The sequence below is a fragment of the Mustela nivalis genome (assembly GCF_964662115.1).
Source record: "Mustela nivalis genome assembly, chromosome: 17".
NCBI lineage: Eukaryota > Metazoa > Chordata > Mammalia > Carnivora > Mustelidae > Mustela > Mustela nivalis.
The window spans coordinates 9,688,015-9,760,103 of record NC_139036.1 but is presented as its reverse complement, the minus strand read 5'-3'; the positions used below and the strand labels follow the sequence as shown (position 1 = coordinate 9,760,103).

Below are 72,089 nucleotides of genomic sequence, written 5' to 3'. Positions count from 1 at the left end.
GAAGTGTGTAGGCAATAAAGAATTTTTCTGACATGCTGGAAATTATAAAGTTGATGTCCATAAGCTCTTCTGAAAGAATCATAAAATAATATGGTCTAACAATAAAAAACAAACAAACAACAAACAAAAACCCAAGGGAAGAAATAGGATGCAAGAAGCAATTAAAGATGTAAATAACAAAGGTATATAAATTACCATATCAGTTGTATAAAGTTTTTTTTTTAAGACTTTATTTATGTATTTATTTATTTATTTATTTGACAGACAGAGATCACAAGCAGGCAGAGAGGCAGGCAGAGAGAGAGAGGGAAGCAGGCTCCCTGCAGAGCAGAGAGCCTGATGCGGGGCTCGATCCCAGGACCCTGGGATCATGACCCGAGCTGAAGGCAGAGGCTTTAACCCACTGAGCCACCCAGGCACCCCATAGTTGTATAAAGTTTAAATACTGTATATTATTTATAATAAACACTGTATATTATTTATGGACACATGTAGATACAGCAAAATATAAAACCATGAAGGGAATGATACATATTGAATTTAGAATAGAGCTTAACTCTGGGGAATAAGGAGTAAAAGGATTGGGAGGTTCAATTCTATAGGTAATGCTTTATTATTATTTTTTAAAGATAATCCTCAGCAAATACAGCTAAGTGTTAACATCTGTTAAATTTGGATACTGAAGACATGGGCCTTGTTATATTATTATTTATCATTTTCTGTGCATTTGAAAACTTTCAGAAGGATTTTAAAGAGTTGATTAGAAGTGAGGGAGTGGAGAAAGCTTGTGTTAATCGTCTCTTAAGGTATTTTGTAGTGAAGGAGCAGGGGGGCGGGGCAGGAACTGGAATGGGTTGTGGCACCAAGGGAGAGTGTTGTCAGTATGTGGAAGGAAATGACCTAGTGGAGGAATGATCCTGAGCTGGGGAGGACAGGAAGGGCTAACTGGAGGAGCCAAGATGGGGAGAATGCTGAGCACCCTAGGAAGTATTTGCCTTTCATAGCATCCGGAGAGCCCTTTCTCCCCCTTTAACCTGAGGAAGGAAGACAGGTGAGATTAAGGACACAAATGGGTTTACAGAACTTGATGGTGAAAATACAAAGCAATTCTCCCAAGACGTATTCTATTTTACCAATGATAAACACATTGAAACCATCATCTGAGGGTAGGCAGAGTGATATGGGGATGGCTTTTGTGTTGCTAAATCAGGTTTATTGAGATATTATTTAATATAATGGTAAGATTCATCCCTTTTAGGGTAGAGTTCTACACATTTTGACAAACACATGTAGTCACCACCACAATTGATATAAAAAGTTCTATCATCCCCCCAAATTTTGTTTTTGTTTTTGTTTTTTAAGAGAGGGAGAGAGAGCGCACACAAGCGAGTGACAGGGGAGGGACAGAGGGAGAGGGAGAATCCCAAGCAGGCTCTACAGCCAGTGTGGAGACTGACACAGGGCTCAATCTCAAGACCCTGAGATCATGACCTGAGCTGAAATCTGGAGTCAGATTTTTTTTTAAGATTTTATTTATTTATTTGACAGACAGAGATCACAAGTAGGCAAAGAGGCAGGCAGAGAGAGAGGAAGAGAAGCAGGCTCCCTGCTGAGCAGAGAGCCCAACGTGGGGCTCGATCCCAGGACCCTGGGATCATGACCTGAGTGGAAGGCAGAGTTCATAACCCACTGAGCCACCCAGGTGTCCCCTAGAGTCAGATGATTAACCAACCAACTAGAGCCACCCAGGTGCCCCTAAAATTCTTTTGTGCCCTTTACAGCCAACACTTCTCCTTGCCCCAGACCCTGCAAGCCACTGATCTGATTTCTGTCCTTATGGTTTTGCTTTTTTCAAAGTATCATACTGTTTTATATAGTAAGTAGTTTCTGTTGTTTTTAATTTTTATCCCAATGTACCTAACATACAGTGTTAAATTAACTTCAGGAGCATGGTATAGTGATTTGGCAATTCTCTATATTACTCAGTGCTCATTAAGAAAGTGTGTTCTTAAGCCCCTTCACCTATTTCACCCTGACCCCCACCAACTCCCCTCTGGTAACCATCTGTGAGTTCTCTATAGTTAAGATTCTGTTTTTTGGCTTCTCTTTCTCTCTCTCTCTCTCTCTCTCTTTTTTTTTTTTTTTGGTCTTTGCTCATTGGTTTTGTTTCTTAAATTCCACACATGAATGAAATCATATGGTATTCGTCTTTCTCTGATTCACCTGTCTCTCTTAGCATTTTACTCTCTAGTTCCATCCATGCCATTGCAAATACATAAAAGTTAAGAAGATATCATTCTTTTTATTGGCTGAATAATATTCCATTTTCCAAAGAAGATATTCCAATGGCCAACATACACATAAAAAGATGCTCAACATCACTAATCATCAGGGAAAAACAAATCAAAACCACAATGAGATGCCACCTCACACCTGTCAGAATGTCTAAAATCAAAAACACAAGAAACAACAGGTGTTGGGGAGGATGTGGAGAAAAAGTAACCTTCCTGCACTGTTGGTGGGAATGTAAACTGGTGCAGCCACTGTGGAAAAGAATATGGAGATTCCTCAAAAAAATGAAAAGCAGAATGACTATATGACCCAGTAATTGCACTACTGAGTATTTACCCAAAGAATACCCAGAGAATACTAATTCAAAGGAATACATGCACCCCTTTGTCTATAGCAGCATTATTTACAATAGCCAGGTTATGGAATCAGCCCAAATGTCTATTGATAGATGAATAGATAAAGAAGATGTGATACATAGGGGTGCCTAGGTGGCTCAGTGTGTTAAGCCTCTGCCTTCGGCTCAGGTCATGATCTCAGGGTCCTGGGATCAAGCCCCACGTTGGGCTCTCTGCTCAGTAGGGAGCCTGCTTCCTCCTCTCTCTCTGCCTGCCTCTCTGCCTACATGTAATGTCTGTCTGTCAAATAAATAAAAATCTTTAAAAAAAAAGATGTGATACATATGTACAAGGGAATATTACTCAGCCATAAAAAAGACTGGGTGTTTTTTTTTTTTTTTTTTGCATTTTTTTTTTTTTTTTTTTTTTTTTTATTTGACAGAGAGAGATCACAAGTAGATGGAGAGGCAGGCAGAGAGAGAGAGAGGCAGACTCCCTGCTGAGCAGAGAGCCCGATGCGGGCCTCGATCCCAGGACCCTGAGATCATGACCTGAGCCGAAGGCAGCGGCTTAACCCACTGAGCCACCCAGGCGCCCTTTTTTTGCATTTAACAACACATTTGAAATTCATCTATGTTTTATACGTTTTACATCTATTAGTGACTCATTTTTTTAACTGCTGAGTGGAATGCCATTGTATGGATTTGAGCTATTTCTGGTTATTTCCAGGGGATTCTAAAGAAAAACACTCTAAATATTCATGCACAGGTTTTGTGTGCCTTTTCATCTTTCTGGGGTATATACTTGGGAATGGGATCAGTGGGTCATGTGGTAAGTTTATGTTCAAATTTGTAGGAAACTGCTGAACTAATTTCCAAAGAGACTCTACAACAGATATGGGCTTTTGAGGTAAAAGGGAAGGCATGAAATCAGCATCTGGGAGAGTGGCATAGTCTTTATTTTCTGCACTACTCTGCAGCCTACAAGCCCCCCCTCCATTGACTGTGACATCTTAACTTCGCTGTCCACTGGCTCCTGGTTGGGTTTGTCAGTGGAAGGCAATGGCAGGAGATTAAGGGCAGGAGACAGAAAACTCTAGCTGTTTTCCTCCTCATCCTTCCAGAATTTATGTTCCTGCAAGACAGCCTCTTGTCGTGACTCTGGCACTTCCATGATTCAGAAATTCTGCTTCCTTCTCCTCTTGTCCCTTCAGAGTTTAGAAGGTAACAGCTCCCCACTTTCACTCATTCACTGAGTGAAATTCACTCAGTGAGGATATTAAGGACATTCACTGAGTATTAAGGATATTCTGAATATACTGAATATTAAGGATAGTCACTGAGGATATTAAGGACATCTCTTGGCATTTTTCTTTTCTTTCTTTTTTTTTTTAAGATTTTATTTAGTTACTTGATAGAGAAAGAGAGCACAAGCAGGGGGAATAGCAGGCAGGGGGAGAAGAGAAGCAGGCTCATCACTGAGTAGGGAGTCCAATGTGGGGCTCAATCCCAGGACCTTGGGATCATGACCTGGGTCAAAGGCAGATTCTTAACCAACTGAGCCACACAGAGATCCTTTTATTTTAAAAAGTCCTTCGAGCCATCTGTTTTGAACCCTACTCTCTGCTGGGATTTTGACTAGTTGAGTAAAAAAGTACTCTTTAGGGGGCTCAGTAAGATTTCTAGGGGGTTTTACATGCCTATTTGACATTTCTGTTGAAGAATTTAGAAGTGAGACCAGGCACTCTGAAGATACGATTTTATCCAGCAAATGTCAGCTGCATAGTTGTAGGCATGGAGATCAGATCAGGTTCAATCAAGGTGAAGACTGAAAAAGAGAGTGGTGACAGTAGGAATACCAGACTGGTTCTTATTCTTCAGAGATCCACTCAAAGGAGCTATTTCTGATTGCTTGTTCTAAAGAAACTCCCCTGACACTCTCTATATTTCTCAGCTGATTGTTTCCTTCATTACATTATCACAATCTGTAATTTTCATGCTTGTTCACATGTTTACTTTTCTCCCCATAAACATTAAGCTTCCCCTTCATGGGATTGTTTATTGTGTTCCCTGCTGCATCTCAATGCTTAAGGCAGGGAATGGGACAAAATATGGGTCAATAAAGCACACTAATCTTTTCTACTCAACCCATGTTTTGCCCTATTCATTTATCAGAGTGTGTTTCCCTTTGAGAAAGCAACTCCATATTCTCCCTACTGACATTCCTATTATGCATCTCAATGCAGTCCTCATATGTTGGTAATTTGAATCTGAATCAATTTCTCTAAGGTTGGAAGTCTAAGGATATAGGCTGCTATACTTTTATAAATGAAAAAGATCATGAAGATTAGATATGAAGAAAGAAATACCCATCTCTGCAGAGCATGCAACATCAGAAGTTATAAAGCTGATTTCTTGGCCAGAAATCTGAACATATGGAAATTGAGAGAAATAGGTTAAACCCAGAGAATTAGATTATCCAAGAAAGAAGAACTGGAAAAAAAATATTCTTTTCTTTCATAAAGAACTTAAGTCATTTCACACACACCTAAGGTTATACCATGGATGTGATAAATGACTCATCTCACAGACCTAAATAGATGACTTTTTATATAAAGAGACAAGGTGTAGCAAAGTAGTAAGACTTATTTAAAAACCAGAATTAACAGAGAATTCAACTTATACTAATATGTATAAGTACTATTGACTATATGGGGGGAGGGTTGAAGTTATCAGAGTCTTTCACATTTACATCTTTGTTTTGTTTTGTTTAGAGACAGAGATAGAGAGTATGGGCAGAGGGAGGGAGGGGCAGAGGGTGAGAGAATCTTAAGCAGACTCCACGCCCAGGGCACAAACTGATGCAGAGCTTGATCTCAAGACCCTGTCTGAGACCATGACCTGAACCAGAAGCAAGAGCCAGATGCTTAACTGACTGAGCTACTCAGGAACTCCTCACATTCACATCTTTGAGATTTGAACATTGTTACAAGTGACACGTGCTACTATTGTATGAAGAGAAAAATTACAAATATTTAATGTTAACAATTGCTAACTAAACTAAATTATTTTTACAACCAGAAAATAACTCAGTGTTTTAATCTATGGCAATAGCAGCACTTGGAGAATGCAGGCTTGCGAGTCAAATGGACTTAGCATGGAATCCCATCTTCCTTTGCCAAATGAGCTGAATGACAGTTAGTTACCTCCTTAATCTCACATTTCCTCATCCACAGAATGGACATGACAACTGTTATTCGCCCTTTGGTGTTTGGGACACTGTTTCATCATTTACTTTAGGTGTTCACTGTAGTGTCTAGCACAAATGCCGGCTCTCTAACTTCAAAGGGATATGATACTCACAGTGACTTTTTTGTATGTATGTGTATATATATATTTTTCTGAAACAGAATGACTCAACTACAGAAAGCATGCACTCTTGCCATGCCTTTCATTTTTCTGTTAATTGCACCTGTATTCTCCCAGGCTTAAACAAAACAAAACAACAACAAAAACTCCGGAACAGTGTGTCTTCCTCCTTCAATCCCTATCCCTATCAACTACCAAATTTAGTTGACTTCTTTCTCATAGAAAATCATATTTTTTTTCTGCTTACGCTACCATGCTTTGAACTTCACAGTTACCCCAGTTTCACAACCAGTGTGACCCAGTAAGACTTCCTGCACTCTCCCACCATGACATATACCATCTCTTTCTGCTCCTGTCTCCTGAGACCACCTGTCTCAGCCCCTACTCCTTTGTTGTATGTGTCCCCATGTCCTAGCAGTGACTGGTGCATGCTCAACTGCGTGGGGTGAACAAAGGTTGGAGACTTTCTCAACACCTAACATAATCCCACCCAATTTATAGAACTTCCCCCAGTGGACCACCTGGGTTACAGGCAGCCATCCTTCCTGTCCTCCAACCGTGTCCCATATAACGATGCCGCCATCAACCCCTTCTGCTAAAATTTACCTATTCTTTAAGATCCTTTTCACAATCCAGCTGTTTTGAGAAATCTTGGTTATATAATCTGCCATTCTTCAAGTTTTTTAACCACTTACTTTTAATTGGCACCATCTAGACCAGCACAACCCTGTGCTCTCCTTGGTTTCACTTACTGCTATTTGGCAAGTGTTGGTCACAACCAAAGCTGCAGCTAAACTGTGACTTTCCTGATACCAGTGACCAGGAATGACCTGAGCCCAGAGCAAATGTTCTGTGTTTACCAGTAATTGATTAATACGTGAGATCTTTATTTTTGCAGGATGGCCTTTGATACCTGAATACCATACACAAAGGTGAAATCCTCAATCTGAAAAATGCAGGAAAAACTCAGGTAGCTGAAGCAGTAGGGATGGGTTGGATCTCTCGACTCTCCTTGGATAATCGGCACCTTGGAGTCACCCTGAGGATTGTGTTAATTCCTGTGGGCAGAATCTGCCTGGATATAAGCTAATATCTCTAAGTGAGACAACACAGGAATAGTTATACTTCTCTACAAACTTGCTCATTGGTTCTCTGAGAGGTAGCCAGATGAGGGCAGTTTGCTACCTTACACAGATTTGAGCTTGATGAATTACCAGGTCTCTTCTGTTCATCTTCCAGCCTTCCTGAGCACCCTTCTGGCACCCCCTTACCCTCCCCCGCTGCCCCCCACAAGCCTCTATGTTTCTCCCTGGTACTTATGACAAACTTTCACAAGTTTATTTCTTTTCCTGTCTTCCTCCCCGATAGGGGGATTTTTCTCTTTTGTTAACTGCACCTAGAACAGTACCAGACACGTAGCAGACGTACAGAACATAACTAAGGAATAAATGAATTGATACATGAGTGAATGAGTGAATAAGTGCCCCTTTCAGGAACTACCAAAAACTCAACAGGCTTGGTGAGTGATAACTGACTATGGTGGGGGATTCCAGACGATCGTCTCATGGGATTCTCTAGAACACATGTAGAACTGGGTGGGAAAACAGACAATAATTATCTTGTGCCCCAGGTAGGACTCCTTGGACCCACCATTCATTCCAGCCAAGCTACAGTGCTCAGAATTTTAGCAAGCTTGGTTTTGCCACTCCCCAGTACACTGAGGAGGGGCTTTCCCTGGAGTCATCCCTGGTGCATTGGAATCTGATGGGTCTGGAAGGGTGTAGCCTCAACACACCTAAGCAAATATCCCTTGAGGCAATCCTCCATGTATGAGGGGCAAGCACTGGTGGATAAAGTTTCCATTCCCTGTCTGTACTTTGTATGCATCCCAGAAGGTTCTGGTGGAATTAGTTTCCCCTTGTCTACTTTGAGTTTTCTCTTCTTCCCTCTGTGACCCTTCCTGCTTTCTCATTCGTGCTTCCTGAAATCACCTCCCACATAAACTACCTCATCTCAGGCTTTGCTTTGTGGGACCCAAACTGAAGCAGAAGGGTGTTTGACTTAACCCAATGATAGAAACTCCTACAGTCTCATCTACCCCAAAATAATTGTGTTAGATTAAGAGTCAGAATTGAGATTCTCACTCTGACTGTTCCAATGTTTTGTGACTCCAAACCATATCACTCAATCAAAAGCACTTAAGGCCATATCCTTATTAAAATCACATCTTTTAAAAAATCCACTTCAATTTTTTTTTTAAGATTTATTTATTTACTTTTGAGAGAAAGAAAGCAAGAGATATTGTGGGAGCAGGGAGAGGGGCACAGGGAGAGAGAGAGAGAGAATCCCAACCTGACTCTATGCTAAATGCAGAGCCTGAGGCAAGGCTTGATCCCATGACCCATGAGAGCAGGACCTGAACTGAAACCAAGAGTTGGACACTTAACTGGCTGAACCACCTAGGCACCCCAAATTCACTTCACTGCTTGATGAAATGTCCTCTGTGGGTCTTGCCCAAGAATTTTTCCTGTGAGTTGGAAAATTTCAGAGGGGGCAGTTCTGAGGAATTTCTCCTCAAATCTGTTTCCCAGTGCCCCTTAGGTTAGCTCTCATTCACAGATGCACAGCTCAGGCAGTGCACAAAATGGTAAGAGGTCAAGAAATCTGCATCACTCAAAGGCCAGACAGTGCCTTTGGCCCTCAACTGACAGCATGTGTGATAATTGCAGCCTTGACATTTTTTCATTCAATTTCCAAAAGCTTCCTGCCAGAGGCCCTTCCAGTTGTGTTTTATGGAACCTCTTTTGCAAATGTATGATGTGGATTTAATTTTTTGATGATTCAGAATCATTTTTAATGATTAAAAAAGCCATTCACCAGTTCAAAACGATGTTATGCCAAATCCAACAAAATGGAGAGCAGTATATTAATATACTTTTATGTCTCCTCATTACTTTGCATTTGCATGAGGTACTTCCTGCCATCTCTATGTTTATCTGGGAACATACTCGTAGATGTATGTTTCACAAGGCACCTCCTGTCTTGGGATTCAACTACAAAAAAAGAATGAAGCCTAAATGCCTGCTCTGGTAAGATGGAAAAGGTAGTGCATTCCCACCCCCCCACTACATGTGATAATCCTTCCACTACAATCAGATGCATGATAACAGATCCTGTGATGACTGTATTGTACCATCGATGTTTTTGTGTAAGTACTGGGTGCTTGTCATCAGAAAGAAAGAAGGAAAGATGACAAGCACCCAGTACTTACACAAAAACACCTTTCTTTCTTTCTTTCTTTCTTTCTTTCTTTCTTTCTTTCTTTCTTTCTTTCTTTCTTTCTTTCTTTCTTTCATTCTTTCCTTCCATAATGACTATGAGCGACTTCTAGATATTGTTAATGATTCAACCTTCCACTGTTCCTCATTCAACCTTCTGCACAGTTCCATTGAAAAATGTCTTGAGATTGTTGCCCAAGATTTCAAAAATCAATAAAGAAACCTATCATTTACAATGATTTATCCATGTACTTTTGGATTATCCTATACAACTACCTAAAATACAGAGATGAATTGTTTGCTAAAGCTGATGTATGACCTTCAGCATTGGCCTTCTGATTTGAAATACATCCTTTTATTAAAAAATTGCCTCATTCTTTCCTAAGTGGTATGATTTTGACCTTACAAATAGTTAATGGTAATTTTTTAGTATTTAATAATAGTTAAATACTATTTTTTTTCTATTTTATATATTGAAGTTCTCCATAAAATGTAATTTTAAAGAGCTCTTGATGCCAAAAAGAAATTCTGGAAGCCACTCATGGGCACCACTGCAGAGACAACCCAGAGTACATAAAGCAATAACCTCTTCATGAGTTGAGGAGCACCGTCTCCTCAGTCAGAGTCCCACCAGCCGTGACCTTCAGCTAAACTCACTTTCAGTCGCCCTAGCTCTGCTTCTTAAATCTCTGGCCTCTGACTCTGTTTCCACTGATGCTGGGTAGGGAGAAAAAGAAATCTGACATACAAATTATAGTAACTGAAAGTTATGAAAAGTAGAACAAAACAAAACCAAAGTTATGAAAAGGACATTACTGAGGGCACACTGTTTGTTGACAGAACTTTCTGGAAGCTGGTTTATTGCCCATATTCAGTTTAGCAGGTTAAATTAGTAGGCTATGTGGTGATCAAAGGATGCTAAGTCAAGGAGGTAAGACATGCACACTGTTGTCCATAAGTGTTCTTTTACCCTGTACATTTTACCCTAAAGCCTGTGAGTTATTCTGCATATTTTTATTCTGAGCCTTTGGTTTATCTTGATGCCCAGACTTGGGCTTAGGAGCATCATCATCATCTTCATCAGAAACCATAACCTAACCTGGCATTGTTTATGATGCAACAAGTTCATATACAGATGGGCAATTATCTTTTATTTTTTTATTTTATTTTTTTTTTGCATTTAAGCCATAGGGGGAAAAATATATGAGAAATTCCTTTGAAATGAAAAAGAGAATTTTCATGCATTTATACCCAGTTATTTTTAGGTAATCCTGATTGTTCAGCACCAGTTAGTAAGTAGATTTTTTTCTTTTTTAACCCTGAAAGATCCATACAGAGGAATCTTACACAGCCTCAGGTAGAGCCTTTAGATATAGGGGTCCCAGACTAGTCTGGACTATTCGCAGATGTGGAAAGAGACATTCTAGCTGGAACAGATAAAGATGATATACTGGGAAGGAGCCAGAATCCTGATGTAGTGGGCACTTTGGTTTCACTGAATTTCCATATATAGAGATCTCTTATCCATGGATTTAATGCCAACAGTTTATTTCAAAGCCAGTGATTTGGAACTTGGAATTTAGAGTAATGCTATAAATAGTTCTTAGGCTCTTTCTGCTTGTGCTATATATTACAGTTGCCCTGTGTAAAGTAACCCCATAGAAAGTTGAAAATCATGGTAATAAAGCAGAGAGTATAATTACTCTGAGTGGTCAGTCTACACTCTATTCCCTGGATAAGAAAATTGGGTAGTGTTAAAACAGTAAAAGAAATAAAACAAAATAAAAGGAATATATGGACAGCATTCTTATGGTTTTAGATGTTTATGCAAAACACAGCTAAATAGGAATTAGAAAACCCAATTTCTACCACCATACACACATGGGAGTTGGACAAACCAATTCACCTCACTTTCCTTGGTTTTGACATGATGTGGAGACTGTCCCTTTGCAAACTCACAAGGTTAGAGACGAGAACAATGCTGACTCATTTCATTTTACATAACCATAATGTATGACCATAATGTCCAATGGGTAGATGACTCTGCATTTCTGTAGTCAATTCTAGCCCCCAGTTTCCAACAGGAATGTTTCACTCTACCCTTCTCATATTTCTATTGTCTCCTCCTTTATCTCAGAGAATAGAAGCAACCAAAGATACCCACCTACTTCACCTCTACTTATATACTCTACCATCTTTTCTGTTGTTAGGAATGAACTGTTTTCTGATGAAAGTTATTTCCCTCCATTCATCTACTGAATCTCAGGTTCTCTTGCTTAGCTAAGAGCATGGCTTTTGCAATGGTTCCTCTTCCTTTTCCTTCCATTCACCATCTGGTTTCTCTACAAGCCCCTACAGTGGAACTGCTCTAGGAAGTTTCTGTAGTTGCTGCATTCACAGTGACTCCTTCATCCTCCTCAAATCCACTTCAATCAGACCACTCCACTGAAATTTCTATTGTCACCACTGACCTTTATGTTGCTAAATTCAATGGTCATTTCCCTGACTTCATCTTATTAAATGTAATGGGAGCAATCAATGCAGTGAATTGCTCCCTTCTCTGAGACACTTCTTTCACTTGGCTTCTAGGGTACCATAGGCTCCTGGATTCACTCCTTTTCAGTCTTTTTTTTTTTTTTTTTTTTTTTTTATGTCACCTCCTCTTCCCCCATCAAATGAGGCAGTTCTCCAGGGCTTTGTCCTTGGACATCTTCTCCAGTCTCACTCATGTTGGGTGATTTTATCCACTCCCACGGTTTTATATTCAGTGGGCTAATAATTCCCAAATTTATATCCCAATCTTAACCACTTCCTTCAACTTGAACTTGGTGTGCCCAATGGTCTCTTGAACATCTCTATATGGATGTACCATTGACATCTCGAACTTAATATGCCTACAACCACATCCTTGATTTCTGCTTACCTCTCCTCAAAAAAAATTAGAAGCAAATGAACACAACTTGATCTTTTCGTAGTTTTAGGATCTCAGTATAAATGGCAGAACCATTCTTTCAGTTATTCAGACATAAAACCTTAGTCATCCTTGACATCTTTCTTTTTAATACTCTGAATCCAACCCATTAGCAAATTCTGTTGGCTCTGTTTTAAGTATATTGCAGATCTGACCACTTCTCACCAATTCCACTGTCACCACATGAGTCTCACTTTAACTATTTCAATAATATTATAAATTTCTCCTCTCCTTATAGCCTACTCCCTGCACAGAAGACAGAGAGTTAGTGCTCCCTAGAAACCACTCCTATGCTTAGAAAAAATAAGGGGGATGGCTCCCATCTTATTTAGAGTAAGTTCTAAGTCTCTAACCATCAGTTACCAGCTCCTATGTACATTTGCTGCTGACTACCTCTGTGACATCAGGTCCCACAGATCTCTCTCTGGCTCACTCTATTCTAGGCACACTCCTCCCTAGAATGTTTCTCAGTCACTGTGGATGTTATCTCATTTCAGGGATATTCACGTGCAGTTTCCTTCAAGAATGTGTGACCTTCTTCTTTTAGATGTCTGCAGGGCTCAGTTACTATCCCTACAAAGCTTAGCTTCTAGTGTGTTTTGAAGTGGTAGTGGAATAGAATTTGTTGGACAGTGCAATCAGAGAAATAGAAATGTATTTTTGTGTGATAATGCTGCTTATTATGCAGAAAGTAATAAAGCTGGACAAGGGTCTAGTGAGGGAGAGGGATGCTGTTTTAGATGTGGTAATCAGGGCAGGACTCTCTGATAAGGTGACATTTGAATGACAGCCTTAAGGATGTGGGAATTAGCTTCTATTTAACAAATTTTTGAGTGACAGATTTGGTGAATGTATGCAACTGTACTTGACTTGAATATATTTTTCCTAGTCTTCTCTGTCTTATGTACATTTACGAATTTCTCTCAAATTACTGAACCCTTGAGGTAATAATATATGATACAGCTATTGCTCAAAAAATTTGAGACACTGAGGTAGACCTTCTCTTAAGTGGAATATTTAACTATGTATGTTTCAGAATGAACATTAACAGATAATGTGATGTTTTTTACTCTAAATTTTATTTCCTTTCTTGTCTTACTATATATTTTTTTTATCACTTCCAAAGTAATAAAATAGAAGTAGCAGGTGCATGTTATTTCTTGATTTAGTTGAAATATATTCAATGTTTCACCTGCAGGTATGATCTTTATCCTGGTATAGTGTTTCAATTGAGAAAACATTCTCAATTACATCAAGTTTACTAAGACTTGAGTCTTGTTCTACTGCAAAAGGATTTTGCATTTTATCACGTACACTTCAGCCTCTGTGAGATGGAATATTCTTTGCTTATAATAGTGGGATGATTCCATTATCGCAACTTCTAATATCATTATAATCCTTGTGTTAGCTGTTTGCTGGGGGATGTATATTTCTATTAGTACACTGCTGGAATCCATTTGTTTAATTTAGTATGTTTATATTTATATTCACAAATGAGATTGAGGAAAAGCTTCTCTTTCTTTGCTTTGATGAATTGTTGAATCAGAGCTATAGTTGATATAAAAAGAACCAAGAGGCTCCTTTTCTAGCATACTTTAAATAGCATAAGTCTTACACGCTGCCTGAAGTTTTGAAAAAAGATTTACTCATGAATCCCTTTGAGTTGGTGTTGTTCTGAAAGGGAGCACTTTAATTCATTTTATATTTTCTCAAATGGTTATAGCTATATTTATAACTTTTATTTCATTTTGAGAAATTTTTTAAAGATTATATTTTACTATAAAATTATCTATTTCATTTATATTTTTAAATATATCAGTAGAGTTGTATTAACTATTTACTATTTTATTGAATTTTCTCTGTATTTGTTTCCTAGTTTTGTGAATTTGTATTTTCCTATTTATTTCAATTTAATTTTGCTTAGTTTGATTTTTGCTTTTTGTATTTGTATCTTCTTTATTTCCTGGTTTGGTTAAAATAAGTATTTCTATTGCTTAAGTACTTTTGGAAAATAGTTCTTGAATCAATTAATGAATTCTCCTGGTCTTCTGTTCTCTAATTCAGTTAAGAAACATTATGATTATTTGTGTAGCTTGTTGTCTGCTCTTACCTTTGGGAAACACTTTTTTATATAGGAGTATTTGTTAAAGTAACTCAACCTATTCATTATGCTGATAATTTTGTCTCATAATATTTGTCTTTGGTATCCTTCATCTATCCTTCATCTATACATCTCATCTATAGAGAGATTTCATGATTTGATAGCTTAGCTTACTAATTTGAGTTTTTATACTTTATTCTGTTTTCTGATTATTCATTTATTCATGATGGCCTGATTCTGCTTTACCACCATTGCATTTTGTGTGGGGAGAAAGTAAAAACAAAGGGTTCTTTTGCAAAATGATATAGGACACTTGGGAGAGGGTTTGACAGTTCTTTATAAGTTCAATATAGAGTTACCCTACAACCCAGTGATACCATCCTTAGATATTTACCTAAGTGAATTTTTTAATGCTTTTGTTTATACAAAAACTGGCATACAAATATTTATAACAGCTCTATTGATAATCAATAAAAAACTAGAAATAACCAACATAATTTTCCTAAAGATCAGTCAATAAACTGTGGTACATACATACAACAGGATACTAGTCAGCAATAAAAAGGACTAGTGATCAATTCACACAACAACATGGGTAAGTCTTTTTTTTTTTTTTAAAGATTTTATTTATTTATTTGACAGAGAGAGAAATCACAAGTAGGCAGAGAGACAGGCAGAGAGAGAAGGGAAATCAGGCTTTCTGCTGAGCAGGGAGCCCAATGTGGGACTTGATCCCAGGACCCTGGGTTCATGACCTGAACCAAAGGCAGAGGCTTAACCCACTGAGCCACCCAGGCACCCAGCATGGATAAGTCTTAAATGCATTTTGCTAAGCGAAAGGAATGAGATCTCAAAGTCTACATACTATATGATCCCATTTATCTAATATTTTACAAAAGGCAAAACTATAAAAAGGGAAAACAGAGTCATTGGTGCCCAGGGACTGGGGAACTACAAAGGTGATGCATAAAGGAACATTAGCGTCATTGTACTGTTCTGTATGATTTTGGGCTGGGGAATACGTAATTCTCTGCATTTTCCAAAACCCATGGAACATCATAAAAGTGAACGTCAAGGTATAAAACTAAAAAAAAAAAATTTTTTTTTAAATAGAGAAATTTTCAAGAGGCCCAGGACAAAAAGACTGTGGCCAATGAATCCAACTATATTACATACATAAGACAGAATTTCACTAAGGAGATGGAGGAAAATAAGGAGCTGACCTAAGTTACTTTGGAAACAATGTTGTGACTGGAGAATATAAGGCTAAAGACAAAAGGCACTGTATATAAACACTGTTTCCTTTTTTTATTGTTTATACCATAAGGCACTGGCTATACAACTTCAAGTTGGTGAAGTTTCTCATGGAGACACAGGTTAGCAATTCTGAAATTGTTTACTTACACACTGGGCTTGAGCAAATAAGTAAATGGCTGGTGGAAAGTGAAAACCAGGTGTCTCACCATTGGAGAGGAAAAATTGCAAATCAGCAAGGAGAAAAGGCTAGAATGAGCCGTATGACTCTGGATTAGAATAGAAGACATCAGTACAAACTCATTAGCTTAATACACACACACAAAGAATAGAAACAGAAATAAACATAGACATGTGTGAATGCTCGTGTAACTATCTCCTAGCTCTGGCCACAGAGAGGACCTAGAAACTATGGCATACCGAAATATGAGTGGGTATGATTGGTGTGCAACATGTGACAACAAGCACACATATTGCATTGATCTTGGTTTCTAAACATCATTCTCTAATGAGAGGGCCAAGGGAATCCTTGAGAAGTGGATTTTTCTTGGGCTCACACAGGAAAATTCATTGTTGGGGCTGGAATAGCTTATAGTGGAAGACAGCAAGAAAGTATTGAGGGATGGAGGCATGCAAACAGGACACAGGAGCCAACCCTTTGAAAGAGCCCCAAGTGTCTAATGCTGAAGTAATTTAAGCAACCAATAGATGAAATAGTATTGAATTATAACCCAAAGTCTAAATATGCATGAGTCCACACTGATATAAATAAGTGAATACATAAAGAAATAGGAGAGGAGAGAGCTAAATCTTATTTAAAGAAAAATCCCAGGGGCACCTGGGTGGCTCAGTGGGTTAAAGCCTCTGCCTTTGGCTTAGATCATGATCCCAGGGTCCTGGGATGGAAACCCGCATTGACCTGTCTGCTCAGCAGGGAGCCTGCTTTCCCCTCCCTCTCTGCCTCCCTCTCTGCCTACTTGTGATCTCTGTCTGTCAAATAAATAAATAAAATCTTTTTTTAAAAAAGAAAGAAAAATCCCAGAAAACATATGTAGCTACACTTACTACAGAAGACGGAGTTTCATTATCCCCACCCCTAAAGTATCAGTTGGACTTGGAGATTCATCCCCAAAGAACAAAGTATGGAAAAGAAAAACTAGTAGCTTTACAGTGGGGAAACCTGGTGACAGCTACTTCAACCAGATGATCAAGGTTAATACCACCAGTTGGGAAGCCATGTTGTTAATACATATCCCTGAGAGGGTATCCTGATGAGAAGCGAACTCTGCCTCTGGGCTATTTTCCCCCAAACCCATAACCCCAGTCAAATCACAAGAAAAACACAAAAGCGGGGCGCCTGGGTGATTCAGTGGGTTAAAGCCTCTGCCTGTGGCTCAGGTTGTGATCCCAGGGTCCTGAAATCGAGCCCCGCATCAGGCTCTCTGCTTCGCAGGGAGTGTGCTTCCTTCTCTCTCTCTGCCTGCCTCTCTGCCTACTTGTGATCTCTGTCTGTCAAATGGATAAAATCTTAAAAAAAAAAAAGAAAAAGGAAAGAAAAATACAAAAGCTTAAAATGAGAGTTATTCTATAAAATACCAAGTATTCTTCAAAAACATCAAGGTTTTAGAAGAGAAGACAGAAACTCTCATTGGCCAGAGGGAATTAAGGAGATCCAATGACTGAATGTAATGTTCTGTCCTGCATTGGATTTTGGAACAAAAAAGGGTCTTGAGTTGAAAAACTGGTAAAAAAACAAATAATGTATGTAGTTCAGTAACTAACAATTTACTCATGGTGATTTCTTCATTTTGACGAATGTACCATGATAATATAAGGGGCTAACATTAGGGAAACCAGGTGAAGGGTATTCAGGGACTCTGTGTTATCTTTACAACTTTCCTGCAAACCTAAAATTATTCCCAAATAATAGGATTATTAAGGCATTTTTTTGTTCATTTCTTATAGAACTATTTCATCAGGGACGGGGAGGAAAGGTTGGGCTTATTGACTCCAAAACTTCAGGCAGAACTTCCAGTTGTCTTTCCTTCTCATGTCTTGTGATATTTCCTTGGCTGTTGGTTTTTAGAGTGGGGGCTTTTTTTCATTCTGGGTGGCAGAGACAGGTTCCCTCACAAGTTGTGTGACACTCTACACAATTCTTTGTCTGGAGGCAACCTGTCCCACTGGCAGCTCCAAACCAGCTGGGACAAAGTCCTCTTTGGCAAGGATTGAGAACCCCTCCACTGGGACCCACTGCCCAGTGATCAGCCTATGGACTAGCTCTGGTCTGTGTCTATCCTACCTCATCATCCCATGGGTTCATGGGCTAGAGCTTCAAACAGTGCTCATCAGCCCTCGATTTGAGATCAGTGGATGTTACTGGTGGGAAATGGATCCTCACTTTCTCAATGGGCTTCCCTTCCACTTCTCTCGAAGAGTGATTGGTTTGGCCTTTCCACTCCATGATCTGTCACCTTAGTTTTTTCCTGCTGAAACACTGAAATTCCAGCTAATGGGAGAGATATTCCTTATGCTGTAGTGGCAATGTACAATTTTCCTCACGTCATGGGCTTGCTCAACAATAGTGAAAATCGGGGGGAAGAAGGAGTCAAATATGCTGACTTTGCTATTCTAATCATACTCATGATTCAGAATGCAGCATCTTAGAATTTAGCAGCCTGAAGACAACACATCATTAGATAGTGTTTTTATGCTTGTATTGGTAATCATTAAGAGCAAAGAACAAAAAAAAAGTGGAACTTATCTGTGTCAGTGTCAAGGATAAAGTAACACTCTATGATCTCCATTATGATGAGATACATAATTACATGAATTGAGTTAAGATAAGATGTATGCTTAGTTTTATTTCAGATGTCTAATTTCTCTAAAAACCCTATTGGACATATACATTTCTAAAGATAAGTTTTTTGGTTTTTTTTTTTTTTAAGATTTTTTTTTTTTTTTTACTTACTTAAGAAACAGAGAGTGAATGAGTGAGTGAGAGAGAAAGAGCACAAGCTGGGGGAGGGTTAGAAAGAGGGGGTGAAGCAGACTTGCCTCTGAGCAGGGAGCCCAACATGGGGCCAGGTCCTGGGACTCCGGGATCATGACCTGAGCCAAAGGCAGACTGAGTCACCAAGGCACCCCAAGATTTTATTTATTTATTTTGGGGGGGGGAGGAGAAGAGAGAGAGGACAAGTAGACTGCATGTTGACTGTAAAGATCCATATAGGACTTGATCACACAATCCCAAGACCATGATCTGAGCCAAAATCAAGAGGAGGACACCCAACTGACTGAGCCACTCGGGAGCCCCAGTAAATTTTTTTTTTTTTTTTTTAATTGTAAAGTTGTACTTGGTTTCTTCCAGGAAATCTATTTCAAAGGAAATGCTGGATTCTGAGTCTTTACACTATGGGGTTTTTGAAATACTACTGCATACTCCCTGTCTTCTGGTCATTTTTCTCCAGCCATCGAAGTAACTCTCTGGCATTGGAAAATGGACTCTCTGTCCGGGTTGCCCTTCAAATGCGCCATGCCTAGAGAAATAGAGGCAGGGAGAGGTGGATTTTCCCCAGGTCTGCTTCGTCAGATTCTATGTGGACTTAAAGGTCAGAAAAGAGGAAGTTGCAGCTGGAAATAGTCATAGCAGAAAATGTCACCTCTTCCTTATTAGTGGGAGCCTGTTGAAAAGGAGGGACTCAAACTCACCAACTGTCCCTTCTTTTCTTAATACACCGCTGGGTCTAGGATAGCCAAGATTCCTCAGGTGAGATCCCAGGCCCACACATATTTCTGATCTCTGTGTGTTGTCAGAGGCGTCTAGATGGTTCTGCATTCCTCTCTGCCGCCAGGCAATCTCTCTGTGGTTTATGTTTGCCTTCAGTCCCTGCTGATTCAAAATAGTGGGGTTTCCCCTTCTCCTTACTCTCTTAATACGTTTTCCCTTCAGGAGTGGTGACTTGCATGTTAATAACCCCTCACCTCCATTTGCCCTTACCTGCTTTATATTTTCTAGTATATTGTATCCAGTGCCAGAAACTTTGCCACAAAGTTTCTGGCACTGGATACAATCCTTCTTTAGTTTCCAGTAGCAATGTGCATTTTATCCTGAAGTCTGTGCTAGATTCTTTGGTCTACTCCCCAGGAATTTGGGGGTAGCTGAATTTACTGGGCTCAGATTCCACTCTTGGACCAGAAATCTCTGTTTTTATTTAATTCCCTGGTTAGATCTTACTTTCTTAGATATTAAGCTCCTCAGTGATATACTTCTTTCATTCACCAGACCCTTGCCCATAAGACATTCAATAAATATTTGCTGAGTGAATGAAGTGAATTGTTGGATTTAAAGGGTATTCACTTTAATTTCATCACTGAAATGACCCCCAACCCCAAAGACACTACTTTTCAATCTTGGCTTTCTCTTGGTTACCCAGTGGCAAAGTTAGCAACTGGTGGTTAAGTAAGACTAATAATCCATGTACTGTAATGTTTCTCATCTACCCGGCCCTGGGCGGAGGGAGACTTTATCACCACATGCTGCATGCAGAGATCTGCTGGTGGACAAAGACGCCTTCCCCAGGAGCAAACTCCATAAATGGCTCCCCACACAGAACCCAGCAGGAAAGATGCAAGAGTGACAATAAGGTTGCTCAGTGGGTCCTGGGCTGTGGATAAAGAACAATTCCTGACAAAATGAGGAGGCTGAAGCAGTTTGGAGATTAAAAAAAAAAAAAAAAAAAAAAAAAATCCTGCCTGACATTCTATTGCATGGAGCTATATTCGAATTTTATCTGGTGGATGTGATTCTCTTTGATCAGGTTGGCTGTTTGAAGGGATTTGGAGCAGAACAGATAATCCGAACTTTGAGCATAAATCAGGGGCTGTGGGCTGATGGATGCCTGGCACTTTCTTATGATAATGTATGATTGGTGGGTGACAGGGGAAAATACCACAGTCTTATCTCAGTGCAGCAGCAGCCAAGGAAGGGGGGCGGATGTCTTGAGTCCAAAGGGAAGAGGGGGCAGGAGCATAATAGTAGGGTTTTATTTTTCTCTTCCTTTTTCTTTCTTCTTTTTTTTTTTCCTTTCTTTTTCTTCTTTTTTTTAAAATAGAGATTGTGAAACTGAGCTAAAAATGCTCTGGGCCATGCATGGCTGGAAATGCAGCATTTCAGAACTTGACTGTGGCAAAATACCAAAATAGCTGGGCAAAAGGAGAGTTGACTGGCAATCCTTTCTCTCTGATTATGTCTAATTTGCTGTCACTAGAATTTCAGAGAATGCAGGCTGTCTGAGCCCTCTTCCTGGAGATTCCTTAGGTGTGAATGGAAGAAGAAACTCTTGCTTGCCTCCTGTAGGATCTCCTATAACACTCAAGACTTACAGGAAGTTCTCATTTTTCTGGAGACGTGTACTCTAGCCTGGGACAACTGGTCTACCTGAGGAAGAATCCTGTTGGCACCTGGGGACCCTGGGACTGTACAGAGCAATTCTGCACCAGAGCAGATAAATGAAGTCAACTTGTACCACTACCTTTTCAGTGCATAGTACTCCATCTTTATAGCCATAAAATAGAAAACAGTATGATATTAAACATCTAGTGTATTATCACTGATTTATGATTATTTTTAGTAGTTGTAGTTTTAAAGATTGTATTTATTTATTTGAGAGAGAGAGCATGAGCTGGGGAGAGGGGCGGGAGAGGGAAAAGCAGACTCCCCATTGAGCAGGGAGCCCGACTCAGAACTTGATCCCAGGACTCTGAGATCATGACACAAGGTGAAGGTAGAGGCTCAGCCGACTGAGCCACCCAGACAAGCCTATTATTATTTTTAACCATGCAAATTTCAATGTCTGGCCCAGTGTTTCCGAATGGCCTCTGCTTGCTAAGCAGAACTCATCTGCCTGTGAGATGCACATCCACATGCATCTTTTTACTCACTGAGAGCAGGAGAAGATGGAGCAGTGGGGATGACAGACTTCTAAATTAGAGAAATGCAAGCCAGTGATCAATTCCTCTGAAAATGTGGGTGCAAATAATCTCACTGACATTAACATACTGACTTATGCAATGAGGCACCTTCCCACACTCAGAAGTGTTGAGTGAGAAATGGGATTCCAGGGGCCCTCTCTTATGGTCAGATGGCCACTGGCCAGGAGTTCACAAGATGGACATGGACAGGAACGGTTCTTTATGCTCTGGTAGTAGAATTTCTGGCCTTTGTCCCAGTGTCCTCATCATTGGCGATTGAGGGTCATAAAGCTAAACTGTGCTTCCTTTTGTACTACAGACAGGGATCACTGCTAACCCAGGGAAGAGGATCCCTCTCCACATTGCTTCCTGAGCATAACAATCCCCCAAAATAACCAACAAACAAACCCTCTCTTTGATATTTACTCATCCCTACTTAGGTGTCTTGGGCACATGTTTAATTTCTTCTAGGATTAACGTCAACAGAAGAAAGGGGCCATTCCTAAGCCTTGCTGGCCCTGATTCCACATCTAAACAGCAGTGCAGAATGTCTTACTAGCTAACATTTATTGCCCAGTGAATATACGTCACATACTATTTTAGATGCTTTATGCACACTAGCTTATAAGGGAAAGAAAGAATTAAATATAAAAATCTCAATATATGTCTGCAAATTGGAAATGTTAACTCAGAAATGGTTTCCGAGAAATAATCCCAGTCCTTTCTTCATTGCTTTCTTCATTGCTATTATATATTATTATATATTATATATTATTATATTTCTGAACCTCCAAGAGTTTTTTGTTTTGTTTTGTTTTTTTAAATTGATTTGTCAGGGGGAGAGAGCACAAGCAGGAGGAATGGCAAGCAGAAGAAGAAGCAGGCTTCCCACTGAGCAAGGAACGCAATATGAGAATTGATCCCAGGATCCTGGGATCATGACCTGATCTGAAGGCAGATGCTTAACTGACTGAGCTACCCAGATGCTCCTCCAAGGGTTTTAAAAATCTTTCTTTCCCCCTTATATTTGGTACAGGCCTATGATCTGAGTAAAAGATCACACATTCCTTCTAATTTAATAAGATGGAGAAACTGGAAAAGCAAGAGGACTCACAGGTAGTGGCTAAGATAGTTGGAAAAAGTGGATAGAACCATCAGAAGGAGAAGCTCATTTGAAGAGTCTCTGATGACTGTACAGCATTCACGGACGATTGCCCGGCACAATGGCTGGGCCAGGCCGGCATAGAGCTTCCCTGCACACTTCTGTATCCCATTCAAGACACTCACCCTTCACGTTCCCTTCTGAAGCAGGAAAACTGTTTGGTGAATTCCTAGTGAGTCCACTAAAATTGAGAAGCAAACTAAGAGCTGGAAATTAAAGTTGTTTTATATCGATAATCGTGCCAAAATAGCAGAAGGTATTGGACTGTGGAAATGTCAACAAAATGGTAGAATGAAGAGAGGCAGCGGCTAAGATAAGAAGCCTGCTGAAGATTAAAGTCAACTGGGAAGGATTATGGGCATCTACAGTACATCTGACCTAGGGGAAAAAGCAAGTCAGTGACAAGGGCCCAGGAAAAATAAGATGGCATAGTCTTATTCCTCTCTCAGTGAGACTAGAGAAGATTCTAGCAACATGTAATTGGATAAAAAGGTAGGCTTGGAAGAAGCAAGTCACACAGACATCCCAGAACCACATGATGGCACAACCAGGGTGGTCAGAGGGCTTTCCTACATCTATAACTCAGGCTCTTCCCTGGGTGACTTAGCTCTACGGAGGAAGGGAGGTACCTCATTCACAGAGGAAGCCCCTTCTCAAGGCCCTTGTCAATGGTACCATTCAGGTGGCATTCTGGGAAAAGGAGGTAACTGGACAAAGAGACCAGGGCACCTCTAGTTCTCAAGTTCCCCCCTCACCCCCATCCCCTCCAAGGGAGGGATAGCCTATCAGTGGTTCTAAGTGAGGTAAATGAGCATTTCTTTCTTGTTTCCTCTCTTGAGTTTGAAGTTCACCAGTATCCAGTCATTCCATTCTCGGTGTTTCTATAATTGAATCACTCAAGTGTGTTGACACTTTCTGTAAGTTAAAATTCATAACAATTCTGAGAGAAGCATTTCAACTATTTCCAGAAGTTTAAGAAAGGGCCATCTGTCGACTAGAAGTATTTGGTGAAACTAAATACCTCCAAAGTTCACAGAGGTAAATAGCAAAGGGAAGGGGAGGGGGTCAGAGTGTGCAGGTGGTGGAGACTCATTGCTCTACCATTTCCTGTTTATAGACCAACAGCCAACACTCGGGTTTGGGTCAGTCTGCCTCTCCTCACGCTCTTTTCTCCAGCTGAACTGTCACCTCTCACTGCGGAGATGTGAAACTGGGAAGCCTCCTTCTTTAAGAGCTAGACGTAACCTTTCCTTTCCCACCTGCCCCCAACAATCATGCTGCTTATTACGTGCCATTTAAAGATACTAGCTAACTTCTTAAATTTTTCATTCAGCATCATTGCTTACGTACACATCTGAGACCCCTTCTGGACCGTTATCTCTTTAATATTTATTGGATGAGGATGCAGGAGGTCAAAAGTTTAGGAGGAAATGAAAAAAAAATAGAGGAGGCAATCAGAAAGTTTGCAGAACATATAAATAAATAATATGTTTAGAATATTAATGAAAACTCACAACATGTGACTCTGAAATTTTGTTATATGTCATATATCAAGTAATTCTGATCAAATAGAATTGTTCCTATTAATAAAAACACTTCATCACTTAATATATTGGACCAGCTGATTGACCATGGAAAGAGCACTGAATTAGGAGCCAGGAGAACTGGGTTGCAGACCCCGATCTATTGCTAACTATTTCGATAACTTCAGCCAGTACATTTGGCCTATGACTTTCTTTCCAGTCCGTCTTGAGTAGAATGACATCATTGGATGAGGTGATCTTTAAGGACCCTTGAAGCTGCTGTGATTAAGGAATTAGTTCAGGTGGATGTTTGATGAGTCAACAGTAGGATAGATCTGCAAATCAACCATTTGGTTGACTTGTAGCACTTTTGTAACAGCCATACAAGAATTCCACTGGGGAAAGACCATGAAAAATGGTCAGAAGTAAAGACTACCATAAAACTGACTAAAAATCGGAAAGAGTGAGTACGGACAGCCACTCCTCCTTAACCTGACACTGAAGCAAATATTCTCTCACAAATATTTGGCATTTTGGATGAATTTTTCACTTACGTTCTGTCTAACCAGTAACCTTAAGCTAAGAAACATACCAGTAGATCAATAAATTGGGTTATTTCTTATTGTCAGGGAGGTTCCTAGCATCAAACCCAAGACTATCTCCCTACTCCCAGATACTAGGGACTGCTTTTCTCCTTCTCACGAGTAAGGAATCATTAGATAAATTATTTCTTAGCCCAATGGATGATCCTCATCTTGAAATTAATTGCATGGGCTAATGATAGCAATTATGGTTGGATACTTGATAACACATCCTGGTAAATGAGGTGAACATCTTTACCAAATATGCCTTCTCTATATTCTACAGATCTATGGGTTTTGTTTGACTTATGTTCCCTTATGGAGTGAAAAAAAAATTGGAGTGCAGACACAGATATGGAGCTCATATATTTATTTGTAGTGTCCCAAGGAATGAATTGAATTAATATTGATCTGATTGGATAGTAAGGTGGTAAGTACACTGAATAGCTAATTACTACTTTGGTTATTCCATTTGATTAGACCAGATTAACTGATTGACAATTTTTTGCTCCATTTTCATTATACTTAATCATACTCTCAGTTAAAACAGAATATAAAATCAAAGGCATTGTCCAAATGGTTCATTCTTCCCATTGTATAAACACAACCTATTTTTATTTTATTTCAGCGATAGACCCCAACTGACAGACCCAGTGTAGTGGTGAATGCTTTGCATATTTTTAAGCAATCAGTATATCATCTTTAAAATGAATCCCACCTCAACTTATGCCTTCAGGGACACAATAGTTCATTCAAATGAGAGAGAAAATCACAGTTGGCTTCACCTTCTGACAAATTGCCTCATGTATGAAACTTTCCTCTTTTTGTTTGCCCTTAGGTAATATCAATTACATTTCTCCATATCACTTATTCCCTCTACCAATGTGTTCATTTTCTACTGACTCTACCCACTGAGGCACTTCACCCCCTGGTGTTTCTAAGGAAGCCTGAAATTAACACAGACTTTTCTAATTACTTGATCCTTCCAGACTAAACCATCCTTTCTGTATATCCAGAAAACTATGCACATCTTTATCATCTAATTCCCAAAAGTCTTCTCTCCTCATTGATTCTATTAAGTGACTCAGTTATTCTTCAGTTTAAATAGAGACCCGCCCAATTATAGGTCTAGACAAATGAAATGTGTGATTCTCCATACTAATCCACCAACCCTCCCCTGGCTTAATGTGTTTGGTGAGGAAGTTGCTAATGAACCAACTCAAAACATTTTTTTTCTACTAACCTGTGTTCTCCAGAGAAAAAGAAGCAAGAGGATATATACAGACACACAGAAGAGAAGAACTTTTTACAGAAATTGGCTCACATGATTTTGGAAGCGGAAAATTCCCACAATCTGCCATCTACAAGCCAGAGAACCAGGAGAGTTGGTGGCATAATTCAGTCTGAGTCTGAAGGTCTGAGTACCAGCAACATCACTGATGGAGGATAGAAGAACATGGATGTCCCAACCCACGCACACAGCAAACTGCCCTTATTCTGCCCTTTTCTTCTATTCAGACCCTCAATGGATTGGATAATGCCAAGTGCATTTACTCAGTCTGCTGATTCAAATGTTAGCCTCTTCTGGAGTCCTCCTCAAAATACACCCAGAAATAATGTTTACCAGCTATCTGGACATCCCTTAGCCCAGTCAACTTGACATCTAATATTAGCCATCATATTTTCATAAGAGTAAGACAATTCTTTTCTTTTCTTTTTAATATTTTATTGATTTATTTGAGAGAGAAAACAGACACAAGAGAGACCAAGCAAGTGCAAGGGAAGAGGCAGAGGGAGAGGGAGAAGCAGACTCCCCTTTGAGCAGGGAGCCTGACACAAGGCTTGATTCCAGGACTCTGAGATCATGACCCGAGCCAAAGGCAGATGCTTAACCCACTGAGCCACCCAGGTTTCCCCCAGACTATTCAGTTCTTAAGTTCTTAAGATGAAACAGTAGTAACTCCCTTTCCTAGATGGAAACCTAGAGTGGGCTCCTAGGCAGTTTTCCAGTTGAGACCCTGCCCTGCATTCTATATATAGTGTTAAAATAAAACAAAACAAAACAAACAAAAAAAACAAGTGGAGACCAGCCTTGATATTTCCCTGAGCAGATAAAACCAGTTTAGTCATACAAGCAAAACTTAATTTAGCTTATTTTGCAAGGGTAACTTGACCTGGGTCATTTCTTGCTTATGCTTCTGGAAATCATACGCAAAACTTAACCTGTGTCCCAAGACTGATAAAAGGTAACTACTGACCAATTCCCTATCATTTAAGAAAATTCTAATGGTATAGCTAATCACTGTGAAGAATGATCACTGCTTCCTCACTATATAAGCTGCTTTATCACAATATACTCCTCAGCTTTATTCCATGTTTTGAATGCTCCCAATTTGCAAACTGTCTTTTTGGTGAGTGCACATTAATTGGTGATTTATTGGTTTTACTTCTGTTATTTCTGAATTTTTGACAATAGAAACAGTATAATTTTGTGGAAAGAACCCTGGAGCCAGTATCAGAAGGCTTGAATCCACATTTATCTTAAGTGTATGACCTTAGCTTTGACACTTAGTATTTTGCTAGGATACCTGTGACAGGCAGTAATAACTAATCCCAGTTAAACAATAGATGTATCATCTCACACACTACAAGTTATGTACAACAAGCAGGTTCAAGAATACTGGCTCTAGGTTTCTCTGTAGTTTCCTTGGTGTTGATCTTCTCCAAGTGTTGGGTTTATAGTCTGGATGGTAGCAATATGGCTGTAGTGACTCCAGCCATCACATCACATTTAGATCCAACAAAAACCAGAAATAGTACAACTGTCTCCTCTGCCTTGAGAACAAGAAAACTTTTTTTCCTACCAGCTCCTCCGCATCACTAGACGGTCATCACAATCCTCCATTAAACCAATCACTGGAAGAATGAATGAGATTGTTATGATTGGCTTAAACCTGATGGAATGGATGAGATTGTTATGATTGGATGATTGGCTTAAACCAGTGGTACAAATCCTTGGTCACCTGGGTAACTTCTAATACCATGCAGAGAGCAGATCTCAGGCCAATCAAATCAACCCGTGAAGGTGGAATCAGCCATATTAAAAAAAAAAAAAATTCAGATTGCCAATGTCAAGAACCACTGGCTAAGAATAATTAGAACCAGTTCATCAGTTTTCCTAAATTAAGGAGAAGGTTAATTCCTGAACTATACGGGGTTTCTGATAGGCAGGGAGAATGGAAAAATGGATTATTAAGAAACTGGCATTATCTGTTCTACTTAATTTCTCAGAGGTACACCTGTAAAATGAAGCTCGTATCTGCTCTGTTCACCTGCCAGGATTGATGGGGCCCATTGTGAAATTTTAAGTTGATATATATTTGATATATATATATATATGTATAGGTATATGTATGTATATTTGTGTATAAATGGGTATATTATCTATATAAACACTGAGCTCAAGTTTCTCTGTCATTAAGCAAATCACGTACAAAAAAGAGGCATTTTTCCATAGATCAAAACATGTAGGGAAAAGGTAGAGAAACAAAATTTTCCATCTATTTCCAATGGCTGAGGATGTGGCAGTCTGGAAGTAAACACCCAGACTAGTGGTTACCAAACATTAGCTGCAACAGAAACACCTGACTGATTGCTGAAACTGATTGCTGGCGCCACCCCCAGAATGTTGATCCAGTAGATCAGTTGTGGTGCCTGATTACTTGTATTTGTAACATGTTTCCAGGTGACGGTGTTACTGCCAGCTTGGGACCTTTGGGAACCACACGTGATGTTTGTTATCTCTCTTAAGATCAATGGTACTCAAAGTGTGATCCCTGGGCTAGCATCTTCAGCGTCCTCTAGAACTTGTTAGAAATGCAAATTCCGAGGCCCCACCCCAGACCTTTTGAATCAGAAACTCTGCGGTGGGCCCCCATGCCTTAATAAGTGAATCTGGTGCTTTCTAATGTTTGTGAACCACTGATCACTCATGGCTGCACACTAAAATCATGGGGCATTTAAAAATCATTAGCACCATACCTGGGTTTCACTCTTAGACATAGGCTTTTTTTTTTTTTTTCTTTTTTAACTGCAGCTCAGGGATGGGAACCAAAGTGCTAGAGCAGTGCTTCTCAAACTCTTATGAGCATACTAATTACTTGGGGATTTTGTTAAAATGCAGATGTTGATGTGTATGTAGCCTGGGGTGAGACCCGCGATTCTGCATCACTCACAAGGTCCCTGTTACTGTGGCTGACGCTACTGCACCTCCAACCATGTTTTGTGTTAGGTGGGCGGCTCTGGGAAGGCAGGAGGAACAATAAAATGGCCACCAGTCCGCCATCTTCCCCTACCCAGGACTTTCCCGCCAGAAGGACATCTGTCAAGGACACGTCACCTAGGACACGTCACCTTGAGTAAACGCTATGCGAGAAAGGGAAATGAGCCACTTTGGGACTTTCCAACCCCCAACCTCTAACCTTACCAAATATGGTTATGAGCCCCCACCCTGCCCTGGTCCAATAAAAACTCACTCAACCCCTTCCCACTCGCGACCTCCCTGACTCTCCTCTCCTAAGTCGCAGAACCTCACCCGAGGGTGCCTTTAATAAACCTTGCCTTGTGCCTATCTCACCTGGTGTCATGTGCATCTCGCCCGTAAAACTTTACATTTTGAATGTGGGATCTAGATGTAACTCTACTGTCCCCCCGCCTCCCAGCACAATGCTTTAGCACTTGACACCCAGAGTCTGAGGGGTGGGCTTTATTCTGGGTGTCCCTGAGAGTGTAATCAGCATGGATGAGAGTACCTGAGAGTGTAATCAACATGGATGCCTTAGAGCCTCTTTTCACCCATCTTGCAGCTGATTGCTCACCACGTCTAAATTCTGTGGTTTTAGGGCTTCCTTGTAGAACAAAAATGTTGACCAGGTAGACAGCTGCAGCCCTCCCACTCCATTCAGAACCCCCTTACTGCCAGAACCAGCCCCTCTGACCCCATTAGACCTTCCCTGCTCTGGATCACTGCCTTTGCTTTCTTTATTCCTTGTCTACCTGGGCACAGGAGCCAGGACTCATACTCCTCCCCCCCCCCCAAAAAAAAAAACCCAAAAAGGAACATCATTCAGTGACCTTAGAGAGTATAATTTCTTTTTGATATTGTGATTTAATAGAAATAAATATTGGGTCTTCAGATGACTAAAATATACTTCACGTACATACAGGTCTTTGTCCAAAGTTCCTGGCTCCTAAAACCCTGGGAATTTCCTAAGTGAAGAAAGAGACAAAGGTATCTCTTGTTATGTTAATGAGGTGGCTCTTGGACCCCACCTAAGGGTGGAGTCCAGTTGCCAGGAGAATCAATGAGGTAATTAGAAGGTTGGAAGTTTCAGTTCAACTCCCCTGACCTCCTAGGGATGGAGAGAAGCCAGAGGTTAAAACAACTGCCAATGGCCAATGATTTAACCAATCATGACTCTGTACTAAAGCCTCCATAAAAAAAAAAAAAAAAACAAAAAACAAAAAACAAAAAAAACAAAAAAAACAAGAAAGATAGGGTTCCCAAGAGCTTTTGGGTTGGTGAACAAGTAGATATTTGGGGACAGTGGCAAACTCAGAGACAGCATGAAAACTCCATGCTTTCCCCAAACCCTGACCTGTATATCTATTCCAAATGGTTGTTCTTGAATTATATTCTATTATAATGAACCCATAATCTAGTAAGTAAAATGTTTCTTTGAGTTTTTTGAGCTGTTCTAGCAAATTCATCAATACTGAGGAAGAGGAAGGCACTGGGTGGCTCAGTCCATTAAACATCTGCTGTTGGCTCAGGTCATGATCTCAGGGTCCTAGGATTAGCCCTCACTGGGCTCTCTGCTCAAAAAGGAGCCTGTTTCTCCCTCTCCCTCCGCCCCTTCCTCCCTCCACTCCCCTGCTTGTGTTTTTTCTCTAAAATAAATAAAATCTTAAAAAAGAAAACAACAACTGAGGAAGGGACCATTGGAACCTCTGACCTGTAGGCAGTTGGGAGCACAGGTAACAATGTGGTGTGAGACTGGTGTCTGAAAGATAGGGTAAGGGCAGTCTTGTGAGACTGAGCCCTTAACCTGTGGAATCTGATGCTGTTCCAGTAAAGGGAATCAGAATTGAGTTGAATTCTTGGACACTCGGCTGGCGTCTGAGAACTGTTTGTTAGTTTGGGACATGTCCCACCATGTTGGAAATTGAGTCTCAGGACAAAAAAGAAAGTACATAAGATGAATCACTTCTTTTACTCGACCCTGGTGCAACCTCCTACATTTCTGAGCCTCTCCACAGAGGGAACAATATTGACCTAATGTCAGTGAGCAAATGAACTTCAGGAGATCATATGGCTTTGCATTCTGTATATTTATGGATCAGGCATAGGGCTGACTTCTTTATTTTTCCAACACTGGTATGACCTAGGGAATACAGAACAAATGTGAGAATTTAGGAACGGGGTAATTTGTCATTCTCACCATTTTCAGCCACAGATTCTGGGCTGCAATACAACGAGACTGAAATTTTCAAGGGTCATTAATGCCTCAACTGCATGGTTGAGCTCACATTAACAGGAGAGATAATCTACAGATAAATCACAGGTGATGATGGGAAAGTCTGCCTTGCTTTCAGGTGCATGTGGACAGACCTGCTTATCTCTTAGAGAGAGGCATGGCTAAAACTCTCCATGACAGTGGCTTTCCAAGTATGGCCCTAGCAGTATCTGTATTACCCAGGAGCTGGTTAGGGGACCATCTGGGAGTGACCTTGTCTTAGTAAGTTGGTTATATACAGAACAGAACTGAAACTGAACACATTCTACTTGGACAAGAAAAAAAAAATCTTACCTCCACCAGCTCCATTCTGATGAAGGGCCAAGACTTAAACTTATTACTTAATGCCATTTTAGTTTCCCCTGAATTCTTCTCAGAGCCCACATCTTTTGGGCATGGTTGACTTGGTCCCACCTTGGTTCTCTTGTGGCCAACAGTCCTATTGTTTCCCAGACACTTGTCTCTCCATCCCTCAGCTTCTTCAGCTGGGTCACCTTACCCCAAGCCAAGATAGCCTCATGGCAGGCTTGCTGGCTCTCTATTCATTGTTGTCTTTGCCCTTGTGCTATCTTCTGGGTCTTCTGGTTTCCATGACCATGTTCTGTGGCTGAAAAATAGGGAAAGAAAATTAATTTTTCCTCTACCCTTATGTTTTTTGTGACTGAAGTCCCTCAAAAGAAAAGACAGATTAACAAAAGAGAGAGAGAAAAAAAGGAAGTTTAACAACATATATACCTCTAGATACATTGGAGATACCCAAGAAAATGGAGTAAGTCTCCAAAATGGCCCAGTCCATTCCAAAAAAAAAAAAAAAAAAAATCGGAGGGGATGCAGGTGGGAAGGCCAGTCATGGGAGGTGACCAGAAAAACAGTGTAAAGGAGGGAGAAGCTGTTATGCAGATTTTAGTTGTGACTTTTCCTCTGATAGGAGCTTCTTATGATTTTAAAGTCTTCTTTCTCTTCCTGGGACAGAGAAGGAAACACTCTGGCAAATGGAAATTTCCCTTATAAGTGTAAATTTCCATTATAAATGTGTCAATTCTACTCTGCTTTCAGAGTTTCTCCTGTGCCTAATGGGTCTTAGAAGTAATCAGCTTAAAATTATCCCAGTGCCAAACAGGGGTGTTTTGGGGTGGTTTATTCTGCCCCCCTTCAGCTCCATAAAGGAGCTTCTGGATAACTAGTAAATGGGTTTGAAGAGACTGGGTGAGTACTACCTCGGTCCTCTCTCTTCTGTACCTATACTTACCCTCCTCTTTGTGACTGTCATGGTTGCACTCTGTTGGACGTGGCAGTAGGCAGTAAACCTAGTTACATCTGGGAGGCCTATAAATGTCTCCTGGGTCTACCTTAAACCCAAACACTCATACTGCTTATCAGAGTGTTTCTTCCACATTTCCTGCCTTTCCCTTCAGGTTAGATCTCAGGAGGGAAGGAGAGAAGCAGCACTGGCATTTTACCTCTTGGCTTCCCTCCAACTACAGTCCTTGCCCCTACCCTTACCAAGCACTTTCTTTACCTCTCCAGTGGGAGGTCTATGACACATTCTTGATGAGGCATTTATCCTACCCAGTTCCTAGGTTATGTGCCAAAATGGATGCAGAGAAACAAAATGCATAGCAGGATGAGAGGTCTTAAATGCAAAGTCCTATCTCAATTATATTTGTTCTAGGAGTACAGGATACATAGGAGTTACTGTCTTATCTGAGCTCCCCTTGTCCTAGGACTTAAGTAGAAACTGAAAACATGGGGTCTACCAAAAAGAAATAGGGGTAGGGATTTGGGGGGTGGGGGTGGAGGGTTGGGTTGCTGCATGACTACTACCAAAGCATTTAGAACTGGAAATCGAGATTATAATAGTCTTTGTGTTTGTGTTGGTCTGCATAGCAGCAGGAAACCACTGGTCATTTGGGACAAAAAGCATAGTCTTATGTTAGAATAAGGCCTGCTTTATGTACTCTATATTCCCAGTGCCTGTGTCTGGCACACAGTAATGGTGAGTGTGCAGAATGAAGGATGGAAAGGCAAATGTGAGGAGAAGGAGAGAGACAGGCAGACTCAGAAATGAGTGAAATAACTAAAACTGCTTTAGCAGTGTGAATAACAAGGTCTTCCTCCAGCATGGAGAATATACATCCCATCACTCCAACCCTCTCCACTTAAGATACGCAGAAGACTTGGTCAGGGAAGAATTCTGATAATAGCCTAGACATAAAACAACCGACCCAAAATGGAGTCGCTTATGCTAAGTCTCACATCACCAAACCAAGACTTTATCATAGGCTTGGTTCTCTCAGAGTGGAACCTTAAAACAGTCAATCAGGAATCACTAATGCGATCCTCTGCCTGATAGGTCCCTGTCATCCTCTAAGGGAAAGAGACCTTCCAATAATCTGTCTTCTGTTTTTGCCAGTATATTTTTCTCGCTTCTGCTCCCTTGTGCCTACAAAATCTTTCATTTGGTTTAACTCCTCGTGGTTCCTTTCTGTCTGCTAGATGTCTGCTAATTCATAAATCAATTTTTTCTCAAATAAATTTAAAGATTTTAATACGCTTGTTCATCTCCTCATGGTATCCTACTAGCCCAGAGTTTTTACCAATTCTGCTCTTATTTCTCCTTTTCCTTCTGTGAAATTTTTTTCTACTGCCCAGCAAATTGCAGCCTCAAGATAACAGTATTTCACCTAACATGAAACACCAGTTTTCAATAAATCCATGTGATTGGAGATGCTCCGTTTAAAAACACATTCAGCAGAATCTAGGGGCTTGAGACAATGTGTATCCTACCTCTTTCCAGTAGACTGAAATCATACATCCCACATCCTTATTTCACCAATTAAAATGACACATTAATCATCTTCCTTCTTTTTGTTCTTCTTATTTCATGTTACTCTGACTCCTCCCCATTTCTCTGGCGGATGCTGCTGGGACCATCAGAAACATGCCCACATGAATCCTATATGTTTCCACTAAGCTGCGTAAAATGCATCCATGGACCACATGAAACACCTCCTCACAGCTTCCATATGTCCCAGCACAGTGAGCACCAGGCGGCCCCTGCCTTAGGCGGCATATTGAAGTGGACTCTTGTCTTCAGGGCTTCCAGAACTCACTTTTGTTCCCCATCTGTCTCTCTTCTCCCCACTAAGTGAACCCCCACTTAACCAAGCTCTACATCATGCTTTGCAAATTGGCAGTTCTCCACCATAAGGTCTCAAGTAACGTTTTACTATTGTGGCAAAGTAACTAACCTTCTCTTTCGTCTAAGCAGGGTGGTTAGAGGAGGAGTTTGGGAATTGGAAGCAAGTCCTATAGTGCTTGTATGTCAGCTAGGCTCTGGCTGCAAAGTCACCATACACCAGAAGTAATGTTGCCTAAACAGTAGGCCTCCAGGGTTGATGGGGGTTCTCTGAGGACATGGCAGGTTGTTTTTCTCATGACTCTCTTGGTCATCTTCTTGTGGTCACAAGCTAAAATGTCAGCTCCAATCGTGGAGTCCTCATGCGACACTGCTCAGAATGAGAAGAGGGTAGAGGGCTTCTTTTTGCACCATCTTTCTGGGAATCAAAGACCCCTTCTTCCCTTAGCAGATTTCCCTCTCAAGTCCTAGACTCCACAATGGGATCATGAAACCACACCCTGGCCACACAGGAGCTCATGAATGTGATACTCAGACAAGGCTCTGTGTTAGTCATGTCTTTTATTTTCTGTGTTCTGATGTTTGGACATAGGGACCCTGGAAGGACTGGCCCTCCCAGGGCTAGTCAACGGTTAGAGGTAGCAAACAATTTGCCCACTTGCCAAATGCAGATCAACCAATCCAGAGCCTACACACTATCCCCTTTATGGGGCTCTTATACTCAGGCTGCTCTTCTACCCTAATCACTCCAGGGCCAGGCACCGGACAACTAGGGACAACCCCTGTAACCCAGAACCCATTGAAACTATTCAAGTTAGCCAATCCTAAATCTGCTCACCCTGTCTTGCCTGTTCCTTCCAACAAAAACCACAACAAAGGCTCTTGCCCACAGCTCTCCCTTATTCCTCCATCTGGCTCTTGACTGACCTTGGTAGTTCTCCACATGTCCCTCCCTGCATGGTGTGTCCCTTCATCTTAGAAACTGTAACAAACTATCTTTTAAATGCTAGCTGTCTCCTAATCTGTTGGCTTTACTGAAGCTGAAATTTCCTGTGAATACACTGTATTTTAGAATAAATTCTGCTGGCAACAAACCTTTCTAGAAGCGTTTTTGTCTTCCAGGGGAAAATAACGAAAGAAAGTGTCTATTTCTTTCTTCTTTTTTTCTTTTTCTTCTTTCTTCTTTCTCTCTTTCTTTCTTTCTTTCTTTCTTTCTTTCTTTCTTTCTTTCTTTCTTTCTTTCTTTCTTTCTTTCTTGATTTTATTTCTTTATTTGAGAGGGAGAGAGCACAAGCAGGGGGAGGGGCAGAGGCAGAGGGAGAAGCAGACTCTATGCCAAGCAGGGAGCCCAGTGTGGGATTTGATCCCAGGACTCTGGCATCATGACCTGAGCTGAGGGCAGATGCTTAACTAACTGAGCCACCCACGTGCCCTCTCTCTGTTTCTATATAAAAGATTTGGTGCTAGTTATCTATTTCCACAAAAAAAAATTACTCTAAGACTTGGTGGCTTAAAACAATACTGGTTATTTTATTACCTCTCGTGTTTTTTGTGGGTCAGGAGTCTGAGCAGGATTGAGATGGGCAATCCTGGCTTTGCATCACTAATGTCATCACCCTCAGGCATGCCTGGAGCTGCAGTGACAAGGGGTTATAGACGCTTGGTCAGTCATCGTGCTGTGCACAGGTATTATCTCAGTGAATCTTTTATATCCATCTTTGGAGATAGATATTATTTATTACCGTGATATTACAGATGGGGACATGGCCTCATTCAGGGTGTGCATCTGGTAAGTGGTGTCATCGCTGAGCATAGCAACCCCCTTCCCTCCCTGTCTTTCTCCATCACATTACTGCATGTTGATGTCTTTATAGTACATGCAGATGTTTGAAATAATCTTGTACATTCATTGTGTCTTTCGCTAATTTATTTCAGTTCCCAATGGAGTCCAATGTCCTTGAGAGCAAGGTTCTTGGGAGCATTGTTCTTGCTGTTCATTTCTTTATCCCAGAGCCTAGAACAGCCTCTGGCACGTTGCATGTGTTCAGTAAATAGTCACCAAAGAAAGCACGGAGCTTGGATTTGCTCAGTAGAATGTCACCTGGACAGCACAAGGAGGTCCCACCTGCAGTAACTCCAGATCCTAGAAACTGCCCCACCTGCCCAAAGTTTATTGTTCTACCTCGACTCTTTGGCAAGTCCCTCCTCTCATCCCTAAGTATTTCTCTGGGGGAGCTTTTAGAGGCTTGCTCCTGCCCATGAAGACTTGTTCTCTCCTTGTCAGGGCTCCAGATCCACTCATACAGCTCTGTATTACTGAGGCTACATTACCCTAAATCCCGTGGGAGGACAGGTGTTTGTGCTCCCAAAACTTAGCAGTCACAGCTGGAAATTCAGAATCCATCTCTACTGTTTTCTCTTCTCTTTTCTTTCCCTCTCATATTCTCAGACTCTGCTCCAGTCAAGCTGTGGCAATATGGCTACTTATGGCTACAATCTCCATGAACACAAGACTTTCTCCTTTCCCAGGATATTTGAAGCAGCCTGCCCAACTGTGCATTCATAGGCAATGGACATATGGCTTAGCGAGAAATTAAAGCTCTTTTACCCGCATCATTTTCCCTTGGAAAAACGTACGCAAAAAGGGTTACATGCACACTACAGACCCATAGATACATAAACACACACACACACACAATTGTATTCCTTGAGTTTTATTTAAATGTTATTTTATTTCCTGGATCGCTTGAGTTTCTCCATGCAGCATTTGTACTTGGGGAGGAATGGCATGGCCCATTACTTTAGAGGCCCAGAGAGAGGAGATTTTGGCCCTTTCTCCTTCCAAAGTACAGAGTAGTGTGGGGATAAGCATCCTTTTATGACACCAGAGCTGGAGGCCTGTGTGTGAGTGCATCAGTGACTGTGACACCATAACCTGGGTAATAATTGTTTTTGTCCTCATAATAAGCCTCTAATCCAGCCTCTCTTCCCATATGATGGGGAATTCTATTTTCTTTTATTATTTTCACTATGGAATCAGGGTTCCTAGGCCATGGTAAGACATACTTCTTATACATCATGTTGTTGTAACAGGATTTTAAAAACTATACTGAGTTTCCTTAGAACCAGTCATTTTGATGGGAGAGACAGATTAAGATTCTTTGTGGGCAGGCTGAGATGGCCATCCATAGCAGGTGTGGTGGTCAGTTGTCTCCTGGCTGTTAACACCTCACAGCCTGGTCTTTCTGGAAACAGCTCATTGAGTGAACTGCTAGTTTGCTCACTCCGAGCTTCCTGTGGTGGTCACTCTAGAGGACACCCATTTGCTGCCACCATCCTTCTGTTGGGTCATTATGGCTCCTAGTCCAAGAAGGAACTTTGTAGAGAATCTATGGTTCCCAGTCCAAGAAGAAACTTTGTGGAGAATCCTGAATTCCAGAGCTTTCTGAGACATGCTGAATAGATTGTGTTAGACCCTGCAGGCAATTGCTTTTCATAGAAAGTCTTATGCCAGAAAAAAAAAAAAAAGAGCATAAATCCAGCTGAAGCATTTCAAAATCTGTAAGCAGAATAAATTCCAGACCAGGGTCATGGAAGAGTAATTCTCTTCAGACGTAATGGTCCTCACTAGCAAAATGTGTTCCCCTTCATATGCAGAAAAATGGAATCACTGAAGGAAAGGGCTGGAAGGGTCTTTGAAGATCATCCAACACAGCCCCCTCATTTTCTTTATGATTTGAAGAGGCAGAGCATTTCTCCAAGGCTACAGTGTATGAACTAGTTGCAACGCAGAAACTGGAACTCAGGGATCCTGACTCCTGGTCCAACAAATTCTTATTTTGCCAATTAGCCCACTGACCTAGGAACTGTGATATTACAACACATTAGGAGAAAAAAGAGTCAGGGGAGGGAGTGCTTTCAGAAGAAACCGATTCTTCCATTCTACACTTGAGCAACTTACTGTAGGCAGGACAACTAATACTTCAAGGGGATGTCTTCACAGTCCCAGTCTGGTGCTCTTTCTGCAAACAGGGCTAATTGGACCTTCCTTCTGACCAACATGTCTGCATTCTTGTGTTGGTAGAATGGGGAGCTAGAAAGAAGCAGGTGCTGAAAGCTCAAATGACTTCAGGAACTAGTCATACATAGTCCACATAAAGGAGAAAAACGGGTTGAATAAATACAAAGCAATTCAAAAGAAGGAATTATTGGGGCAGAAACGGAGTCTAGTCATCTCCTCTTAGTACCAAGTGCTTGACCACAGACTGAGAATGACAGGTAAAAGTAATGTCCAGACAGACTGATGAAGTTAAGCAAGGTCAGGTAAGGACCAAAGCACCAGGCAGGTAAAAGTATTAAGTTCTATGATAGAGAGTTAAGAAAAGAGAAACGGGTGCATTAGAAAGTAAGCATTCAGTGTTTCATAGAGTCCAGACATCACAGGTCAGGAAAGCAAGCTAAGAGACTGGGAAAGAGAGAGGCAGGAAGTCAGACGGGAGTTCTGGGAAATACAAAATAACAAGCTCAGGTTAAATTATGGACCAGAAGAGGGGCATCTTAGCAAGAGACCCAGGAGAGCACCACCAACACCAAAGACTCCATACTGAGGCAACTGATTTTGACTGCATGGCTTCTCTTCAATACTTCTACCCAAGGTCATAATTTTGCTTCCGAATATGGGAACAAGCAAGGCAAAAACTGGAAGCCATTGCACATGTGAGGGTTAGGCACCAGATGAAGAACAGATACACTGGGTAATGGTAGCAGTAGACATATTGGAAGGCCAATTAATTAGCAAAAGCTTGATTTGGTGAGTGTGCAATCAGAGAAAAGGGACGCATATCATACTAAAGTTGGAGACTGATGGAATTGCTGCCATCTGTCACAAGCTGGGGAATGCGGGGAGAGAGTTCAGCTCACATTTTGTTCAGAGCTAATCAATGTTTTCTGGTTCTATTTTTCATAGATCAAGGAGGAAGCCTATAAGTTCATGTCACCTACTTGCTACGCCCAGTCTAGCACCCAGCTTCAAGTGATTGGGGCCTCAAGTGATTGTTTTTGGTTTCTAGTACCATAACATATCACTATTAACTGCATAGAGACTCCCTTCGAAGGCTTAAGGAGGAAGCTGAATAATTATTCTCAGACAAAAAAAAGGAAGAAGTCGCCTGTAGGTGATAAGCTCTCAGAAACAGATGTCTTAAGGCTCTCAGGTGTATGCTGCTAGGAACAGAGTTCAGTCAGATTTGATTAAGTGAACTAATTAGCAAATTTATTTTCATTACTGACACAGTAATTTAGTTCTGGCCTGCAGAGGACTGAAATATGTTTCCAGCTTGAAGAAGGCCGCGGATATTCCCGTTTACCACAGACTAAGATTCATAGTTAATTGGGATACTTTATGGTTCTCTGGTGGGAAATAAATCTAAACAAGAAAAAATGTGTATATTAGCAACCATTTTTCCCCCAACAAGTTAATAGCCCTCGGAATTGTGCATCCTACATAAAAATGATTGTGCATTCTATACAGCAATGATTATTTTATGAGAAAATAAAGCCAAAGAGAAAGTAATAGTCAAGTAGGCAATTTTTCAAATGCTGTACACAAAATAGTGAGAGATTGTTAAATTATGTACATTTTCTCTAACTGTAAATCCTTTTTTTTTTTTTTTTTTGGATACATCCTAATAGAAAACTTTGCTTTAAGTAAAACAAATTGGAAAGTTATTGAAGAAACAGGTTTAGGGTTTGACCCTTCCTTACTTGGGATTACCTCTTCACTGTCTCAGGGAGAATTATTTTCTAGAGAAACGAAATATAAGCAGATACACAGGGGATTGTCTTCCATAGAAGATGGAGTCTTACTGAGAGGACCCTTGATGGGCTTGGGAATTCAAGACCAGGAATAGAGCAATATTGGTTACATTGTTCCATATAAGCATTAAGCAAGAATTTGGAGTTTTGAGTACAGTTCTTTTTATTTATATTTTAATTGGCTGTTACATCTCTCAATGCTCTTCTACTCTATAAATTATCCTTCCATATCTTTTCTTTTTCTTGCAGTTATGTGTTGAGGATCCTTTGTCCTACAGAACTTCCAAAACTTTGTATTTTTCTGCCTGCATCCTGGTGATGTTGGATGGTATCTCCTAAATTTCCTGAGATTTAGTAGTCAGATGTGGGGACACGGTCAGATTCAGGCTTGATTCCCCCCAACCCCCCACCACAAGTCTACCTCATGGGTGGTTGTGTACAATTCCATCAAGAGGTACATAACATCCTCTCCTTCTTTTCATGATGCTAGCGGCCATTGGTGGTCATTATCTACATCAAGTATGGGAAACACAAGGGGAAAATCCAATCTCCTGACTTTATTTGCAAGTTTTATTGGAATACAGCCACACCCATTGGCTTATATATTGTCTTTTGCTGCTTTTGTACTGTAATAACAGAGATGAGCAGTTGTGACAGAGACCATATGTCCTACAAAGCCTAAAAAGCTTAAAATAATTACTTGCTTATTCTTTATAGACTATGTGTGCCTGACCCCTGGTTTAGAGCCATTAAACCATTAGGGTATGAAAAATGGTGACATTCAAATTTGTCATTCACTTCTCACTTATTACCTACAGAGTTCCTGTTAAAAACTCCCTTTGTCAACTCTTGGTTATGGAAGATTGTGTAGGAAATTATTCTTTCCTTTTTTTAAACTTGTTTTAAAAAAATATGAAGTTGTCTTCTAGCATCCTTTTAAAGGTGTTCAGGAAGGTTGTTTTATTTATTTATTTATTTTTTGAGAATTGTTAAGCTCATAAACTAAAATATATTTGATGTGCTTCAAATCATCCCAGTTATTACTACCCTTTTTGAGGATAAAGCTGCCTCTTCTTTAGCCAGTGGGAGCCTAGACCACAGACTGAGTCTTTTTTTTTTTTTTTAACAGACAGAGAGCACAAGCGGGTGCAGTAGGAGAGAGAGAAGCAGGCTCCTCGCTGAGCAGAGAGCTGGACACATGGCTTGAGTGGGATCAAGATCTGAGCCAAAGGCAGACACTTAACCGAGCCACTCAGGTGCCCCTAGACTGAGTCTTTATAACACAATCTCAAGAGTCTTGGATAGGTTTCTTGCTTTCTGAAACAACCATTTCAGACTCATCTTGTATTTTTCCTGCCTTAGTCCTGAAGTCAGCCATTTCTCTAAGGATCCTCTATGGAGAATAGTGTTTAGAGACCTCAGTCTGGGTGCCAATTGCTAAGGGGTTGGTATTGTTTTTAGCCCTTTTCAGTGAACAGAGCTAGAAAATATATATTCCTTAAGCTACAATATGTCATGAGTTCAGAACCATACCTCCGATTTAAATTCAAAACTATAAGGTTTTACTTAAACTTTGTTGATCTTACACATGCGTATCCTTTCAACCACATGGATGTTCCCAACTCTAATGGACACCCAACACAGTTATACCTCTCATGTATTCCAAGCTGTAGCAGTCTCTGCATGACTATACAAACTCTACCACCCGTTGTATGATTCCTAAGAAGTTACTTTTCCCTGTTTAATCCTTAGTCCATATGACATCATATGACATAAAATTGCATAAACGGTTTCTTCCTGAGTAGAATACATTACCAATGTATTCACAGTGAGTTTCATTTTATTTTACTTTGGATATCTAAGAAAAGCTTCTTATTTAGTTTTGTCCTTTAATCATGTAAAATATTTGTGTGATTCTAAAGTCATAACTGAAAAATAAGATGTAGTCACGTAACGCTTATCTTAACCCTGCTCTTCTAGGTAAGCATTACAGAAAAAGTCATGGGTTGTCCTTTTTGTTTCATTTAGAAAATTGTTCTTTCCTAAAAATAAGCAAATACGTTTAAAAAAGATAAATTGTAGAATGATATCTATACCTGTGTGTCTATTTTTAATTTTTTTTTTCCCCTTGATGTTTCTTTGAGATTGCATCATCATGGTAGGGTGGATAGTCTCCGAAAGGGGAGGAGGATGGAGAAGAGACAGCAGTAGTGGGGGATGGGAGAGGGAAGACCAACAGATGAGAAAGAAATAAAGCCAATAATGTAACATCTTCCCATGACCACCATGCTTGCAGTGAAATATTAAACTGAGATATACATTTGTTTGCTCTTCTTGCTTCTCCCCTCTCTTCTCTCCCTCCCTCTCTTTCCTTCCTCCTTCTCCACTGTCTTCTTCGTCCTCTTCTTCCTTTTCTCCTCCTCCTTCATCTGTCTCTCTCTTTCTTTCTCTCCCTCTCATTAAGAAGCTGAAGCTACGTTCTGGGTGTGGAGATGCAGATCAAAACAGAAAACGTGTCAGGAGAGAAGCTGACAGGACCCTGAGTATGTATGTCCCTGGGAATTAGGAGAACTGGGAAGTATCATAGGCGTTCATAGACCAGGCATTGCAAGCGGATTGCACCTTCTCTCTGAGGGAAAAGGAGGCCCATCTGACATATGGGTCATACCAGTAAATCTTCCATCTGTCCCTGTATCTTTCTCTCCTGTGAAAAGCACCAGCAAGTCTTGCTTGATCCTCCAATGTCTGCTTCGTGGATGAAGGCCAGCAGCCTCTTGTGGTTATGCTGGGTGAGACTTTGACACCGGCATATAAATAGTTGAACTGACTAAGATCAATGAATGAATCATAGCATCAAAGCAGCAACAGGGTCCTCAAGGCATAACCAAGCCCCAGTTAACCTCAGCCTGAACATGCCAGACATTGTTCCAAGGCATAATTTTTCTTTGTATCAAAGCCAAGAATGTGGGCACAGTGGCAGTTACTTGGTACTCACATTGGTTTCCCACAAAGTAGATATTCCAAGGCAGTGATTTGGTCAAGCAACACATTTTAAATGTGCTTTTCCTTAGACATCCAAAATAGTTCATGTTGTTCGCTGACAACCCTGTTCCTTCTCAGTGGCACAGAATCCAAAAGGCAGGGGCTGCGGGTAACCTTCCCAACCTTCATATTTCTTAGTCAAAGACAAAAATTCTTTCTCAGCTGGTGTGTGTGTGTGTGTGTGTGTGTGTGTGTGTGTGTGTGTTTTTCCCAATTCAAATCCATTGTTCTGCTACCAATTCTCCAATTCTCTGATACTAACCAAATATCCTACAATTTAATTCAATTCTGACACTGATTCCAGACACCAGAGATTAAGGGCTCAGTCCCACAAGCCTGTCCCCACTTTAAATGTCAGCCACAAAGAGGTCCCTAGGCCACCTTCACTTCTACTGAATTGACTACAAATCTGGGGTTTCCAGGATTCTTACTAAGGTTTGACAATTTACTAGAATGACTCAGACTCAGAAAAATGCTTTGCTTATGATCACCAGCTTATTAGAAAGGATATAACTCAGGGACAGCCAGATGGGAGATGCTTATGGAGTAGGTTACAGGGAGAGAGGTGGTGAAGAACTTCCAGGCCTTTTCTGAACCTGCCACTCTCTTACCACATCGATGTGTTCATCAACCCAGAAGTTCCTCCCAAACTTGTTCTGAGTTTTTGTGGAGGTTTCATAACATAGGCACAACAGATTAAATCACTGACCATAGGGATGAACATATTAATTCTAGCCCTCTTCCCCTTTCCCAAGGTAGTCCTGGACTGATCTTTCTAATCCTCTAATGGTGTAATTATTTCTCCAGTGACTGGTCCCCGTTCCAAAGCTACCTAGGGACCCACCTTTACTCTGCTAGCTTAAACTTAGGTATGGTCACTGGGGCTTGGTACAAATAACAAAGGACTCTCTTATCACTCAGGAAATTCCAAGACTTTTAGGAGGTCTGTGCCAAGGAACCATGGGCAAAGACCAACTATATACATTTTTTTTTTTTTTATTATACTACAACTGCCAAACCCTCCAAAATCAGCATACTGGGGGAAAAGAGAATGAGGCAGAATGTAGAATGGAGAGGGGTTCTTTAAATCTTGGTATTTCTGGCTTGGAGTCTACCATTTGGGAGGAGTCAAGAGCTAAGTAAATCAGATCCAGCCAAGGATCTAAGTACACATAGGCCTGGAATTTGTTGTTAGGTGGAGGTTTGGGAGTGTTACAGAACAAAATGTCAACTGAGTAAATTTAAATAGTTAATTGACTTGATTCAATGATCCATATTGGGCAGCATTCCATCTGACAAAAAGATGGTGTTTGATGCAAAATGGAACACTTTCATAGGTATTAGCAGGTGAGACAAAGACGTTATTATCAAAAGAAAGGAAAGGATTGTTTCAGGCAAGGACACCTTCCCCCTGGGGGTAGACAAGGGGTCCTATCATACAGGTCAGCTCACTAGTGCTGACCAGAGAATTCCAGATTGAATGGTTTGAATTCCACTTCTGGAAGAGGCTGAAACTGCAGTTAGGTTAGGTAATAAGTCTCGGTGGGATTTAACATAAGTGACTCCGTTTGGGCCTGTTGTTTCTGGTTAGCAGGAGGCAGTAGGGCTGGTGTCGGAACTAGGAGAGACTGACTATGAGAGAGCTCAGGGCAGCCAGAAGGTGAGGACTCCTCCTCCTCTGACTCCCCCAAATCAGCAGCGATCAGGGCCCCAGAAGTGAGATCCAGGGATCATTAGGGAACAATCTTCAGCTGGACTGAAAATAAGACCAGGAAAGGAAAGAAGGGAGAGTCAATGCTACTGTAAGCTTCAGAACTGTGTTCTAGCCTGGTGGTTTTAACTTGTGTCTCTGTTAACATCAAGTAGGTTGCTGGTTTCCCTAACACTGGAAATTTGGACTTTTCTTCCATGAGTCAACACATTTCATAACAGGAGGCCTTTCCCTTACTAAGTGGTTTCAAGTTCTAAAATATTAAAGAAATATTGTTGGTTTTCCTGGCCTTTGATGGATCTTAAACTTTCAACCTGATGCATGCAAGTGCAAAGTGTTAAATAATAACTAAATTGGGCTATTTTTAACTTTCTGTTCTGCTCGTGCTTTATCCCTGAAGGACTTTGCCTGCCTTCTGGCCCTTTTTAGCAACATTTTGCTCAGAGAGAAGCTAAGTTCATACAGGTTAATTACCAGTATGCAAGACCAAAATGTTTACACAATTCAATCGGTTCAAACAAAAATATTGGAACTATAGAACCACTGTAGAGATTTCACACAAACCATATCCTTAAGGATGGTTTTAAACCTAAATACTTTTGACCTTAATAAAAACAAAAGAGGATAATTTGAGATTTTTTTTTAATGAAGGTAGAATTGATAACTTACATAGTTGACTCACAAATTAGAGATTCCCAGAAAATGCATTGGTCGATTCTTCTAACTCTGCTGTTATTAGCTGTACTTTGCCTTAAATGGTCATGACACATTGTATTGTTAACTTAAAACCCCGATCTCTTCAGTTAACCCTGGGCAGCGCTGATTCCACAGGGGGCCAATGGGGGAGGTCCCCTGATCCCAATCTTCTTCGACAGAAATGAAGATTCACTGCTCACTGAGAAAATGGTCAAACACAGAAATGGTGGGAAGTCAGAATGCTGTGAAAACAGCATATGTCTCTAGTTTGTTTTAAGGGCTGCAGACAAAGACAGATAGTAGTTTTGAGGAAAATTAGTATCAGAGAATCAAAAAAAAAATTGAAATTCTAGTACCTTGGGGAATAAGTAGTCATTGGTCTTCATTCTGAAATGTGAATTCAGGTGAGATCTTTAGCTTTGATGTTAACAGGGCAACTTTCTATAAAGTACCACATGGCTAAGATGGTAAGAAAAGGCTACCAGCCCCACCAGCCTTCAGCCCAGGACAAAGTAGTCCTGTTCTCCAGCCAGCTAGCTATAAGGACTTCTCTCTTTCACTCAGCTACAGACTCAAAATGACAATCCTTTCATTGACAACATAAGACAAATTCAGAGAGTAGACTCTTCTTGTCCTTAGAGATGAAACCCACAGTACACCTTTCAAAGCCCCAGATAGATATCCTTGATTACCTGCCCCATTAAAGTGTATCAGTGTCAGCATTTGCAGATTATCTAACCAGTGGTTTTCAAGCATTCCTCTGTATCTGGATCTCCTGCCCAGAGTAACAGAGATGCGGCTGGGGATTAAAAAGATGATGATGTCAGGCCTCATCCTGGAAATTCTAATTCAATCGGTCAAGCATAAAATAGGCATTTCCAAAAACAAACAAACAAAACAAAAAACCCAAACCTTGGTGATTCTAACATGCCATCAAGATTGAAAATTATTTCATCTTCATTTTGAAGCAGAGTTTAAAGCAGAGAAAACCTCAGTGCTTTTCCAAAATCAGGCAGCTGAAAAGCAGAGAAGACCTCAATGCTTTTCCAAAATCAGGCAGCTGAAAGGGGACAGGGCTCTGATTCTATCTCAGGTATTTCTGACTTCAAGTTTCTTCCCCCACTGCCCCAATATATTCAGTGTACCATATGGCCTCAAGGCCGCTAAGTTGAAACCTAGAGCCCAGGCCCCCTGAATTCCTGTCCAGTGATTTTCCTGCTATACCATATCCACATCCACTCTTTTCCTAGATCTTGACATGCTGGAATGAGACTCAACAGCAACCCCCCTCTCACTTAAATACTGAATAGGTTGCTCCAGAGACTATGAAGTCAATTTTCTTTAGCTTAAACATTAGCCAAGAGAATAGGGATGACCTACGTTAAATAAAACAGTCTGCGTTAAAATAAACAGTAGACTGTGGAGGAAGGGATCAAAGACTCAACAAAGTGGGAATGCAAGAATGTCTCTACCATATAAGATCAGAAAATACACTTGCTGACTCTGGCTGTGCTGCTCAGGAGGGCCTGGAGGCCATGCCATTTACTGAAGTGATAAGGAAAGCACTAGTGTGAGGGCACCGGGATTGTTGAGGAGCTCAGGGGTGGCAGTCCTCTGGAGCTAACAGCAGGAGGTGCTATTTGAGACCTGGGCTTCCTAGGATCAGTAGAGATGATAAGATCCCAGACTAGTGGAGATCAGGAATCAACTACCAATCATCAGAAGCACTGTGGGCATGGTCACCAAAAAGGTAGCAAGATCAGAATGTCAACCTAGAAGATTGTTCACAGACTATGGTATTCCTAAAGGCAAGAGAGTTGGGCAAGATTAGAGTATTGTATCACAGATACATTCAAAATACATCAGGCATGGAGGAACAGAAGACCTATCTCAGTTACTCCAAAGGAAAGTTCTCTTTCCCAGTTTTCAGAACTGAGCCAGTTCTCAGTCTCCAAAACTATGACAGAAGCGGGGGTCAGATCCACATAAGCAAAGACTACCCAACATCATGATAGATTTATATGGCATCGATTCTCCGGTTCTTTCCTAAAGAAAACATTGACTATTAATCCAGGCAAAAGCACACTGGGAAAAGGGAACACACATACTATTTGCATGTTGTGGGAAACCAGATTCAAACTGACACTGCCACCCAGGGACCCAAAGCATCATGCTGGCCCCGATGGAAAAAGGGGCTAAGGGAATTATGTACTAAGTGGAATACTGATCTAGGTCCATCTCACAGTGCCCACTGGTTGCAGATACACCCAGTGGGCATTCTCCCAGGTCTTGAATATATAATGGAAATTGACATATTACGATGTTGGCAAAATCCTTACACTGGTTCCTTGACTAATAAACTTAACTTATATAATAAAGAGCGATCATAGTAAAAAAGCCAAATAGAAACTCCTGAAACTACCTCCACCCTAGACAAGACAGTAAATGTAAAACAATTACCATATCTTTGGGGAAATGGCAGATTTTTGTTACCCTCAAAGATTTCAAGGATGGAGGGGTAGTGATCCTGCAAAAACCAGTTGGATCATGGAAAATAACAGTGTACTATTGCAAACTTAACCACATAGTACAGCCAATTGCAGCTGCTGTGCTGGAAGTGGTATCTTTATTAGAGACTCTGGTAAGTGGCATGAAGCTATTGATCTGGCAAATGCATTCTTTTCAATACCCATCAAATAGGACAGAAGCAATTTGCATTCATATGGGATGAATAGCAGTATACATTCATGGTCTTGCCCCAGAGATATGTTAATTCTCTTTCTCTCTGTCACTATAGTGTTGAAAGGATCTCAGCCATCTGGACATTCTGTAGAACACCATATTAGCCCATATTGCTGACATGATGTAAGCTGGACTGCATGAGCAAGACATGGTAAGACATGCACTCTAGGTGGAGGGAGATAAACCCCACAAAGATATAGAGGCATGATACATCAGTTAAATATTTAGGGGCCTTGTGTTCTGGGGCAAATGATTCATCCCTTCCAAAATCAAGAGCGTGTTATTTCTCTGTCCACTTCCTACTACTAAGAAAGAAGCACAGGATTCAGTTGGCCTCTTCAGGTTTTAGATGCAGCAGATTATACACTAGAGAATACTGCTCTGACCCATTATTTGATAATGCTAAAGGCTGATAGTTTTAGTAGATCCAGAGAAAAAGATCTCTGAAGCAGATTCAGGGTACAGCATGAACAGCCCTGCCACTTGGGATGTTTTGTGAAGTCTCTAACAAGTCCCAGTACTGTACTTACAGGGTTTCCAATAAAGTCTTGGGTTCCTGAATAATGCTATGCCATCTGCAGCAGAAAAGTATGCACCATTCAAAACACAAACAAGCGGATCTGCTAATGCTCCCTGATAGAGGTGGAAAATCTAACCACGGGACATCAAATGGCCATGGAGCCAGAACTGCACATAATGAGGTACCATCAGGCATACCAAGTCATGAGACTGAGAATGCCACTGCAAGATAGAAGTAATATATTCTTGATTGAGCGGGGACAGCTCCAGAGAACACAAGTGACTCAGACACTAGACCTCCATGTCCCTTTCCACTATTATACCAATACTTCTCCCTCTGCTCATACCTTTGGCATCATGGATCATTCCCAATGTCCAACTGAGAAAGGAGAAAAATTCCTGCTTAATATACACCTGGAGTCAGTTCAGTAGGTGTGTGTGAACTGAAAATGCAATTCTGTGTGATAGTTCCAGTTAGCGGTGGACCCCAAGAAACCAGAATCAAGAAGAAATCTTCCCATTGGGAAGAGCTTCAGGTGGTACTCATGACCATCCACTCTGTGTTAAGAAATCATTGGTCTGAAGTTAGAATGTGGACTCACGGTCAGTGGCAAGTGGTTCAGCTGGTTGGACAATGGCCTAGAAGAAGCAAGGCTGGAAAAGAGACAGAGAGATCCAGAGAAGAAGCATATGGATAGATATGTATGAGTGAGAACCAAGTGTGATGACTTTGTATTGCATCTCATTCCCACCACAGAACATCCACTGAAGAACAGGCACTAAGAACCCAACTGGTATGTTGACTTAGCCAGTTCATGACAAGGAACCACTGTCCTTGGCCACTCTGTTATTTAGACAATGAGCTTATGAATGGGGATGCCATGATAGTAGAAATGGAGACTAGACACGGGCCCGCCAACAAAGGCTCCCTTTCACCACATTGGACTTTTACTACTGAATATCCAACTGTCAGTAAGAAAAGACCAAAGCTGAGTACCTCTATAGCACTATCCCATGGATAGCTACTAAAGGCTGTTCAGTTACACAAGGTCCCTGCTACTCTGGATTAACAATTCATCTTAACCAGGACTGACATGTATTCTCAATAGTAGCTTGCCTCTCCTCCCTGCAGCCAGCGCCATTACTCCAAAAGCCTATGAAGGTCTTGATCCTGAGACCTGCAATATTGTATAGGATCTCCTCAGTCCAAGGGCTGGCAAAGGAAGACTGGCAGTGGGCACATGAACATAAGATCTACTGGTCTTACCACATACTGCATCACCCAGAAACTGCCAGCCTGGTTGAACAGTAGAATGAATGGCTTCTTGAAAGTATCACTGAGGCATCGGCTTTGAGATGACTCTTTTCAAGGATGGGACACTTCCTCTGGTGCTAGATCTTCAACAGAATGCATGAGTCCAGGCACCAAGCAATAGAAATAGCTGCATCTCTGGTAACTAATCATTCCCAGCAACCCTCTTGAGGAATTTGTGCTTTCTGCTCTTGAGTCTGCAAATCTCAAGGTCTTGGTTCCTAGGAAGCTTGTGTTTGCATTGAAGGACAAAGTAAAGAGTCTCCAGGTGCCAAAAAAAAAAAAAAAAAGCTACAGGTGCCATCTGGTCACTTTGGGTTTCTTGTGCTAAGAGACCATCTGCCAAAGGAAGTAGTTACCATGTACATCAGGAGGGATTGTGACCTGATCATTCTGAGGAGGTAAAATTGCTGTTAAATAAGACAATCAGGGACGTGACCACTGGTCATGTCTAGTTATTCCGGTAAAGAGAGGAGGTAGGGAAAGGGACGATAAGATCAGGTGAGTCTTTGAGATAAAGTACAACAGTGGGTACAAATTCACACTGTTCTTATAAGTTTTCCAAGAAGTCATGACCCATTGGAATTTGGGAGAAACTCTATGCAGATGGAGAGAATGTAAGAGTCAGAAACACATAGCACTGAGTAATAAAATGTGTGAACTTAGTAGTTGCTTGGTGCCTGGTCCAGGATCCTTCTACTGCTCCATGAACCCATCCCTCAGCTGCTGCAAGTACTTGTGGCCAATAGTTGACAACTGTGACAGTCCCGTCTTCCTTCCTGTGCTCCCATGGAGTTACAGCAGCTGACCCTAATGTGATTGCAGCTTTGATGGGAACCACCTTCCTCCATTAGTAACCCTGACTCTCAAGCCTCCCTCAGCATTTGGAAAGGGAACTACTACCTTTGGCTCTTGGGAACATAACCACCTCAGGCTGAGACTGTTAACCACATTTCAACTGGCTTCAGGGAAAATGTCCTTCCTCATCCACAGGATGTGATCTGGTTTCCAGAGCCCAAGGAATTCAACCCCAATCTTCAACAGTGTTCTCATGAAGTGTGGCATAGTCAATCTTACAAGGACGGCGTTCATCCAGCATCTCATTCAGTTCAGTTCCTGCCAGTCTATCTTCCAGCACACTGATCCTCAACCAGAGATGATGTTTGCCCTGGTCATTTGGTAAAGTCTAAATACATCTCTGGTTGACACAAGTGAGTGGGGGAGGAAGGATGTTACCGGCATCTAGTGGGTAGAAGCCAACGGTGCTGCCAAATATCCCATAGTGCAAAGGATATCACCACCACATGCTCCCAATTAAGGATTATCTTGCCCCAAATATCAATAGTGCAGAGGTTGAGACAGCTTGCTTTAGCAAAGAAGCCTATTTTTCCAGCCTCAGTCCGGCTTTCCAACAAAAGTCAGGATAAGATCACACATTGATCTCTCAAGAACACACAGCACATTTTAGGCCCAGAGCAGCTTAAATCCAACTTAAGGAAAAAGAGTTCTCCGATCCTAGGTTATGCTTGTCCCTTAAAAAGATATACATAGTTTACTTTTTTAACAGAACATTTACCATTACCTAATATGAAGCATTTGTATTCAGATGAGTTCATGTACCCTGGGAGAATTGGTTACATATTTGCTTCCAGTCTTTACTGCTAGAGGGGTGTGTCTTCTCTGAAGATAACTTCTATATTCTACCCTAAGCACCATATGAGAGTTTACAAATTCCCCCCCACAGTAGTTTTTCAACTTCAAAAATATAAAGCTTGACTTCTACCAAGTTCCTATTCCATGCAGAAAAGCAATTAATGCATACGAGTAAATTTGCATACACAGAATAATACCTAAATTTACTTACTCTTAACACGCTGAAATACTTCCTACCAATTTTTTCCTCTACAGAAGACACATGCATCAGAATCAATGCATTTTTAAATATGGAATTTTAAAAATCTGAGTGGTAATATGTAGTGTCCCTTTATATTAATAAGTTTGTAATTGTGGGATCAATTATTTTTATCCATAAGTTATTAGGAAGAATACTTTACAAATTTCTATTTCTATGACTCAATACTTGGAACACTCATTTTTAGTTTCATTTTATTCTGGTGAGAAAAGGAGATAGGAGGAAAGTCTATGCTTTTTTTTTTTTTTTTTTGCATTTGAGATGTCTTTGTGACCTAAAATGCTAAATTTAAAAAAAAAAAAAAAAAAAAAAAAAACCACAACTATATTCTAACAAAAGCTGGATATTAAGTTTTAGTTGTGAAAGTCATCAGTGGTATCTTATTTATTTATTTATTTAAATAATCTCTACACTCAAACTCACAACCCAGAGATTAGGAGCAGCATTCTTTCTCTTCTGACTGACCCAGCCAGGGGCTATTTCATGGTACCTTATTGAGTAAATATTATTATTTCTGCTTATGCACTTAATTTCTGCTTGTTTGATCTGTTGTGAAGAAAGAACCATGTTAACATATTTTTAGAGGTGTTGTTAACCCATTTTTTAAAGAGGTGTTATTAAATTTGGCTTGCTGTTAAATTACTCTCATAAATGTTCATACCATTCATCCAAAGAAGTGAACTTTTGCTCCCTCCGATGTTTCTGTCTGATGTTTAGGCTTGTCCCCCTTCTCCTTTTGTTTGAACGTGGCCAGGGCATTTTTGTCCAGTAGCTTACTTTGTAAATTCTGTCTACCTCTGTTTTGTGCGGTCTTTTACAGACAGTAACTGTCTAGATTTGCAGAAAACACCTTGGGAGTCTGACTTTTTAAGAGGGGTACAACATCCCCATTTGTCAGCATAAAGTACATTTCATGTACAGACATATAGTTTTGAACGTTTTCAATATTGTTTTTTGCTCTTGCATTTGCTACTCCTGTTTGCTCTATGGACCACGTTTTCTTTGCTTTTACTTTCTTTGATGTTTATCTTTTAATATTTCAAAAGCCTTCTTTTCCTTGACATGAACTGACTCTGAGAGTCAAGAAGGAAATAATCTTTTGAGTATAGACTCCCACCCTCCCTTCTCCTTAACATTTCTCAGTCTTTATGAATATTAGCTGATGTTTTAAGCTCAGACGTTTTTTTTTTTTTCATGAAATCATGAATTTTACATTAAGCTTAAAGGAACAGATGTTTTGATTTTGGATTCATTTTTACAACAAGACTTACATTCATCCTTGGAGAGAACTTGGTAAATATGAGCCACGTTTCCCCAGTTTTCGTGCTGAACCCCATCACATTTGTTGAGATGAGTCTACCATTGTTGAGATTGTGATATTTTAGTATCCTCCAGTTAGCTGGATATATTCTTCAAAGAATTGTTGTCTATTGATCTTTTTCAAGCTCTTATTTAATTAAAATTTTTTTTATTGCCTCCGTTTATAAAAGACAACTTGTATCTCCATAGTTTTTGCTCAAAACTCTACAGAGGTTTCTTCATAATTTATTTTATTAATTAATAAATTTTAATTTCATGATTTAAATTATAATTTATGTAACAATTTAATGATTGTTATTAAATAAATAAATTATGACATTAACACTGCGGATGGAATCTGAGGGTCCAGCCTGTTTTGTCTTTTTTTTTCCTTTCATATATAACCTTTTCTTTTGCTGGAGTGCTTTCAAAGGGCATTGACTCTTTTAACTTAAATAATTATTCTATAATTTGAGCACCTGGGTGGCTCAGTTGGTTGAGCAGTCAACTCTCGATCTCAATTCAGGTCTCAGTCTCTGAGTTGTGAGTTCAAGACCCATGTTGGGCTCCACGCTGAGTGTGGGGCTTATTTTAAAAGCAAACAAACAAACATTGCTCTAGAATTTAATGAACATAGTTATACTGGTTCAGTTAGGCCTGCATGGGCACTTGGCAATGTGTATACAGATTTCTTTTTTAACTTAGAGCACTGAAGATTGATTTGTATTTTTCCTTTGATAATTCCTTATGTGTCATGGATTCTGGCCTTTTCTCCTTGTGATCTTCCATACCTGTCATTTCTTCTCTCATCACTTCCTTTTGGACCTTTCCCTCTACCTCCTCTGCATGGATTTAATTTCTTTTGCAGCATCAATTATGTCTCCTTCCTTTTTTTTTTTTTTTTTTTAGTCCCCAACGTATAATTTCCAGCAGGTTTTCATCTAGCGCCTCTCTATTCTGCAATCTGACATCTCTTCCCTTCATCTCTATCTTGATGATTGAGCCTCATGAAGGAATAGAATCTGCAGCCACTCCACACTGGGCTTATTCCATCTGTGTCCTCCTCCCATCATTTTCTCAATTAGGCTCTTCCTCTCAGAACACATTGCAGAGGATCCACCATCTCTTCCACTTTATGCCCTGTGCTTGCAGAGATTCAACCCTCAAGTAGCTTTCAGGAAGACAGGAGGAGAAACGGAGAGAGGGGACAACTGTAATCTTGAAGAACCTTATCCACACAGCCATCCAGGCTTGTAGTTTGCAGTGATTTGGGTCTGCTGATGGCCTCTCTCTCCCTACTTTTGGGAGCCTTTGCTGGGTCTCCTTCTCACACTAAGCCTTTTCTCATCTCGTCTTCACCTGACTTACAATTCAAGGATACCTCCCAGACTCAAGCATGAGATTGCTTGCTAATCCCAGGAAAGACTGCATTTCACCCCCTGGACCATCCCAGTGGGCTCCTGGGAACCCCTGAGACTGTCCAGAGATGGATGCTAAAATGGCATTTTAGACAAGGAGAGCAGTCACTGTCCTTTACAGGAAAGGAAAAAAATATCAAAGTTGCTGTGAAAAAAATACAAAGGTTGTAGGAGATTTTCCACCTGAGGTAAGATGTACAACCAAATTACTTGAAAGGCAAAGATGAAGTTGGTCCTCAGAAATAAGCAGAACCGGGGACTTTAACATCACTGTAGCTCTTTCTTCATTGTCTTTGCAAGACATTTTGTTGTTTCTCGCTCCTCTTTTTCTCTCCCTTTCAACTTTTAGCTGATTCCTCTAGTCTACACCTCTATTATCACTAAACATTATATTTTTACCATTATATTTCTTAATATCATAATTGTTGACATTATCTAGTAACTTTTTTGAGGACTGAAATTACACCTTCAATTCTCTTATGCATTTACATACATATTTTGCCTTTTTCTGCCCCAGATACTGTTCAATCAGAGTGTTTGGTTAATTCATTATTTTGAATTTATATAATTACAACAATGTATTATTTATTGCAGAGTCACATAGTGTACTATGAATATATCTCTTTTCTTAGACAATGACTTTTTTTCCCCCGTGAGTTCACAGGGGGAAATTTGCCTTATTTTTTCATTGCTCATAAACAAGGGAAGCGGCAGGCAGAGGGAGAAGCAGACTCCTTGCTGAGCAGGGAGCTTGATGCGGGACTCGATCCCAAGAACCTGGGATCATGACCTGAGCTGAAGGCAGACGCTTAACCAACTGAGCCTCTCAGACATCCCAGATCACTGTATAAATTTAAGGTGTATAATATGCTGGTTTGATTTACATTTATTGTGAAATAATTATCACAATAGTGTGCATACACACACACACACACACACACACACACACACACACACATTTCCCAAGCTCTCCATCAGAATTATTAAAAACACTCTGAATCTTATTTTTCCACGTGGTCAAGGATGGGTGATACTTGAGCAAACTCAGAAATCCTAGAAATGATATAATACTGAAGGAAAACCCTTTCCTCATTCCTCTGAACTGGAACTAATTTACTTTTTGAGAAATCTCATTGATCATATATGTATCTCTCACATCACTGACACCTTTCTTCCTTACCACAGTTATGTGTCCATGCATCCTGGACTTTTTGCTCCCTTAGGGTCTAATTCCTGTCCTTAATACTCAGTGCAGGGCCCTGATGAGAGACTCCTTGATAGGTACAAATAAGGGAATGAATAAGTAATAGCTAAGCCCCTCTGTAGTAGTTTTACATTTCTTCTACGTCCTTACTGAGTGAGCACTGTGGCTCTCGTGTTGTGTTGAAAGATTTAGAAGAGTGTCATATAAAGGAAAAGCAGGGGTCTTAAGTCACTTCTCCCACAAGTGGCAGCTAGGATTCAAAGCCAGGTCTGGTAAAATCCTATACCCTTATCCCCCACCCAAAACCACATCCCAGGCTCAGTTCAACGTCACAAAACAGGTGGTTGATTTCCCCTTAATCACCTAGTCATTCCTGGGGGGCACTAAAATGTTTTCCAGCTCTGTCATGGAAACACCAACCTTCTTTTCTTCTAGTCAGTCCTACAGTCCATAACTTTAAAAAATGTTCTTTAATGCCCATAAACTTCATTTTTAATAGGTATTTTCCTTCCCTCTGAAAAGCTTCTAAATTCAGTATTTTCCAGTCTCAACCCAGGGTGCTCTGTGTTCACTTCGATTACCAAGTTTCTAAGACAACCTTCAGGATTTGTAAAGGCTTGAAAGGATTTCTCTTGAATGAGGTATGGCCTGGTTTAAGCTTGTTTTCCATTTGGAAATCCCTGAAGACAAACACCTGCATTCTAGGTCACCCTAAGCAGCAGGCGTCCCAGAATAAAAGAAACCTCAGCTTTTGGTGGTTCGCTGTCAAGTCCACCAGTAGAGGGCGCCTAACCATCAGCAATAATCTCAGAAACTTGCCTAATGGGCTCAGGCATTTTATTATGCCTCTTACACTGAGCTGCCAATTATTTCACAATTGTCTTGTGCTATGGAAATGAGAATGTCTCCCTGCAAGGCTTAGAGGTTTGGTGGGGATCTGAGGGGCCCTATTAGAGAGGAAAACAAGGCTTTCCCGGCACACTGAGGATCGGAATGAATTCTATGCAGGATGTTGTTAAACCTGGCATGGTTTCTACCTGGTTCCACTCTAATGATCCAGCCACCGGCATGTGGCTTTCTCCTTTATTTATAAGGCCTTGGACGTGAGAACATCAAACATTTTTAATTTTCTTTAACATGTCTACCTGAGCTTGTACCAAATGTCACAGAATCATACAACCCTTATACTGTTAGCAGGGACCCTGGGGATCATTTAGCATACATGGGCCAGTATACTGATTAGAAGATCAATACCTGAAGAGGCAAAGACTTGGCCAAGGTCTACTAATTAGTCAAGAGAAGAACGGGTATCAAAATCCAGCTGCTGACCATACCCACAAACTCCCCCATTATAGTGCTTCTGATCAGCAAATCACCTGTGACCAGTGCCTTAATGAAACCAGAACATCAAGTAGGTAGGAGCCTCTGGAACACCAGGATTAACTTATGAGGTTTTCTCAGAAGGTGGGGTAGGGCTCAAGGGCATATACTTGGATTCAATTTAGAACTGGGATCCAGACTGGCTCTAGGGTAGGTGTGTCTTTCTCATGTATACCTTTGTTCTTCTGGGTTATCATTTCTCACATTTCTCTAACCCAGGCCACCTCTAGGAGAGGAGATTTTAAACCAGAAAGTCACACCTCTTCCCAAGGTTCACCAATCGTATATGATCTGCTGACACTTTCTTCCTTGCCTTTTTAGCCCTCGGGTAGGACCATAAGGCCTTCACATGGGTTATTCCCTTTGCCTGCAATTCATATCCCTCTGATCTTCACAGGGTGAGGACTTTCTCCTCCAAATATCACTCTGCCTCCAGGAAGTCATCCTGGACCATGTGGATCGAAGTGGTCACCCCATCACTCTCTATCCCATCATTTGTGTCAATTATTTGTATTACCCTTAACCCCTTTGCAGTGTTATCAGTTTCAGATTTATTTTTTTGTCTCCTTGTCCACTCTTCTTACTAGAATATATGTTCCATGAACACAGAGACCTTGTCTGACTCACTCACATTTTTACCCCCGATCCTTTGGGCAGTCTCTGACCTGTGACAGGCACTCCAGAGAAACTCCAGAGAAACTACAGGCAGTCAGAGTTGTGGGCAGGTACCTCTCCTTCAGCCTGTAAGAGAGCATCCTCTTTCTGTTCAAAGAGGATTAAATATCTTCATGGTTTGGGGAGGTTTAACAAACTTTAGGTTATAGTTGGTGCCAACCCAAAGGTCTGGATAGCCATGAACTGGACAAGCCTCATCTTCCATGCCAGGACCTTCTCTACACCAGGGACAGTGAGCACCAATCACTTGCCTTGGCTGACCCTCCCTCATGACTTAATGATTTCCTCACAAAGGTTGAGTCTGTCACAAAGCTCTTTATGGGGCAAATTTGTAACAAGGGCATCACAGGTTATGGGTGATGTGTCGAGGGTATTGAACTCCAGAGATGCTGGAATCTGGAAACTGGCTCTAAGGGGAAGAGCAAAGGCAATGTAATTGATGAGTCTCATGGGACTGTGGAAGGTCTTGGGACCCCAAGTTGTGTAATGGTCTGCCCACTCATTAAAGCCAGTGCAATCAGGATCTAAATGAGCTCCTTTGGGAGGGCAAGTTTAATAAATCCCCTTCATCCCTCTTAAAACTTAATGTTGTATCATTTGGAAGAGTGAGCAATCTCCTCTCTGCTTTATATGTGGTACTTGTGGTCTAATGGGTGTGGCTCATTTAGATACCAGGGAGCAGTTCAGGAGAGAAAACAGGAAGAAATTCTATTGCACATACCCATCCAGCTATCAAGATCACTGCCCTCCCCACTGGATTCCACAACAAAGGGTGAAGATTGGAGCTGGAGGCTCTGGGTAAAGGGAGGGAACAGAAATGGACATGTCAAGATCACCAATAATCTATTCTATGCTATAGACCATCCTTGATGCTCTGGTTTTACCTAATTCTAGCAACAGTCCTATGAAGTGTTGCTTTGCCATTTTGCAGGTAAGGACACTAAGCCTCAGAGAAGTTTGGGATATGATCCAATGCTACTCTAATAGTACAGTCACAATTCAAATTTGGAGTTCATGCACTCTAATATTGTCTCTTCTTCTGCCATGCAGCCCTGCCATGGGCCACAAGATTGTCCCTTTCTACAAGCACTGCCTCTTTAGGGACTTCTGTGAAGCCAAAGAATCTGAAGGGGTTACTAGTGCTCTATCACTTATTCTGCCAAATAAAAATATATGAGTTATCCAGATTCAAGTCTGCATGCTGGTTAAATTGCTTGCAATACAGATTTCATGGTGAGAGGAGAGACTTCATGTCTTAATTTTCCAACTTATGAGTTCAAGTTTACTACTTTTTAATTTGTTTATCTATTTAGTGAATATTATGAGTTTAGACTGGGCATTAAGCCTAATGCTGTCCACCAGTAATAGAATAGTAGAGAAACTCACTACTATTTTGTGCTTTTAGGGAAATTACAGTTTAGAAGTCTTGTTGGAGAATAAGATATAAAGAAAAACATTTCAGAACTTCCACTGTCTAATTTTTTTGACTAGTTAGAACACTCTCTCCTCCTTAGCCAAAGTAACTAAAAAAATAGCTTCTGCTATCACACCAGCCCTGGCCCTTCTGTTCTTTGACTTGTTTCTGGTATCAATCACCAGACACAGATTCAGAATAAAAGATTCCATGGTGGAGCAGCCTTGGACAGAGATGTGGATGGATAACTTACCACAGTCCTATAGTCTATCCTTTACCAAAGACTCTGATGGCCAGGACTCCACTGGCTCTATTCTTCATAAGGCCAAAGAGCTATGAGAGATTAATGTGATCATTTACTTCAGCTTCCCACTTTAAGTTCATGAACAGATGGTCAACTGGTCTGTTCTTGAGTATTTCCAGGGATGAGGAGTTTAGTACTTCATAAAGCAGTCTCTTCCATTGTTAGATAATGCTTATTGCTTCCTTATATGGAGTAGAAGTCTGCCTCATGGACTCTCCCTTGGAAGAGTTTATCATCCCCAGCACTTTGTGCAAGGTTCTAGAGAGTTCTTATTACTGACTTGCCTTGAGTGATCTCCTTGATATCTGGGAAAACACTTGAAAACTATGAAAAACCTATCCTACTTACATGAGTTAAAAGGGAGAGCTACTGTTTCTGAAATAAAGAACCCAAGTAATGGCATGGAAAATGTGATACTGACACAAATGGACATTTCATTGACATAAATAATTGAATCTGCAGTTGAAGAAATCACTTCAAGGAAAAAATTGGCAATGCAATCAACACTAGATATATTGCGCAAGAAAGAAAAAACCATCTAAGAGAAAACATGTCTAGGAAAAAATAGGCCATCTGTAAAGCAGATTGTTATTATATTAACCTCGGATTTCTCCACAAACATTTAACACTCTAAGAAAATCTTATAAATCTAAGAGAAGACAGTATGATCCAACAATATTATACCCAGCTAAGTCATTCAAGAATAAAGGTGGTAAGCCGTCTTTCTCCAACATGAAAAAATTTAGAAAGTAAGGTACTCATGACTCCTTGAAAACAAAAGGACACTAATCCTTGGTGAAACTCAGCAACCAATGATGACTGGAGAAGCTGAAAGTTGCCTACATCTCTGGGGAATTTCCATACTTGGGATATGATTGCTATTGCCTGGAAACAAGACCTTGCCAAGTTTTATGAAAATTGAGGGGCATAGCAGAACATACACTGGATTCTGGTTCCACAACCAAGTTCCTGTGCTCAAGACTGAGTTTCTTAACCTCTGGGCATTAGTTTCTGCATCCAAAAATGAGATTCGTCCAGCTACATACTTTCCAAATACATCGAAGGAAATGACCTTCAGCATCTCCAAACAATGGTACCATTTTTCTCTCATCAGATTCTGCTTCTGCTTACCACCCTGGATTGGTGTTCCTTTTTCCTTCACTGTTCACACTTCATGTCAGGGATATTTGGGACATTCCACAGTTGGTCATCCTTCTGGTCAGTTTACTGCTTAGTCAAGGCTTTTGTTAAAAGCTCAGGCTTATTCAGTTGATGTCTCATTTTGCTTGCAGTGATATCATTCATCATGGCCTTGGCCAGGCAGCCATGCTGGGACTTGGCTGAGCCCCAGCAGCTGTATTGTTAGCAGAAGGTTACCCTGCAAACTGTAATACTGTTTTTCTTCCTGGGTTTTCAGCAAAGAGAGATTGTTCGGAGCAAGGGTTTTTTCATTCCACAGTCCTTTGCCTTCACCTTTCCTCTGAAGGGGACACATGCCAGATCTGTCACTCCCTGGCTCTCCGATCATGTTGACAGAAGAAGAGATGTCACCACAACCTCTAGAGCAACATGCTTGCAAGATACAGAGATAAAAATGATGACAGGAAAGGTGTGAGAAGGGGTGACTGGCATAGTTCCCTGTTCTGTGGTCTCCTCTAGCATCCGATGACTCTTTAAGTCAGAACACTTAACCCTGCTGCCCTCCTGTTTGTTTGTGCCTCTCAGGAGGTGAAGTTCTGCATATTAGTTGTATTTGCACCACTGACTCCACATTTGGGACACATAGAGCACAATTAATGTTTGTCTAACAACTAAACCAATTGATGGCAAGGCAAGGGAATTGCAGGGGAGGAGTTGAAGGTAAGCATCACAGGTGATAACAGGATTTATTGATTCATGGATACCAGTAAGCCGTTTGTTTGACAAGCATACTGGACAGAGGTGGCTCTAATGGACATCCCCAACATCGCATTCTAGCTCACTGTCTTATACCACCACACTCTCCCACCCTACCTCAATCCCCACCTGCCAAGGGAAAAATGGTCCACTGCACAATTTACTTATGGACTGAAAGTGATCTGTCTATGAAAGTGATCTGCATTCTGATTTAGCCACACGGACACCCTAAAAGCATCCCTCAGGGCAACTGTGCATGTTGCCCTAGAAACAGCAGCCGAGTGACATGTTTCCCCTTTTATATTGCTCATTTGGGGGCCAATGTCTCAGTTTTAAACCTCCATTCTCTCACTTATTGAGCACCTTCTCTATGCCCTGCCTTGTGCTAGGCTCTCTAGATATAATGATAGCTCAGACTCAGATTCTACCCTCTGGGGGCATCCAACCTAGTCTCTGACTCAGGCAACCTTGTAGTACTTGTTGCTATTCATAGCATGGCCCCTTGGGTCAACTTGTTCATCTCCTTCTGGGGATTATCTTTCATTTAGTGATGACATCAAATGAAGCAATATAGATGCAAAAAAGTATAGGAGTTTACTATTTAAGAGACCATAACCAAAGCCCATAGGAAATATAACAGGTCAATAACAGCCTATCATATATCTGACCAAGCAGAACCAATTTATCCCCTTCTATACACAGAGCTCAAATTCTCATAATCTCCTTTTTAGTATACAAAATTCTCCTTAATCCCCTGAAAATCTCTCCCCAGAGTGAAACAAACTAGATTGTTATTGCTTCTATTACCCATTAGCACATTTTCATGTGGCTCTCTGGTCATCACCATGAAGGAGCCATGTTGAGAGGGTAGCCCACAGTGCATGTCATAGTGGGCACTTGGCAGAACCTTCCAGATCAAGTGTTTGCCCTTCAAACCTGGTCTTGGGCATTCTCACTCTTAAGGTTACAGGAAGAGAAATGTGTTTTAGCTTCCTCCTCTTTATTTTACCTTCTCCAAGAAGTCTCATTAGGAAGCTCTACTCTTCCTCTTAGTTGTACCAATAATTCATTTTACTCCCATTTCTCAAACCTTAATTTTTCCCTCCTTCCATATAACAGATTCTCCTTCTGCACACTACCATCCATCCAACAGAGGGATCTAATTCCACATGTATAAGTCAAAATTGTCTTCACCCTCAACACAGGAACTTTCCCCCAATTCTGCCTTTCCACCAATGATGCCACTACTGTCTAGTTTCCTATGACAGAATAATGAGTTATCTTGACTTTCCCTTTTTCTTTCTCTCCCAGTCAGCCATCTTGTCCTTCTTATTTTTTTTTCTTGAAATTGCATTAGGTTTATCCCCTCTCCGATGCAACTTTAATCCCTCCAGTCCGTAAATGCAAGTACACATGCATTGTGCCACCACCAACACCATCACAACCACATTGTACATGAATTATGGCCATAAATGTTTAGAAAATCTTCATGTCTGCACACTCCTCACATGCTAAACCTTTATAGACCCTACCCCCAACTCAACTTCCTGAAACCTTGTTTGCTGGAACTCGTAGTCAATGTCATAATTCTACCTCAGCATCACCTACTCCTCCCTGCCCACCTGATTGCCTACGTCAAGAGCCTCCTCCTCTCAGGGGCTACTTCCTGACACAGCAACCAAGCTAATTTATCCTGCCATTAAGTTCCTATTGATACCATGTCTTTATTTGTCTTTTACTTGTTTTCATGCATTAGCCTTGTCCACCCTTTCCTCTGACACTCGAACATTCTGACGGTCTGTAAGACATAATTCAGCACTCAACGTTCTTCAATATTTCATGCACCTTAGTCTTGTCGCCCTCAAGACAGATCTGGGCAACTTCATATGGCTTTTTAAAAAATTCACAACAGGAGAGCCTATAGGTAAATTTGTTCCTGATTTTAATCTTTGGAGCCACTCTCCAACTCTGGTGTTGGAAATGCCCCTTCTCTTACCTCTCAGTTGCCTAGAGGTTTAATCTTCTCACCAGTGATCTCATTCAACCCCACCCCCTTCCTCTCTAATGGGATTTCCAGCTAGGCGGGGGCAGCCTCTGCTTGTATCCGCCCATCTTTCTCCCTGACCTCCTTGTGACTGAGCAACATAAGAGCAGTATACACTCACAACAACTAATATTTATTTAGCTCTAACTATGTGCTCAGACAGTGTTAAGCACTTTCTCTCATTTAATCCTCACAAAAAAAAAAAAAAAAAGAAAGAAAAAAAAAGGGGGAAAAAAAAAACCCCTCTGAGGTAGGTAAATGTTTTCTGGAAGGAAACCATAGAGGGCCTGTGCCACTTCCATGGAAACAAAGGCTGTTTTCAAACACTGTTAAGAAACTGTTTCTATCTTGGGCTTTCAATGACCTGGATTGTCCATGTGTGGAGGGGGAAAAAAAGTGAGAGAGAGAGAGAGAGACAAAAAAAAAAAAAAAAAGAAAGAAAGAAAGAAAGAAAATGCTAGGAGGAGCCCTTCTTTTAATGCATTGGTTAATTAATCAATTAATTTTGGGTTATGCACAGGCACTTGCGTCTCTGCACTTAGAAAAAAGCAGGTCTTTGTGTCTCTGGAGAATGTTCTGATACTGAAAGGTGCAGGCCTTTGCTGCTGAAGTTTTTCCTTTTCTCCCCAAGACCCGTCCTAGGTATTTCAGTGTTGAATAAACAGGCCTTCGAGTTGTGTGCCCGGCTCAGGACACCCCGCTGAGACCATGTCCTTAATAACAACAATGCCACACATTTATTCTAAGCTGACCCCACTGACCCCCAAAAGTTTGTTCCCTCAACTGGGTCTCCTTGGCCCTTTCATTCCCCTGAATTCCCCACACAAAGCCCTTGTCACATCTCCAGTCCTCTTGAAACTAAACTGGGATGGAAAAGAAGCTGGAAATAGCCAAACCTTGATCCTCCACCTAAAAGAAAGTGGGGGGCATTTGCATGTTAAACCAGCGGCGCTCATTTCAGCTTCCTCTCATCCACACGACCCCCCCTTCCCCGTTTTAACACATTCTTTTCTGAAGTCCTGAGAAGTGGGGCCCCGCCATCCCCATCTGAAGGCACGGATAGGTCTGCAGATAAGCAGCCCTGCTGTGAAGAAAGCTCTTTTCTCTTCTTTACATTAGCAATTATCAAAAGTTTTAAAAACATTTCTATTCCAAATGGAAGGCTCTGGCCCTCAGAAAGAGGGAAAAAGGATACTTGTGGCTTTCCAGAGTGCCTTTTCTTCACTGCCTCTCCCCCTCCCCCTGCCTCCATGTTGTTTGTTTATCTTTGATCTGAGGAGGCAGTGTTTCAAGGAAGAATGACATCATCACGGGCTGTGGAAAAAAATATATATATATTTTTTTGCATTTCCTCATTTTTAAATTATCAAATTCTTCTCTGTCACTCACCCATCGGGGATGGACATTGCCTAAGACTTTGGGATGAACTGACTGACTTCCAAAAAGAATCTGAGCCAGCCTCTTATTTTTCTTTCTGTTACTAGTTTTATCTCTCTAAACCTGCTGTAATTGAGAACATTCCCCTGGGTACAAGACAAGTAGATAAAGAACTTGGAGGGTACATTTGTGTTTTTCCACATGTCTCAGTGAGGGGAAAAAAAATTAGCTCAATACACGCTTTTACCTCATTAGCATTCGTATGTGAGTCTTGGTGGATTTGCTTGAATCTCCCATCATACAGGAGGCCCTACACTCCGGTGATGCTAGGAATCATCTTTGAAAATATGCAACAATGGTGAAGTCTTGTGATATCTTGGAGAATCCTTAGAAGATATGAATTATATATTAAAGACTCCCTGACTAATACAGGGCATTTGTTTATTTAATCAAGGGGAAACTCACATAACACAAATTTCACTATTTTAAAGAGGATAATTCATTGACATACAGTACCTTTGCAATATTGTGCAACCACAACCCCTATCTAGTTCCAAAATCTTCTTATCACCTCCAAACAAAATCCCTACTGCCCCCATCCCTCCCCTTACTCCTGTCCCAAGATCCTAGCAATCACCACTCTGGTTTATATTTCTGTAGATTTATCTATTCTGGATATTTCATATAAATGAATCCACATAATATGTGACCTTTTGTGTCTGGCTTCTTTCATTTAGCATAACGTTTTTGAGATTAATCCATGGTGTAGAATAGGTCAGTATTTCATTTGTTCTTTATGGCCGAATATTCTAGAATTTTGTATCCATTCACTTGTGAGTGGGCATTAGGGTTGTTTCTAACTTTTGGTCATTATTGTCCACCATCATAGGGTTGCTATGAACGTTTCTGTACAAGTATTTGTTTATCTACCTATTTTTAGTTCTTTGGAGTCTATACCTAGGAGAGGAATTGCTGGGTCATATGGTAATTCCATGTTCTATGTTTTGAGGAACTGCCAAACTGTTTTCCATAGTGGTTGAGCCATTTCACCATCCCACCAGAACTGTAGGAAAATTCATATTTTTCTATATCTTCACCAACACCTGTTATTTTTTCATCTTTTTTTCTTGTTATAGGGATTGTAGTGGATGCAATGGTACCCCATGGTGGTTTTGATTTGCATCTCCCCAGTGGCAGAATAGCATCTTTTCATGTGTTTGATGCCCATTTGTATCTCCTCTTCAGATAAATGCCTATTCAAGTCATTTGCCCAGTTTTTAATTGTTGGTCTGTTTGTTGTTGAGTTGTAAATTCCTTATATAGTCTGGACACTCTTTTCAGACAGTTGATTTGTAAATATTTCTCTTATTCTGTAGGTTGCCTTTTCACTTTCTTAATAAAATCCTCTGATGCACAGAAGTTTTTAATTTTGATAAAGTCCAGTGTATCTGTTTTTTCTTCTCTTGCTCTGTCTTGGCATCTTTGTTGAAAGTTCATTGGCTATAAATGTATGGGTGTATTTCTGGGCTCTTCATTTTATTCCTTTGCTCTCTATGTCTATCCTTATTCCATTACCACGTTGGTTTAATTGCTGTATCTTTGTATTAAGTTGAAAATCAACAAGGGTTGAGTTTTCCAATTTTGTTCTTTTATTTTCAAGATTGCTCAGCTGGTCAGAGCCCTTTGTAATTACATATAAATTTGGGGATTGGCTTTTCCATTCTCATAAAGAAAAAACATTGTAATTTTGATAGAGACTGCATTAAATCTTTAGATTGTTTTGAATAACATTGCCATTTTAAGAATATTCACATTTCCAATCTGGGAAAACAAATGTTTTGCTACTTATTTGGGTCTTCTTAAATTTCTTTCAGCATCATTTGTAGTTCTCAGTGTATAAGTCTTTGGGTGAATTTATTCATAGAAATTTTATTCTTTTACATGTTATTGTAAATACGATTGTTTTCTATTTTTTGAAAAACATTTCTTTTTCATGTTGCTCATTCTACAGTATTGTAACAAAATTCATTTTTGTGCATGATCTTGTATCCTGAAGCTTTGCTAAATTTATTTATTAGGCCCTGGAGTTTTAACTACAGGATTTAGCTGCTGTGTTGTATGTTATTTTAAATTGTGTGTGTGTGCACTCAAATGTGTGTATTCTTTTGGGTTTTCTTATATACAATCATGTTATCTGAGAATAGCGATCATTTTATTTATTTTCTAATTTGGATGACTGTTATTTTGTTCTCTTGCCTAAGTGCTCTGGCCAGAACTTCCAGTATATTGTTGATAGCATTGGTGAAACTGGGAAACAATGGAAATCCTTTCCCCCTTTCCTACCTTGTTCCCAATCTTAGGGGAAAGCTTTCAGGTTTCTCAATACTGAATATGTTCGGCTGTAAGGTTTTTTGGGTTTTGTCTGGTTTTTACTTAAATACTTTTAATCATGTTCAAGAAGTTCCCTTTTACTCCTAGTTTTATGAATGTTTTTATCATGAAAGACATTGGATCTTGTTACATACTTTTGCAATGTTAACTGAAGCAATCTTTGTTTTATTTATGTGTATATTCTATTGATTGATTTTCTTTTGTTGAACCACCCTTGTATTCCTGCTATAAATATCTCTTGGTCTTGGTACATGGCCCTTTCCATTACAAACTAAAAATTTAAGAATACTGATATTTGTATTTATCTCTATAGTTACCATTATTGGAGTCCATTTGTTCACATGACTTAAATTTACTAGCCTTTATATTTCAGGCCAGAACTTTTCTCGTAAGTCAAGTCTGCTAGTGAGAAAATCTATTGGCTTTTGTTTATCTGAGGATATTTTAATTTCTCCTTCATTTTCAGAGGGTAGTTTGGCTGGATATAGAATTCTTGGTTGGCTATTTCTTTCTTTCAGCGCTTTTAATATGCTATCCCACTGCCTCCTGGTAGTGATTTTTGATGTAAAATTAACGTTGATCTTATTGAGAATCCTTTATGAATTATTTATAGCAAATATTATTATTTATAGAATATTTATTTATAGAATTATTATAGAATAATATATAATATTATAGAATATATAGAACATATTATAGAATATTATAGAATTATTATTTATAAAATTATTTATAGCAAATAATTTCTCTCTTGCTGATTTCAAGGTTCTTTGTCTTTGGCTTCTGACAGTTTGATTATAATGTGTCTTGTTATAGATCTCTCTGAATTTATCCTACCTAGAGTTTTGTCTTGGATATGTTGTTTCCTATATTTCATCAAATGTAAGAAGTTTTTGGCCATTTTGTTTTTTCAAAAATTTTTTCTTCCCCCTTTCTACCTTTCTACTCCCCCTGAGATATTATATGCATGCACATAATGCATGTGTTAGTATGTTTGATAGCATCCTAAAGGTTCCTTAGACTTTGTTTATTTTTCTTTATTCTTTTTCTTTCTGTTCCTCAATATGGATAATTTGAATTTTCCTATTTCCAAGTTTGTTGATTCTTTATTCTGCCTTATCATCATTGTGATGGAGCCTCTCTAATGAGTATTTCATTTTGGTTATTAAATTAATTTTTCAGATGATTTTCATAAGTCGTATCTCTTTATTATCTTTATCTCTTTGTTGCTCTTGTGTTTAGCTCTTTACTGACTCTATTTTCTTTTCATATATTCTTCTGTTTTTTCCCCCAGATCTTTATTTACTATTTCCTTTAGCTATAGGAGCATATTTAACATAGTTGGCTTTGTAGTGTAAGTCCAATGTCTGAGTTTCATCAGGAGCAGTTTCTGTCAGCTTATTACGTTCCTGTAAATGGGTCATATTTTTCTTTTCCTTTATATGCCTTGTAATTTCTTTTGTTGGTTGAAAGTTTCACATTTTGAATATTATAATGTAGTGACTTTGAGTATAACACAGCTTCTGGAGTACTGGTAATGTTGCGAGCATAGACATGTGTCAGAACCCCTTCTCTGAGTCTCCATCCATTAGGTTTGAGCAAGACTTCTGAGAATCAGAAGGAGAGAGGGGGGCTTTAGCTGCCCCAGCCCCGTCGGACATCTTGAGAACTGAATATGTTAACCTCATGATATAGCTGTAACCCACTTCTGGCACACATGTATTATATAATACTCTAAGTTGAGAAAATTTGCATATGTTTATAGACAGAACATGACCATAAGAAATTATGATTAAATATGAATTAAATTATTTAATTCAATGATTAAACTATTAGTAATAGATTCAGTTTCTTTACAATTTTCCGTTATGCCTTCTGCACTATGTTGGTTCCTCTTACGGTCATGGAAACATTAAAAAATTACAGAATCCAAGCAAAAGACAGGAAAAGTGCACTTTGCTTAAATTCATACTTTAGTTAGGAGGATTTTGATTGCAGGTAGTGAAAAATCTTCACTCAAATAAATGAAGCAGTATGAAAAATTTACTTTAAATGGGTACCTTGATTCTAGGGTTGTTTAATTCAATGATTAAACAATTAGTAATAGATTCAGTTTCTTTACAATTTTCTGTTATGTCTTCTGCACTATGTTGGTTCTTCTCATGCTCTCAATATGGCTGTCCACAGTTCCAAGGGTCACATGTGGACATGATATGTCAGAGAAAGAAGAGAATTATGAAGTCCACATTCTCCATGTGCCCTTTTGTCAGTAGGATGTTTTATCTGGATCTCCAAAAGTATTTGGTTCATGTGAGAACTAGCTCACATTTCACCCCTAAACTATACAATGGCCTTGAATTTTATTTTGTGTGATGTTAGTATTTCTATATCTGATTTTTTAAGACTATTTTTTTTCCCAGAGCAGTTTTAGAATCACAGCAAAAGTGAGTGGAATGTATAGAGATTTCCCATATATTCTTTGCCTCCCCACATACATAGCCTCTCCCATAATCAATATCCCACACTAGAGTGGCACCTATGTTAAAATTGATAAACCCACACTGATGCATCATTATCTCCCAAAGCCTGTAGTTTACATTAGGGTTCACTCTTGGTGGTGTACATTCTATAGTTTTGGACAAATGTATTCACAATTATGTATCATATAGAATATTTTCACTGCCTCAAAAATCTTCTGTGCTCCATCTAGTTATTCCTCCCTTTCCCCAACCCTTGGCAAGCATTTATTTTTCTACTATCTCCACAGCTATTTTTTCCTCCAAATGTCATATCATTGGAATCATTCAGGAAATATCCTTTTCAGACTGGATCCCTACACTTAGTAATCAACATTCTCCCATGTCTCATATAATTTCTTTTTGGTTAACATTTTCCTGGCATCATGGTGCCTGTATTTTCAACAAAAGTAATTTTGTTTTAGCTGAATTCAACACAGCATGTTCTTTCTAAAAAAAAAAAAAAAGAAAAAAGAAACTCTTTCACTAAAGAATTTAGCTGAAATATCCAGAAAAGGCAAATATACAGAGACATGAAGTAGATTCATGGTTGCCTGGGGCTGGGCTCGAAATGAAGAATGCATGTAAATGGGCATAAGAGGTCTTATGGAAGAGATGGAAATATTCTAAATTTGCAGAACTGTGTAAATTTTCTAAAAATATTTGACTTGTATGTCTTACAAATCATACTTCAATAAAGGTGATTTTGTTTAAAAAAGCTAAACTTGTTCTCATTTGTAATAACAGATTTTTAAGGTCCCCTTCCATCCTGTTTTGGATTTGGATTTGTCTGTTTATCTTGGAAATGGTTTTCTCTATCTTTGCTATATAGACCAACTTTTCTTGGTCTTTTTTCTTTTAGTGACCTTAAAATTTTTCATCATGATTTTGTTCTATTGGTATTAGTAACAACATCGATTTTCCTCCACATCATAACATAACAGTACAGTAACTACTTACTTCTGTAAAAGATGACATGTAAAGTACTTTGTTCAACAGTCCTCAGTTATTATTCCTACCACTTCTGAATTTCAATGAATTCTGGAATTTTCAGATCAAGAATATGTTTCAATAATAAAAGCAATATCACATAACTCCAAGATGTGTGCTATTTTATAATCTTATTAAGACCTCTTTTATTTTCATTTTTCTTTAATTTCACTTATTTATTTGACAGAGAGAGAGAGAGAGAATAAGCAGGGGGAATGGCAAGCAGAGGGAGAGAGAGAAGCAGGCTCCTGCTGAGCAAAGAGCCCAACGTGGGGCTCAATCCCAGAATCCTGGGATCATGACCTGGGCTAAACACAGCCCCTTAACCAACCAAGCCACCCAGGCACCCCAAATCCCCTTTTAAAGGTTTAATTTTTTCACTGACCTTCTTGCTCACCATCATTTCCTGAATGCCATGTTTTATCTGTTGAGTTCTTTGTTTTAATATGTTTCTCTACAGTATTGATTACTTTGAGTATTTATTTTTTTTGAAAGGTTTTTTTTTTTTTTAATCTTAGAAAGAGGGAGTGAGGAAGAGGGGGCAGGTAAGGAGAAAATCCTCAAGCAGACTCCCCACTTAGAGTGAAGGGTCACAACTCTGAGATCATGATCTGAGCCAAAACCAAGAGCCACACACTTAACTGACTATGCCTCCCAGATGTGAGTATTTAAATCAGCAAGTATTTATTGTGCACTTTGAGTATTTAAATCAGCAAGTATTTATTGTGCATTTAATATGAAATACATATCATGGTAAGCTCTGGCAATATGGTATTGGAGAGAATTCACTTCCATACCCATGATCATTATTGCATATTAGAGGTATGGATGACATACACACTGAACCTTAGAATTCTTATGTGACAAATAAAATTTTGAGG

At 40.1% G+C, this 72,089-nt stretch overlaps 1 long non-coding RNA gene across 3 annotated transcripts; it reads right to left on the bottom strand.

Moving 5' to 3' along the window:
• Positions 1-30,062: 30,062 nt before the first annotated feature.
• LOC309851060 lies at positions 30,063-60,062 on the bottom strand. 3 transcript variants are annotated; one of them, XR_014304611.1, is made up of 3 exons: positions 58,267-58,484; positions 31,708-32,020; positions 30,063-30,106 (listed from the first exon to the last, which is right to left on the bottom strand). It is a non-coding gene; the product is annotated as an uncharacterized lncRNA (long non-coding RNA). The 3 variants fall into 3 exon arrangements; XR_014304610.1 differs by lacking the exons at positions 30,063-30,106; positions 58,267-58,484 and adding exons at positions 31,200-31,281; positions 59,944-60,062; XR_014304612.1 differs by lacking the exon at positions 30,063-30,106 and adding an exon at positions 31,200-31,281.
• Between the last annotated feature and the right edge of the window lie 12,027 nt (positions 60,063-72,089).